This window comes from Chelonia mydas, chromosome 11 (genome assembly GCF_015237465.2).
Source record: "Chelonia mydas isolate rCheMyd1 chromosome 11, rCheMyd1.pri.v2, whole genome shotgun sequence".
Lineage (NCBI taxonomy): Eukaryota > Metazoa > Chordata > Testudines > Cheloniidae > Chelonia > Chelonia mydas.
The window spans coordinates 42,218,713-42,290,801 of NC_051251.2; positions in this window are offsets into that span (position 1 = coordinate 42,218,713).

The window sequence follows — 72,089 nt, forward strand, 5'->3', positions numbered from 1 at the left end:
ATTTTCTGAGGCCAACGAGGCTTGGATGAAAAACTCGTTACTCTGAATTTCTGAGTTCTTTTAGTACATTTCAATGAAAAATACCTACCACCCTATTTTTATTTGTAACAAGCAGCTGACACTGTTTGGGTCTATTCTTGCGGGTCCCACTCAATGACATTGTAGATTGTTTTTAAACATGTAATTTGGGTGATTGTTTTGTATATAAAACTTCAAAAGAGAAATAAAATAGAGTGAAAAAATTCCTCATGATTAGAGAATTATTAAGGAGATATTGTCAACCTGTGTAGAACAACAACATTACTATATTTAAAGGAAGATAAGCCCTCAAATAGTTTCACGGGTGGAGGATGTATATGTATTTACATATGCACTATGCATGAAATCCTGACTCCATTGAATGGGAATTTTGCCATGCATTCAATGGGGCTAGGATTTCACCTTGTGTGATTATGTGCATATAAATTATATTACTGTTGTATTTTCTATTGTAAAAGTAGATAGAGACAGGTGGTAACTGTTAAGCTTTTAATGCTAGCTGCTGCATATGGGTGATGCTATCTAAAAGTACATTACATCATCCTTATTGGTATTATACAGTCTAGGAAAGGTTCCTTTCTGTATTCCTCTTGATCAGTTTGATTTCTTTTGCAGTTGATTGATGGACTTTTCTACTGAGCTTATCCAGTGGCTATAGTATACTTGGAATTTCAGAAAGCCTTTGACCAGGTCCCTCACCAAATGCTCTTAAGCAAAGCAATGAGTCATGGGATAAGAAGGAAGGTCCTCTCATGAATCAGTAACTGGTTAAAAGATAGGAAACAAAGGGTAGGAATAAATGGTCAGTTTTCACAGTGGAGTTAGATAAATAGTGGGGTCCCCCAAGGATCTGTATGGGGACCCATGCTATTTCAACATATCTATAGATAATTTGGGGAAAATGGTGAAGAGTGAGGTGGTAAAGTTTGCAGATGATACAGAAGTACTCAAGATAGTTAAGTCCAAAGCAGACAGCAAAGAGTTACAAACGGATCTCTCAAGGTGACTGGGCAAGAAAATGGCAGGTGAAATTCAATGTTGATAAATGCAAAGTAATGCACACTGGAAAACATAATCCCTACCATAAATACCAAATGATGGGGTCTAAATTAGCTGTTACCACTCAAAAAAGATCTTGGAGTCATTGTGGATAGTTCTCCGTAAACATCTGCCCAATGTGTAGCGGCAGTCAAGAATGCTAACAACATTAGGAACAATTAGGAAAGGGATAGATAAGACAAAAATGTCATAACGCCACTATATAAATCCATGGTACGCCCACACCTTGAATACTGTCTGCAATTCTGATCACCCCATCTCAAAAAAAAGATTTAGAATTGGAAAAAGTACAGAGAAGGGCAACAAAAATGATTAAGGATATGAAACAGCTTCCGTATGAGAGATTGAAAAGACTGGGATTGTTCAGCTTGGAAAAGAGACGACTGAGGGGGAAATATGAAAGAAGTCTATAAAACTATGAAAAGTGTGGAGAAAGTGAATAAGGGAATGTTATTTATTCCTTCACATAACACAAGAACCAGGGGTCACCCAAATTAATAGTTAGCAGTTTTAAAGCAAACAGAAGGAAGTACTTCGCACAGCTCACAGTCAGCCTGTGAAACTCATTGCCGGGGATGTTGTGAAGGCCAAAAGTATAACTGGGTTCAAAAAAGAATTAGGTAAATTCATAGAGGATAGGTCCATCAATGGCTATTAGCCAAGATGGTCAGGGACACAGCACATGCTCTGGGCGTCCCTAAACCTCCAACTGCTAGAAGCTGGGACAGGACAACAGGGGATGGACCACGCAATAAATTGCCCTGTTCACTTAGTCTGAAACATCTGGCATCAGCCCCTACTGGAAGACAGGATACTGGGCTAGATGAACCATTGTTCTGACCCAGTGTGGGCTGTTCTTATAAGGCTGTCATGGTTTGTGTTATATTTTTTCCACACACACTGATAGTATATATGGGAGTTCTTCTTTGTAAGTGATTTTAACTTTAGATTAAAGGGAAAGTAAAAGAACAAAAACAAAAGTCTCTGTGAGAGAGCACAATGTATCTCTTTGTAACAGGCTTCAGCTGACTGAACTGTAGACAGAAGACTCCCACAAGTGCACAGGTGCAATACACCATAAACAAAATCACAAGTTACATAGCTATGTACCCTATAGTTTTCAGCTGTTCTGTATATGAGAATGCATTCCTGACTTTCCAATGAATGAGAATTTTAAATTTGGTTATCTTTGAAAATAGCAATGAAGCACCTCAGGTTGGGAATCTCTTTCTCATCTTACTATAGCATACTCTTTGTTGATCCATCTAGACAATGTCATGTTCAAAGTACTCACATAACTATTATGTACATGAAATCAGTGGCAGAAGTACTGTAATAGATCTTTATTCAAATGGTACCAAGAACTTCATCAGTGTGGTATGACCCTATATGTAAAAGTAGATTTGTAAATTTACCTGTTTCTTTAATGCAACCTATAATATATTACTGTAAATTCAGGTTTCTAAACAAAAAGACCTTCATTTTGCAAGATCACATGCAAATGGAGTCATTTGGTTAACTAGTATAAATAGATCATGAACAACCCTAACTATCCTTATACTCCCCACCCGTACTACATTGCATTTTGTTACAATATCTGTTTTCTTTTATGTTCATGCATATGTCTGCGCTGTGTTAATCCATTTAGACAAAATGCCATGTGCTGTTGCTCTCTTGGGAGGAAGATCCATCAGAGAAAAAAAATTCTTCAGTATACTGTGGAATGGTGTTTTTTCTGCTCATGACTTTCATTTTATCTTATCTTCTTTTCAGCTAGAACATGCTACAGCAAATGCTGACAGAGCTTCTGATATATCTTTAAAGAGTCCTAGTGAGTGGCATTTATTCATAGATTTGAAATTTAAAAAAAATCAGTTTTGCTTTTTTCTTCACGAAGTTTGTATTTGGGTAGACAGTATGGAGGATTATAGAGTTCTTGGATGGAAGAGGAAGAGGCGGAGACTATAGTGAGGAACCCTCAGTAACACACTCAAGGTTACAAGGATGAAGGATTGTACTCTGGAAAACAGTGACTGATAAGGATTTAGGGGGTCATGGTGGATGACCACCTGAATATTTGATTCCAATATGATGCCACACCTAAGAGAGCTAAGGTGATCCTTGAACATGTAAGCAGGGGAATATTGAGCAGAAGTAGGGAAATGGCACAGCCCTGTATACAACAGTGAGACTTTTACTGGAATACTGGACACAGGTCCAGCTCCAGTGTTGACAAACTGGGAAAGGTTCAGAAAAGAGCTACAAGAATAATTTGAGGTCTGGAAAACCTGCCTTGCACGGAAAATTTAAAGAAGCTCAATCTATTTAGTTTATCTAAGAGAAGGTTAAGAGTTGATCTGATGAAGAGGATTTCTAATACTAGAGGACCCTTTAATTTAGCAGACTCAGGCATAATGAGATCCAATGACTGGAAGCTGAAGAAGCAGCACCCACTTTCCAATGTGCTAGCTCCCCACAGCTCCACCCCAGACCCCGCCCCCACTCCACCCTGTGTTTGGACAAGAGGCCACGAGAGAAGGGAATGAACAGATGAGGAAAGTGTGAAGTATAGACTTGTTTAATATCTGACAGTTCACCTTTTACAGAGTGGGGTCTCGACCAGTGAGAACCAGCAGAAAACATCTTCCAACACAACCACAAAGCTAAGATGATGCAGAAGAAAATTTTAGTCAGAGAAAATATACTCGAACACATTTTATTAAACGTGACCATCCATACATACGGAAGGCAATGGGTCCTTAGAATTTTTAAAATATTTTATACTGATTAGAGGCTCAGTCCTGCATTCCCTGAGCACTCCAATCTCCCAGTGAAGTCCTGATTACTGAAATTTGGGCTGATGTGTAAAACTTCTTATTTTGAGAAAGCTGAGATATTTCAACAGCCATAAATGGTAATATTTGTAAATAATGAGCCTGGTTATATTACACCAATTTTATGCCAAAATAACATCATTGATTTCAACAAAGTTACACTAGTATAAAACTGATGCTCTGAACTGCTGATTAAGGTCCAAGAACTATTAGTCTGGCTATAAACATTTTAAAGTAGGCCAGTATTTCATGATTAGAGATACATGAATTTCTGACTTTAGGCCCCTGGTGGATGGTGTTCTTCATATTTTTCTTTAATGTTTTCCTTTATAATTTGCTGTTTTTACAACTAAGCCAGATTCCCCCCCCCAACAAAATACAGATTAGAAATGCACACATTTGATGTCCTGTTTTCATTTGCTACTTTTTGTTTGCATAATCTTTTTGTTCTTTGCAGATTTTTGTATTATAATAGGACCTCAATCTACAGGAAAAGTTAGTGACAGATTAAAGAATATTTCTTTAATCACAAATTCTGATTGCCAGGAGCATCATTTCTAAGGTACTTTTTAGCTGACTAACAAATCTTCCATTTTATTGGCTGTCTCATTTTGTCCTCCTTCATATTTCACATTTATGATGCATTCAGACATTCCCCTGTTTTGTTAAGTAGGAATCTGTGTGGTCTTTGATGTAAGACATAATTTATTTGACAAGGAAATATGAGATGGTGCCCTGAATCTGCATTTAATTGATGGATTGAGAATTTTTAGCATTGCAACAAGACAGATTCTCATCCAGAATGTCATGGAAGTAGCATTTTGTTAATGTGTTCTTCCGTGAATTAAAATATATGTATAGATAATTTAGGGAACAATTTTACAAGTTCTGTATTGAAGGTGGTTGACTGGATTTCCATCTCTCTCTGAAATTCATATAGTAAAAGTGATTTATGCTATTATATTTTCATAAGGATATTCTTACATTTATAGTCGGTAGTACACAATTTCTACAACTCAGTGGTATGTGCCATTCAACCTGGAAAATGAACACAAGGTCTTGGCAACATATCAGTGTTGCACATGCATGTATACACATCCCATTTCTTATCAATAGAAAGCTGCTCCCAGTTTATTCCCCATTATTAAACCTCCTGTAGTTTTAACATCAAGCTATTTTTTAAAACCTTACTGATAATTATACTACATTCAATATTCTCTGCTTTCAGTTAAGTCTCTATAATATGAAGAGATACAAATGAATGGAAAATAAATTTACTTCTTGGGGCATATTCTTGCTTTGGATAGTTGATTAATTTTCTACTGCTAATCATAAAGAGCAATGAATTATTAAAAAAAATACTTAGAAGCTACTTAGTTTCTATAATTTGTTTCTGAGAAATGACTTAGGAGTACTCAAGTGACTGGTAATTTCTCATCCTATATCAAATGGAAGCAAAAAGCTAGTGGGCTCTCTATGTATTTTTGAAGGTTTATCTAATTAAGGATGGCTGTTTCCAGGCTTTGAACTTGCTCTTATCTGTTGGTATTTATTTGGGAATTGAAAAAAAGAGGATAAGAAGTTACTTTGGTTATTTATGAAAATGTTTTAGTGAATCTTTATTATGGAAGATATACCTGAGAGGCTTTGATATCAGGCCAAAAAGGCAGCAATAGCACCAAAATTACAAGGGCGGGGAGTTAGACACTTAATGAAATCTCCAGCAAGTCTTGTTAAATTTCCTCCTCTTGCCCTTCACGCTGAACTAAAGACTTTCCACCTTGATAAGCTATTTGCTCACTGTGGCTCCTGCACAAGGGTGACGTGAGGAGGATTTCTTCTTCATCACCTTTGCATGGAGTTGGTGAATTTGAATACTGAGAATGTCCTGTGCACCATCCTAAGGACTTTGTTGCTCTGGATTTCCTTTCCCTTTCATTCCTGTTCTGGTTCTTTGGCAGGGCTGCCGGCATGACATCTACTTACTGATAGTTGGGCACAATTCCCAATAGATTCATAGTGTTTTCTTAATAAGCAACTCTTTTTTTCCTTACTTGGCTTTTTGCCATTTCCTGAATGAGCCTTTAATTCTGATGCACTGTCTCAGTAACTGGATTTGGAATAGGTCTTCTATTGTATTTCCTCCTTTTGTACTCTTTGGTAGCCTGCTCTCCTCCAAATCTCTACCTCTTATTCTCCATTCTCTACCCTCTACCTCAACTCACCAGAATTATCCAGGAAATTCTCTGGGACCCCATGAATTATTCCTTCCCTAAATTCCAAACAATTTTGTTCTCTTCCTGAAAGCACATTTTAGGTTTTTCTTCTAAGAAAGCCAGGATTGATCTCCAATGCTTTTTCAATGACTAGTACTAGTCATTATTTTGTCTCTCCGCTGATGCTAGTTAGAATGTCAGATTTGGTGGTGGGTTTTGTAGTGTCCAGTAGTTATGGCACAAACTTATTTCACATAGGCCACTGGGCAGCCATCCGATGGTAAGGGCTTTTGCTCTCTACTAATCTGAGCTAATGTGACCTGCCCCAGTGACCCAGGTGTGAATTTTTCTGTCTCCCAATAGAAATTCTCCAAGACATCCCAATCCCAATGAGACTATTCCTAGTTCTCCCCAAAAACTCCCACCATGTCTAGGCAGCATTTTTCTGTACTGAGAATTAGGGATATATTTTCTATCTTTTCAGCTTTGTTGGCACAATCCTCTCTGATAAATCATGGGATATTTAGCCTCAAAAAATTATCAGAAGATGTACCAGGTTGCCCTGTTGTGGATTAACTGTTTTCCCTCGTTCTGAATATTATACAGGAAATTATAGAAGGGCTATGGAAAAGAATCAAGTGTAAATTATCAAATCGGATTTACTAATTTGCCAAGTCCTTTAAAGTCTCAGAAAGAGGTAGATAATATTTGCTAGTGAGCTAAACAATAATAAACTCTTATTTTTCCTCAGTGGCATAAAGATGGTTTTGTAATTAGTATTTTGTATGTAAAAACATGGAAAATGTGTTACAGAATTTATGTGAGTTATTCTGAAGCCTTACACACCCTGCACAGACTAGAGTAATGAATTAGAAATCCTGGGAGTTTTGCCTGAGCAAGGACTACAAGATCAGGCTCTATATTACAAATTCAAATAAAATCAAGGTAATGTACAGCACAGGCTCTTTTCAATTCTAACAAACTCTCTCTCATTTTTACCTTGCCTGCAAATTTGTGTGATAAAATAATCAACATTTTTCATCATTATGCCTTTATATCTTTCATAAGAGAACCACTTTCATTGTTATCTTTATTCACTTCTGTAAAAGAAGATAATGTCTCCTACTTCATAGAACAATCCCTTTTAAAAACAGTTTCATTTTAGAGCTAGGGTTAGGCCATGATGAATTGCTGAATGGTTGATTTCCTGACACTCTTTCTTACTAACCTTTCCTGACAGCTTCTGGATTGCTTTACCTGGTAATTTGCACTATAATAATGGCTACAGTGAGATGTCTCTTAACTATTTCCTTGATTTTTAACAAGGATTCTTAACACCCTCTGTAGGTGACAAAATGCAATTACAGACATGAAGTGTCCCCCAGAGGATGTCACAGATGCCACCAGTACTTTAGTAGAGCAACTGTTAAATGAAATGAAAACAAAGAATCAGATTCTCTAAACATCCAGTTCAAATAAAAATTTAATTAAAAGTTATGAAGGTATTTTATTGATTAACAATCTCAGTAATTAAATAGTGTAGTTGACATTTTTTCTGGTGGATTTGTTCTTCCTTGGAGATCTCTAATTGTTGTATGGCTTTCCATTTATTGATAACTCTGTTTGATGAATACAGATGCCACCTTTTATGGTAGTCGTTGACAGAGTAATCATATTGTGAGAAACACCAGGCTTATGTAGTAACAGCTGTTGCAGTTATACATGCTGACATCCATTGGGAAAATGTGTTTGCTGCTATCATGGGTACACAATAAATGGAAGGTGCAATAAAGCACAAGCTAACATTTTGAAAATCCTTACAACTCTAGGAACTTTATTGCAGATTACAAGCACTTTGATCTCTGTCCAGTACTTAAGTCTTAATTATCAGACTAATTGCACAGACTATGTTCATTTTCAGTGGTAATCCTTTTGTGATTAGCTTCTGTGTTCAATAACGGACTTATCCTTTAATTAAAAAGACTATTAACCTTAAGGCTGCTTCTGCATCTTGGGATTAAACCTATACAGAGTTAATATTTAATATCATTGTAAAAGCCTTTGGTGAAAGGTGTAGAATGAAAATATACAGTGATTCCCTTTACTTTAACTTGCTTTACTGATGTATAATAAAGCTATCTGCTAAAGAGTGTTTTACTCTGACATCCTGCTACATTAAATCCATTATGGGCTTGCAAAGATATGTATACACATTGAGTTAACACTGAGCCCTGTCCTTGTTTACAGGCATAGGGTACTCAGATGCACTACCGTGGGTCATTGGAAGAAGTTGGGAGTTATCCCAATTTTTAATACATATATATGATCTATGAGTGGTCTAAAAGTCAACATGCCAGATTTACAGTCCTCCTTTTTCTAATAGTATTTCTGTATTAGTAGTCTGGGGAATTTACATCTTTTTTAATATATGGCAATAAGATATTTATTTAAGATCGGCGGTAGATAAAGTGAAAAGGTATATTCTGGAGGAAGAGATACCATCGTTTTTGCCCCAGGCCATAACAGTCTAACTGGTTGAAAGACTAAGGAGCAAATCTAGAGTCATCAATACAACAACATGTAGAGTTTGCCAGAAAGGCAGATGCTGCTGCAGGAAGCATTGTATATCTTCTCTAGTTTGGCATCTGGGTCCGTCAATGAACAGCCATCCCCAGTGTGCAGCCATGGCTCAGGGTTCTCCTGCTGCACTAATCAAACAAGAACAGGAAAAGAAGGTGATTTTACTAGTTTGTTTTATATAAAACTAGTCTCATCCTAAAGGTGAACAGCCTCTGTGGATCCATAGCAGAGTCAAGTATTCTCTCTAGGAGCAGGCTACATAAGTGCAAACCCCTTACAACCAACCTTCCAAAGGGCCCTCATTTGACTTATGTCAAGATGTAGTAGGTATCTGTTGTGTTATCTCTAACTCAGGGATTCCTGCAGCTCCCATTGGCTGGGAATGGTGAACCACTGCTACTGGGAGCTGCAAGCAGCCTACCTGCGGACACCAGGCAAACAAAGCATTTCACAGCCTGCCAGGGGCTTACCCTGAACAAGCCGCTAACCAAGTTTGGGAACCCCTGCTCTAACTATTTGTTCCTTTTCCTTCAACAGAAATAGAGGAAACTGATCAAATTGGGTTCAGTGAGGACATTTATTACAGCTATAGACTATTTGTTCTTACTAAGGACTGGTGAGTACACATGTTCAAATGGTATGTCAGAAGACATGCACCTCCAGTGTAAAGAAAGGTATGGCCACTAAATTGTGGGCCATATCCTGCTTCCATTGAAGCCAATGACAAAGGCCATTTCCTTCAATGTGTCGAGGGTTTTGCCTTCTGAGAAGCAATACTTTATTTTTTTCTACTTGCCCTATGCTAGTTGTGATAAATAGCATAAAGCAGTATTGTATTATCTTAGTGCAAGAGCTACCTGTAATGTTACCTTACTTGTTGTATTACTCAAATGATGTATAAGAGTGACCCAATGTGACTGCTTCCTGAATAAAATTGAGATAAAAGACCATAATATTTGAAAACAATGAGAGCGCCTCATGCACTGTGATGGGAGAATCAGGCCCCAGAGTTGTTATTATCTACTGTTAAATGCTGGCAGAGGCAACACCTGAGCTGGAGCATGCAGGTTCACGTGCCCCCCCTGCACCTCCAGATTTGCAGCTTGGTTTGTACTGAGCATGCTCACACGGACTGAGCATGCACAGTAACATTGCTGAAGTCAGCTGCCCTCACTCTGCCCCCCCCCTCCCCACTATTGGCAGGCACAGGTCATCTCTGAGTGCTGGCAAGGCAGATGACTGTGTACAATACATAAATAATGTCCAAACCCCAAGAAGCCTGGACCAAACCTCTCTTGTACACAGTGGTTGATCTCAGTGAGCAGACCTATCACAACTACTGTTTCCCAGGTGTGGATGTGCCACACAAGGCAGAGCTTCATAGATTACTGTCAGCCACTTCTGCTACACCTAGAAGCAAACAGGAAGCCACGCCAGTCTTTGGCACACTGGTGTAAAATACTCCTTGTGGCTAACACTGCTAAGCTAGTGGGCCACCCTATTTGGCATTAGCTATAGCTTCTGAGTCATCTTTGAGGGCTGAGTGCATTACACTAATCCAGTCAGGATGCCACAAAAGCATGAATAATAGTCTCAAGGTCCACTTCAGAGAGAAGCAGTCACAATTGCCAAATGCATGTGTATGCCACCAAAGCTATCTGTGACTACCTGATTGCTTTTTCATTGTTAAGATCCAAGGGTTTGGGTCTGGTGTTCACCTATGCAAATTGGTGAGGATTTTTATCAAGCCTTCCCCAGGAAAGGGGGTGTACGATTTGGGAAGATTTTGGGGGGAAAGACGTTTCCACGCAGGCTCTTTCCCTATTATATATATATTTGTTAGATGCTTGGTGATGGCAGCAATAAAGTCCAAGGGAAAAAGGGAAAATAGTTTGTACCTTGGGGAAGTTTTAACCTAAGCTGGTAAAAATAAGCTTAGGGGGTTTTCATGCAGGTCCCCACATCTGTACCCTAGAGTTCAGAGTGGGGAAGGAACCTTGACAAGAGTGTTAGCCAATGTAGCCCAAACCACCTCATTTCCCCTTTCCATACAGTTAATAGGAATGCAAAGCTGCGGAGGTCAGGGGAATACTGCACAAAATTGGTTGGAATTTTTAAGTGAGTTCACTCCAGCTGTGTTTGTCTCTCTTTTGGGTGAGATTGGGTACCTCAGAGGCACAATACAGAACTCACAGCCCAGGGAAGGGGGAACTAAGGTGGCTTTAAGCCACATATTCATCCCCCTGATGCTGGGATGGTCTGGGGGCTGGAGGGACCCACGCTGTGTGATTTAGATAATGGGGGGTGTGGCTATGCAAGTTACAACTGGGCACAGACTTCAACAGCAAATAGAAAGGGTGTGGAGTGGTGCTGAGAATCTCAGCCTTTGTGTTCATTTTCTGAAAATATTCTAATGCCAGCTTTACTAGTATCAGTGCTTGCAAAAAGGACATTCTAAGCTTCAATGCTCGACTATTCTCCAAAGGCAAAATTTTGAACTGCAGAACCAACCATTAACAATGTGACTTTCTAACTGTGAAGTTTACACTTAAAATGTAATTCAGAATGTACATTGGTGTTTTTCCCTTAAGTAGCTAACCAATGCCATGTGGTTTATGCCACTGAACAGTGCAAATTCAGAATTTGCACAATGAGCTGTTCATTAACAATCTACTAAGCAATAATTATTTGCAGGAGAAATTAAAGATTCATAAATCGGAAGTGTCACCGTTTGTTTGTGGAAACTGGTGAACAGAAAGAGGTAAAATTAGTCACATTAATTATTTATAATGAAATAGTGACCTAGTTCTACATGGCAGACTAGAACTCTGAGGACCTATGCATAAGAAAGGTAACTGTCTATCTACCCCACAGCCAGACACCGTACCCTGTGATCTCACTGAAGAGAAGGAATAGACCCACTCACATGCAATACCGATTGTCCCTGTCTCAGCCTGCCGTGGAATCTACAAAATCTTATGGCCAAAAGGTATAAAAGGCTGTAGACAGATCTTAAAACAAAAACACAAAAAAACCCTCAACAAACCAAACCCCATCGTTAGAAGGATACCAGCCAGTAAGAACAAGACCATTTCTTTACACTACTCAGAGCAAATATCCAACTGACATGGACTGTGAAAGGCTGAAGACAGCCCCCCCCTTCCCCACTATTTACCAACACTTGCCAGAGAGAAGATGCTAGTTATGCCCTATAGCTAGACTAACTGGTATCTCAGATACCACTGTGTTGTAACTGAGTAAGTATACATTTTAAGAGCAATCACTGTCTGTAGGTTAACGGACTTTAGGAGAGTCCCCTCACTCTACCTCTTTGTTTATCTGAGTTCATGATACAGTAATAAGTAGTATTTAAGAAAACAGTTACTTATTTTTATCATCAGCTGCCCTGCCAAAAAACATTCACTGCCACACACAATTTAAAAATCCCAAGAGATAATGCCACAATTCAGACAAAGCATTAAGTAACAAAGCACCTTAGAAATAAAGTTCCTGTATTTTTTTTTTTTTTACTTTATATGATTCATGTGATTTTATATTACAAGGAGGGAGTGGCTAAAATAGAGCTCTACTAGGAGCTAATGCTACATTACTATTACTACTACAATGCTACATTATTGGGGCTGCCACTGAAATTTTACAGTTGCCTACTGGCTTCAAGAGATACCCCCAAGATATCATGTTAGGAGGTGTGCAGTGCCCAGAAGGACAATCAATAGACCATACATCCCACAGGTATTGGAGGCCTTTATATGTCAGCCAAGTATATCGTCAATTCATCAGATGCTGCAGTGTTAATGAAAGCAAGGGTGAAGTCATAATATTCAGAAGTGCTCAGTCCAGCAGGCAAACCAGGCTGCATTCTGTAGTAGCTGCAAACCACAATGTTGCTTTGCCAAGATTCTGGAGCCAGGGGTTGCTATAACCAAGCTCAGAGATTATATGGATCCTGGTTGCAATGGTGAGATCATGGCTAGAGATGAGAGAGAAGATTCTATTAAGGACAACAGACAGGCCCCTTTACCACCTCACACTTTTTCCTCAGTTGCCACAGAATGGTCAAGACCGACCTGATCTTACCCCCTTATTCTTTCTATAAGAATGTGGAAAAAATAAAACATATTATTACAGTTATAACCCAGCCCTTTCCTGAAACCTTGTTTCCTTGTTTTCTGCTAAATTCAGCATAAGCCAGTTCTCATGAATCTGGTCCACAGTTGTCTCCAGGTGGACAAACTGAACAGGACCCGCTGGGCACCGAAAGTATGTATGTGACAATGTGGAATTTAATCATTTGGCTTCTTGTTGTTGTAATTCCCTAACTAAATCTTAGACTTACAATATTTTTAAAATGGCAATGGACTCAGTAAGTCCTTCACAGGAGGCTAGTAAGGATAATTAAGGCTATGTGTAGTCATGGAGAGAGAGGACCAGTACTGTTATGGCTAAGAGACAGTTAACAAGGGTTAGGAATAAGTGGTCAATTTTTATCATGGCTAAAGTAAAGAGTGAGGTGGCACATGATTCCATATCAGGTCTAGTGTTTAAATTTATCATTGATCTGGGAAAGAGGTTGAGCAGTAAAGTGACAAAATTTGCAGGCAAGAGAATACTGGAGGAACTTCAGAGGCAAGCTAAGTGAAAGGGTATCATAAAAGCAAATGAAAATTTAATATTGACAAATGCAAAGTAGTGCATACAGGAAGAAATATTTTAGCTCATCATATACCTGACTGGATTCTAAATTTGCTCTAGCAGTTCAGGAAAAGGACCTGGGCATCATCAGTGCAAACAGCTCACTGAAGACCTCAGCTCAACATGCAGCAACAGTCAAAACAAACAAAATAATAGGCAGTGTAATGAATGGTATGGCTAATGATATAATGGCAGTACATTAATCAATGGTGTATCCTGGGTTCAGTTCTGGTCACTCAAACTCAAACAGCATTTAGCCAAACTGCCAGGGAGGGGATGGGGGTCAGAACAGCTGATGATACAGGTGATGAGAATGAGTAGGGGGCACTAATAAACTCACATGAGAGATTGAAAAGATTGGGTTTGTTTACTTTAGAAAGGGAACATGAAGCAGATATACAAAATAATGTTATGGAGAAGGTAGGTCAGGATTTTTAAGCACCTGCTCTGATAGTACAATAATAAAGGGACATTCAATGAAATTGAAAGCTGGCAAATTTAACACCCACCCCACAAGTTTAACCTGTAGAACTCATTGTCACAAGATATTGAAGCCAAGGGTTTAGTAGGATTTAAAAAACACTTTGACATTTACATTGATAAGAATATCCAGAGTTACCATAAGGATCAAAGCCAGCTAGGTTTTAGAGGGGATATAAAACCTCACACTTCAGAGCACAAGACAACTTCTAACTAATGCAGGCCAGGAGGAACCATTCCCTGTGGGCAGGTTATTCCATGACAACCATCCTCAGGGTTTCTTGTTTATTCCTCTGAAGCATTTGGTGCTGACCACTGTCAGAGCCAGGATACTGCACTAGACAGATCACTGGTCTGATCCAAAGTGACAATTTCTCTGTTCCTAAAACAGTGTTATCTCTTTACGTCATTGTCTAATGTAGATGGCTTTTTGGTTATTGTTTTGCTGGGGGTGTGGTGGTGGAAGTGGTATTGTGTGTGTTTGTGTGAAGTGCTTAAGGATTTTTATGAAGACTGCAATATTAGTCTATTTTGGAGGTATTTTACTGATTGAAAGAGAATCAGCTAAACTGAGATTTAAACAATGATTGGCACTGGCCTTAACCCATGTGGCTAATATCACTGATTTGTCATGCTGAGTGATGTGAAAAGATAAACAATTGGTTGTTGATTATTGAACATCTCAACACAGCACATTTGGCACATCAGTTTATAGGTTATTCTAATGAGCTAGAGTTCCTGCCAATTACTTAAGAGCAAATACCCCTCCAAGCCATTTTGTACATCTTCAAGATGTTTAACTAAATTCTAATCTCACTAGCAGATTGCAAATAAGATTGTTAGATGCTAGAATTTGTGCATATGTAGTACTCTAAATATGCTTTTGCATGCACCTGTCTGCTAATCCAGTCCTGTCATTCAGTGACAATGACTAATTAACATATAGTACAGCAATTATTTTAAGAACGGTTATGCTTTTTGCATAGGCTGACAGACTTGTATAATTGAACCATCCCCAGGAGCTTTTTATTTATTTATTGGATTCAAGATTGGACCCTTAACATCACAGTAGTCCTCGAAAATAACTAGAATATAAAGAAAGGATCCAGGCAAGAGACCCTCTCATGTGTCTAAAGGGGGTCTAACATTATCTTTTTGCTATTCCATATACTGTAGTGGGTTCTCCTTAAAGGAGAAGCTCTTGGCATGAAAGGGAATATGGGAGCCAGAAAGTTATAATATATATTTCTATAGTCAAATATCAGTATTAAGCACACTGGTTATGTAGAGTTTTAGTTCAATATGGGTTTTTTTGGTATTTCCTTTTCCTGGATCTGAGTATAAGATCCTGGATGACAGCCCTGAAAATTGAAGTCCCCTTTCCTGAAGAATGGGTACAGGATGGACGGTGACTGTGCAAGTTTCCTTGCATAGCAAGCTTCCTCAACCCTGACCTAAAAGCATCCACCAATAGGGCTGAAAGGACAGGTAGTTGTCTATGCCCAGTCTGATATTGGACTCTCTGCTGGGAATGTGAACAAAGGTGCCCATTATTGCCAGTTGAGACGATGTTGTGATGTGAATGCTTGGTCATTGAGACTAGGACTGAAACCAGTGCCCTCTTATACTTTCACTACCGATCTGGGATGTATTTTAACTGGCAACCTGCAGATAGAGACTTCTATATGCCATTACCAATTTTCCTAAGCAAGTGTGAATGGGCCAGTTACCAATTTTTTTACTGTATAGTTCATATTCACTACAATCTGATCCAGCCTTTCCCCCACTTAGGGACTATTCTGTTGATGTACATGTTTGAATCCATTAATGCTAACTGCCCTGACATGCACAAGAGGAGAGTTGACCCCTTAGTATTTTCCAGTTTCCTGTGAGCCTTGCTAGGTCAAAACAGGTTCTTATGTTAACTCTCATGTTATTATTTCTATTACCATAGCACGTAGGAGCCGTAGTCGTGTCCCAGGACCCCACAGTGTTAGGTCCCGTACAGACACAGAACAAAAAGATGGCCCCTGCCCCAAGGAGCTTACAATCTAAGACAAAAGATGGATATACACAGACACTCTGCACACCAACAGTTTAACTATTCTCAAGTTTTTTGTAGGTGTCATGGCAGAGAATTTCAAGGAGGGATCTGAAGGTGGATAATGAGGGAGCTTTGCAGATGCACCTCCCAAATGTGTGGGACAGCATGGGAGAAAGCACAAAGGTGCTCTTTGAAAGTTTAAGACAACACATGTCGTTAACAGAAAATATGTTACAAAAACACCTCTCTAGTGTTAATAGGATATAATAAAAATAATAATACCCAAGTTCTTACCTAGCACTTCTCATCAGTAGATCTCACATTTCAATTCACAAAGCTCTGACCTCACATTGACATGGGACACACGCACATTAGTAATGGAATGGTAGATTCTTTAAAGTAAATATTTAGAACAAAAATTTGCCCCTAATGTACACTTATGCAACCCCAAAATGGGCTCAATGGTGTTGAATAAGAAGGCAGATTTTAAGCCTTTGTCCTGAAGCCTCCAAGAACTCATCGCCATGGTTTTCCTACACTGCCTGGTGCAGAATGAGAAAGACAAATTGCTTTCCATCAAAAAATTAAACAGACATTTTTATTTTTAAACCATTTGAAACACTTCTAATGGCAGCTACATTGTTTTAACTTAAAAGACTCGTGATGAAATCTCACTGTAAATTTTAATAAAACTATTCAATAAATGGGAGCTTTTATGAACCTGACAGATCTAAAGAGGCTCAGTGACTACAAAATAAAATTTACATCAGTATTTTTTGCATTTTGATGTATGCTAGAACTGCATACTATGTGGTACACTATCCCCCCCCCCAAAAATGAATCCTATTTTAAAGAAATCTAATAGGCGGCTTACAACTGAATGGCTAGTTTAGTTAACCCTCCGCTCAATGCAAGATGCCCTCAAGTGCACAATACCCATAATTTTAGCATCATTAGTATCCATCATTTTCTTCCACTTTTCATTCGATACATAGAATAAGAATGGCTCTTGAGAACATGTGTTCCACAATCATTTGCTCTAGGCTTCATAGTTGAAGTACCTTTATATTTTTCCTGATGAAATATTTGCTGTCTCCAGTCACCTGGGGATTGCTACCTTGATGAAGCCACTGATATATGCCCTATCAGTCTCAGAGGGTTTTCCTAGCCTCCTTTTCACACTCCTCTTGCCAATTAAGCTGCCAAATTATGTGTGGTAGTGAGGGTCACTTGTATTTTTTGAGTGCTAGTCTGCACGGTAAGAGATGACAGAAGCATCCTGGTGTGGTGCATAATTAGAGTGGGTTTTAAAGTCCTGAAACCTCATCTTGCAGTGCCACACACTATTTTTAACCTCATCTCCTCTTTTCGGAGACTATTTGCCTTTTAGCCTAGGAAGCCACTCTGGCATTCTGCTCTGAATGACTGGCTCCCTTAAATTACCAAGCTACCACATAAAATGAACAGGGTGATGATATCAGAAAATATAAAACATTTAAGGACAGTGAGCACAGGGTTTCTTTTCACACAGTAAAGAAAGCTAGTGTGGTAGGATCACATAACATTAATAAGTCTTTACCGAGCAAAGGTGTCCAGTGTAATGCTTCAGTTTTCGCATAGCACAATATTTGTATATCACGTAGGCGTAGGAAACATAACCCTTGTGTCTGCTTCAGAACAGAGGGATGTTGTACCATCAATTTTTAAGCAGAAGTCTCTACTGACATCAATAGTTTTATGCTACTCCTGATTTTTTAAGGCGGAGTTTGCTCATTGATATGGGAGGCCAAATTCAACATTGTACAACCTGAGTGAAAGTCAGAGCAGAATAAGACATTTCTTTTTGAGACCCTAAAAACGCCTTTCTGAAAGGAAGACAAGTTTCGTTTAGCTAAAGTAGAGTGCTATGCCACAGGATTCTTACACTGTCTGAAAGACTGTTAACAAGGGGCTATGATAAAGAGCAAAGTACTCAGCTTGAGGGATGCATGTAGTGGGAGACTGGTATCAATTAGGATGAGTCTTGTTAAACAGACATTAACATATTTTACTTCCGTAATGATCTAGAAGTAGCAAAAGGAGCACATAGCACACTAATGAAGGGCCAGATTATGACCATTAGTTGATTGCCTGAGGTGAGACAAAAGGTTAGAAGGCCTCTCCTCCTTGCTCTGAACGAAGGCCAATTATTAGTCCCTTATAAATGGTTCACAAGGGCCACTCATAAGTCCAGAACCTGTGCTCAGGAAGCAAAGATACTGAGGATTTGCTGTTGTAGAAGGCACAATCCCCCCCAAGCTGGGGAAGCTTTGCACAATGCCCAGGGCTGCCAGTGGCTAACTGCCAAAATATGGCACTAATTTTGCAGAAGATACTGAACTGGGAGGAACTGCCAGGTATAGCAGCACCTCTGGCCATCAAGGACACTTCAATGTTAGTTTGATTTTAGCAGCTTGCTCTCTTGTCCTTCTTGGCATAGGACTTTGACTAGGCAATATTGGTTTTTATTCTCTCTCTCTCACCCAACCTCCCGTTTGCACAATTTGACATAAAAAACCAGCATAGAGACAAAATAACTTCATTGTTTGTAGACTGGCTTCTTGAGATAGTAACTTTAATTGGAATAGTAAGGACAGTCGCAAGCAGGTAACTTGAATATACTGTTTATTTTAGAGTTAGATGTAAATCACTGTGAGATAATAATGGGAGCATATGTCTCCAACAGCTTTGCAGAAAAGGTGTTATATTCTAAAAGTAAACTAGTGGACCAAGGAGATAGTGAAGATTTATTTCCTCTTTCTTGGCAAAAATAGATTTCTTTCCTTAGCATATTAATGATGATGCATTAAAAATGTTTACAAAATACCACCACTTGAAATTACAAAATGAATGTAATTAAAATGACTACAAGTCCTGAGGGCTGGGAATACCAGCTTTAATATTAGTGAGACAGATTGCAAGCTAGGAGTCTAGATGTTTCTTGCATACTGGGGAGAAATGGAAATAGCACTGCCACTGAGAATTTTGTCACTGCACAAAATGGAACATTTGCATGTGATGAGTAGCTAGACTCCAACTGACAAACAGGAGTAGAGTTAGGCCAACACTGAGAACATCTGAAAATACCACCCTATATAAAAGCAATATGCTGACACACACCCATCTGCTTCCCCAATTCATACAGCAAACATTTATTTTAATCAAACTTATAAACACAGTTTACACTGAGTTTACTACATATGTAGGGTTAGACTAAGTCTGGGTCTATGTGGGCAAGCAAGGTGGGCAGAGTGTGCAAGGAGCCTTCTGCCCCCTTATGTCAGGGGACACTCACCCCTTGAGTCCTCCCTCCTATCAGCTAGCTGCAATATCTTCCCCCCTGCTTCTGACACCCCCTACAGTTGGCCAGCCTCGCTAGGCAGGGTCTTCAGGGGCTCAGCTTTCCAGCTAAGTCACACAATCAAAATTGAATGAACCCCTTCCAGGAGTAGCCAAAGAGGGCAACAAAACCCATCTACCCTCACTAAGGTCTTCAGCCCTGTCTCTAGGCACTTTGAGTCTAGCCCATTTTCTTGGGCTTTTCAAACTAGCCATGTCCCCTTTCTGGGGCCTAGGCCACTCCAGCATGCTGGTGTAGACCCAGGTCCCAACCCCAGGACCCAGTACGCAGCAGCCATATACTGCTGCCGCCAGTTCACTGGTGTTGTTCCCTGGGCCTTTTCCCACATAGCCCCTTTCCTGTCACCCATTACCTGAGGGTTGCAGTTGTCAGAGCCTCTCATTCCCAGGGCAAGTAAATTAGCCCATCGAGCACCTCCAGCCAGAGCAGATCATCCTTCCTCATCCCTCTGCTCCCAGCCAGGAACCAACTCACCCAACACCTGCAGCTCCTTTTATCTGAGCCTGCTGGGCTCTGATTGGCTGCTTCTATGCAGTCTCTCTATCCAGGTCTGAAGGACTCCTGTCTGCTGCTCTTTCCTGGGTTGGGGTGTGGTACGACCACAGTTGACTGCTACACATGGGAACTCAGTTATGTTCCTGCCATACCAACAGTCTTTTTACATGATGCCAAGTTGAAGTGGTTGAGAAATTTTTGACAAAATTGTTGAAAAATGCCACTTCATCAAACCCCAAACTTTTCAGGAACATATCAGTTTTGACAAAACTTTTGTGTGGGAGAAGTTTCTCAAGTCAGGAGTGGAATTTCTGGTCAAAACTAGAAAAAGACCCCTGACACCTCCGCGTAGTCTGGTGGTTTGGGGTCTGCCTGTGAGAAACCAAGGTTCAAATTCTTGACCTGCCTGATTTGGAAAAGGAACTTGGACCTGGTTACCCCACATGCCAGGTGAGTACCCTAACCATTAGGCTATTCTTATTCTGGGGTCGGGGGGGGGGGTTGTGCGTGCTCTCTCTCTCAAAAAAAAAATTTAAAAAAATTGAAAGGTCTCGGGTTCATCCTGATGGGGAAGGGGAAAAAATATCTCAAAATTTTTCACAAGATGGAAAATACATCCCCCCGCTCCCAGCTCTAGTGCTAAGCAAGCACTTAAGCCTGGATTTTGCACAGGCAGCCATGAGTGGTTGTTCCTCATTTTCTGGGCACTCAGCTTGAGAATCCTGAGGACTTATTTTCAGATGCGCTGAGCACACTTATCATTGGAGTCAATAAAAGTTGTGAAAGCAAAACAGGTGGTTTGCAGGAATGTGCACAGGACTAGAAAATAGGAAACCTTGAGTTCTAATCCCGGCTTTACTATTGATTCATTGTGTGGCCTTAGGAAAGTCACTTAGCCTCTCTGTCTCCATTTCCTGCTCATCTATAAAATATGGAAACATGCATTTCTACCTCCCCAAGGGTGCTATGAAGATTGATTAGTTAATGTCTATAGAGTGCTTTAGACATAAAAATGCTAAGTACTGAGAAAAGTCATTCCCTAGGGGGATAGAATAACTGAGGTAACCAACAATTAATGGAGACTTTTGCATATGCTGGCTTTAATCTCTGTGCCCCAGTTCCCCATTTCTCTTACTCTTATCTCACAAGGTAATGGTGAAGATGAATTCATTAGTCGTTGTGAGGTATGGCACTGAAAAGCCCACAAGGCAATAATTCCTTGTCCAATGCACGATCTGGATGGTGTGAAGTAACTAAGGTGTGGAGTCACACACTGAATGGCCAGAAGAAGATATATTGTACAGCAGCCTCAGTCCTGGAACACAATCCAGCCTGAGCCCATGGAGAAAATAACGTAAGTTCGTGTAACTAAAGAACTTATCAAAATGCATAGGCTCAGTTACATGGGTCACCTTAATTCCAGCATTTCCTAACTTTGTGCTTGGCTATGCAGCCTAAATAACAGTTTTTAAATGTAGTTTTTCATGTGAAGTATAAAATATATAACTGCATGGAAATTCCATCATGTACGGTGTACATGAGTGATACTTGCTACATTCTCTGCCTGGATGCTGCAGATGACTGCAGAACAAAATGCCTCCCAGTGTTCCCACGGGGTAGTACAATTCCCCCCTGCCTTCTACACAGGACTGTGTTGTAATGCTATTTTCTAGCCCTGAGTTCTTTACCATCCCATTCACCAGCTAACAAAAGGTCAGAAACCAGGCATATGTTTTACAAAGCCTCTCCATGAATATTAAGGAATCTATGATTTCCATGACCAAGGGGCAGCCTTAGTTAAATGAAAATGATAAAAAGAATCTCAAATTGAAGGATGGCAAAGTCATAGATAAGAATCTGCCGCAAAATTTTGCTTTGCTAGCACCGCTTTAAAAAAGCCTTTGACAAGGTTCCTCACCAAAGGCTCTTAAGCAAACCGAGCTGGGATAAGAGGGAAGCTTCTCTCATGGATCAGTAACTGGCTAAAAAATAGGAAACAAAGGGAAGGAATAAATGGTTTTTACAGTTTTACCTCTCTACAGTTTTTGCAATGGAGAGAGGTAAATAGTGAGGTCCCCCAAGGATCTGTACAGGCACCTATGCTGTTCAACACATTCATAAATGATCTGGAAAAAGAGGTAAACAGTGAGGTAGTAAAATTTGCAGATGATACAAAATTACTGAAAATAGTTAAGTCCAAATCTGATTACAAAGGGATCTCTCTAAACTGGGTGACAAAATGGCAGATGATGCAAGGCACTGAATTTAGCCGTATGGAGTGGAAATCTATCAACTTCATGAAAAAACTCATACAGATACAGACAGACATCATCTTCCTTTCCAAATGCAAACAGACGGACATCGTACCAAAAGGACTGAAGGTAAAAAATCCATTACAATCTACATACCACACAGACTATGCTGACAGCTTGTGCCACACGCTCTCAAAGAAACTGCGGAACCACCTGATCAACATCCTCCAGAGCAAACAGGGAAAGATTAAGAATGAGCTCTCAAAACTGGAATGCATCCGATGAAGTGAGCTGTAGCTCACGAAAGCTTATGCTCAAATAAATTGGTTAGTCTCTAAGGTGCCACAAGTACTCCTTTTCTTTTTGCAAAATGGCAGATGAAATTCAATATTGATAAGTGCCAAGTAATGCACACTGGAAAACATAATCCCAAACTATACATACAAAATGATGGGGGTCTAAATTAGCTGTTACCACTCAAGATAGAGATTTTGGATTCATTGTGGATAGTTCTCTGAAAACATCCACTCAATGTGCAGTGGCAGTTAAAAATGCTAAGAATGTTAGGAATCATTAGTAATGGGATAGACAATAAGACAGAAAATAATGCCACTAAATAAATCCATGGTACGCCCACACCTTGAATACTGCCTGCAGTTCTGGTTGCCTCATCTCAAAAAAGATATATTAGAGTTGGAAGAGATGCAGAGAAGGGCAACAAAAATGATCAGGAGTATGAAATGGCTTCCATACAAGGAAAGATTTAAAAGACTGGGATTGTTCAGCTTGGAAAAGAGACGACTGAGGGGGGATATGATAGAAGTCTATAAAATCATGACTGGTAGGGAGAAAGTGAAGAGGGAAATGATTTTTAGCCCTTCACATAACACACAAATCAGGGGTAACCTGATGAAATTAAGAGGCAACAGGTGTAAAACAAACATAAGAAAGAACTTTACACAAGTCACAGTCAATCTATGGAACTCATTGCCAGAGGATGTTGTGAAGGCCAAAAGTACAAGTGGGTTAAAAAAGATTTAGATAAGTTCATGGAGGATAGGTCCATTAATGGCTATTAGCCAAATGGTCAGAGAGACAACCCCATGTTCTGGATGTCCCTAAACCTCCAACTGCCAGAATCTTAGACTGGATGACAGGGAATGGATCACTTGAAATTGCCCTGTTCTATTCACTCCCTCTGAAGCAGGTGGTACTGGCCACTGTCAGAGATAGGATACTGGGTTGATGCAGTATGATCATTCTTTTATGTTCTCATCATGTACATAATTATATCACTGTTAAATCACTGGTTTATGAAGAATCCACTTGCACATCCATATCTAGTTTTGGAGGTGTGGCAGTTCACTCTTTATGCCTGTAAACTGGCATATGTGTTTTCTGAACCTTTGGATATGTTTTTGGTCCTAAAATTGTCTCTTTCCTTTCTCTCTCCAATGCGTCTTTGTGGCTACTCATATACCATACTGAACTGACATGATGCATCTGTTCATTCATTATGCTCTACTCAGGCCTTTAAACACCTGGTGCAAACCCCAGCTCCAGATTTACCTGCCATTTTAACATCGTTGAATTCTCTCTTCTCCACTGGGCAGTCACTGTTATTGCTCATACTGTACAGTAGATGACTATACATTTTCTTGGTGCCCAATAAATGTATTCTTTTAATAGGTTAATTCTTGTACTTTTGCAGTTATTTCAAACAGGTGAGTACTCTGGCCATTAGTGAGTCTACAGTACGCAAATGTATTGATCAAGTGAAAAGATGCACTTCTAACTTGTGCTAATCAATGTATCAGTTCTCCAAGAGCTTTCCAATGTAACAAAAAGGAAATATATACCATTGCTAGATTTCCATCTCTTCCGGGGAAGAGCTAAAAACCGGATCCACTGTAAAATGATTTACAAATAATCTTTTAATTGTGAATATGTAGGTAAACATATGAGGAGGAAGAACAGTTGTAGCTGCAAAATTTGCAAATATTTCACTTAATATTATAGCTACTGAACTTCTATGTAGTCATACTACCTCTTCTTGGCAGCCTCCTTGTGCCTTATGCACCATACAAGTACTACTTTCCATCTGCCCTACTTCACAGTCAGTTGCCAAGTCCTGTGGCAAGACTGCATACATTTCAGGGAGATAAGAGGCACATTGTGAAAAATACAGGACAAAGAGAACATTAAAGGGACAGCTCTCTGTAATATTTTATGTCAGATTCTACACTACGAATATTACAAAGCCATGTATTTCTATCACAGTGTATGAGCCCTTGCATGACTATTGTTTGAAAACAATTCTATCTGACTGAATGCTTCTTAGTAGCTCCTTTTGGATAATGTGAACCCATAAAACTCTTAACATGACATATTGAAATAAACCTTTACTTGAAGCTCAGCTTTAGCGGTGTCAATCAATACTCATGCATTTTCTGCTGTCAGTCCAAGGCTGTTTATACAAGGAAAATATCCTCTCTACAGTTGCATTCCGTGCAGGAACTGACACTATAAATTTGACTACTATAAATATATATTTTTTGGATTTGCAGTGAGGGTTTGAGATCATTTCTTCGCACAAGGCTCATTGAGCAAACGTCCACTCTCCAGTGGGTCCTTCATTAAACAATATTCTGCAAATAAGGCATCCACATCCAACCTATCCACCTCCAACCCTGCCACTTCAGGCCTTCAGTAATGTTTTGCATTTGTCTGCCCTTGTGTGTGCTGGTAGGGCAGAAGATAGAGGAAGGAGGGGATGTGAACCAGTAGTCTGTGAGTCAGTTGAGCTCAGTACTGATGCACAGAAAAGGAAGCAGGCATCCTGCCTCATGTCTGCTTCAATGAAGGCAAGAGAGAAAAGCCCTCCAAAACTTCACTTGCATCTGTCAGAAAAGCCATCTTGGCTGAAATAGAAGATAAAAAGCAAGTTGTATCCAACCTTAACTCCACACCAACTTTCGCTCTATCCCCCTTCATAGGATGGAGGCTCTGAACCACCCTGGGTCTCAGAATTAGAATACCACATCTGTGTGCTTGGCCACTGGGTCTCCCTGAACTGGAACTACTTCGGCATAGCCACCTCTATAAAGTGTGTTCAGATCCAAAGATGGACAAGCACTAGATGAAAGCAGAACATTGTTAATATTGAATGGTCACCCAGGAGACCCAATTCAATCTTTTGCACTAGCCACTGGGAATCATTCCCTTCTCAGGGACACAAACAGACCCCAGGAAGTCTGTTTCTCAGCAGTCAGTTGTGTAATCCACTTGCCCAGTGTGGATCATATTCTGTTCCAATGGCTGGTGCTCATAACAGATATCAACATACTGCAAGCAGCTAATGGGTTTTCTCCTTTAGTCGAGGAAGCCTGTGCTGATAATCTAATGGTCCTGGGTTCAAACCCTGCTGATAACCCTCATGTGTTGTCCTTTGTTTTGCTAAGAAAGATTTAAATATGGTTGATTAAATATCACTGTAAATTATATCTTCCATTATAGAATTATGATTGGGATTCATCCATCTGCTCAACAATCATCAGAATCAAAGATATGCTAATAAAATTATACAGCTAAATAGTATACTAAGTGTTTTCTCCTAATCCTAAATTGTTGGGATAGTTCTCATCTGGTAGTAGTAATGGACACAGCAGGAGGAATAGTCCGTCTCTATTAGGAGTGATTAATAAAATGCTAAGCTATGATTACCTAAATGTACTCACACAGGAGATCCACTACCAGACCATTAAGCATCCTTAAGAGGATGATCTCTTCTACCAATGGCCCCATAGCATACAGGAGAGCTGCAGAGATTTATCCTTACCAAGTGGCTGAAGAGTTACAAATACATGGACAGTGCCTAAGGAAGACGACAACTTCTCCTTTGATAGATGGCTGAAGAGAAGGGTATCTCTCCAGCTTCACTGCAGAGTAACCCTCATATCAGAGTCCACTCTTGGAGAACAGGGAGACAACATGGGATCCTACTTATTTGAAGGCATCTCATCCCCAGCAAGGCAGCGTGACAGCATACACTTTCTAGAATGGAAATCAGTCCATCCAACCTGACAACAGCTCCAAGAGGTCTTGGAGAATCAAGAGTGCTCCATGATGTCAGATGATATTGCCACTGTCTCACAACAAATTGGACAGAGGGAACCGAAGGGAACAAGTCTATTCCAGAAAGCCCTGTATGGCCAGAGAAACCCCTTATAACACTGATGGTCATGAATATAAAACTACCCTGAATGTGAAGAGGTACCCTAATAGAATGATTCACGAACAATTCAGTGTTCCATGGCACATACCTGAAGTGTTAGGCAGTTCACAAATACACCTTTTCGCATAATGGATGAATACTATATGTATAGCTATTTCTCCACATTAAAAAGACAATGGATACTCTTTCCCAAGATCAGTCAAGCCTCTTTTTCTATCCATTTCCTCCTTATAATAATTTGTCTTCACATTCCTAGATCTCAGCACTTTTTATAAGAAGCTGGCAAGCATAATTTCCTTCATGTTACAGATTGGCAAATTGATGATCCAAAGGAGAAATGGCTTGTCCAAGGTCACATCAGGTCAGCATCACTGTGCTAGGTCTCCAGACTTTTAGTCCGGTGCACTATTTGCTGGCCCACACTGTCTTGTTAGGCTGGAAAATGTAGGACAGACCTTGGTACTTCACTGGCAAAGAAGTCCCTGGCTCTCCTAACTGGTCTGTTTGTTGACGGAAACCCCAGAGTTCCTTCCACACCAGCAAGGTTTTCTCAGCCAGTGTCCCCTCTGACATTTGGTCCCAAGGAACCTGAACCTAGCAACTAGCTATTGAAGAGGAAAATGAACCTCTCCTCACAGCCAGAAAACCCTTCACCTCCAGAGCATATTCCAAGATCTGGAACCATTAAGTGGTCTGGTCTGGTCTGGTCCAACAAATTCTTCAACCAGCCCCTCGATTCTACAGAGCAGGCAGGATGGCCTTGCAGCCAATACTATGAACGTATAATACTAGTGGCTGCCTCCTACGCAGTACAGTGTTCTCAGCTTGACAAACCCTTTGGCTCCCACCCATGTAGCACTTTGCCCTGAATACAACAAGGAGCATAGAGTCCCTCAAGACTCGATCCTCACATAGTTAGAGGCCTTTGCCTAACATTCTACTTAACCCTTTCAATCAGCTTTTCTTTATATCCTGACCCTAGCCTTTGTAGTAGCAATAACATTGATTCAATGATTGTCTCAACTGGGGACACTATCCTTCAACCCTTGATATTGCATCTTTGGAGCAGATAAAATGGAATGTGAGCCCATAGAAAAATTAATCCCACAGTACTCCTCAGATGGAAAACATCTGGCACTCTCATCCAAGTGAAAAGCTCAGAAAATCAATTTCATTTCCAGACACAGGTGGAATAAGGCAGACAATGAAAGGACACCATCTCCACATGGATGCAAACTGCATCAAGTCAAGGGCCTAGTGACTCCAGACAGGCTTCAGGAATACTCTATCAGTGTGCATGTCATAAGCAGAGGAGTACTCTACATCAAGAGTACAAAGTTGAAGCCTAGTCTAGCAAATATTACATCTGCGATGGAGCACACCCTCATAACAGTCAGGAGAAGGCCAATGTGCTCCTGTAAACTCAATCCCTACCAAATATAGACACCTGCAGAGCCTGCCCCACTGGAGGAAGCAAGCTGAAAAAGGAAAGTCAGTCACCGGAAGGGGCGACAGCCAGGAGAAAAGGTGCTGTAGCTCAGAAGAAGCTGACTTTTGTTACAGGGGAACTGAGAAGGAAACAGCTTGCAAGCTTCCGCCACCCACAAAGACTTATTGAAGCCCCAAAAGACCTTTGAAAGGGGGAAAGGGCTCTGAAGCTACCTGAGTGTGACTCCAAGAAAGGCCCTGCCTATCACAACATCTACTAACCACTACAATCTGGACATCTTGGCTTCCACTGAGGTAGCACTGGGCAGAATGGATGCTGCATATTGCAATTCCTCATTAACATTCTATTCTCACTCTGTCTATAACCTCTCTTATTGCTCCTCTCTCTGCATGCCAACCTTCTTCTCCTTTTCACTGATGGATACTTCTAACCGATTTGTGTACCTGCTTACTCACCAGGAGAAGAGTTTTCCTTCTTTATCAGCTTCTCTTCTTCAAGAAAGGCAGGCCCACTGCACTAATATCCTTGACCCTGGCAACATGCACAGCAGAAGAGCTTGCAGAGTCTCCCTCAAATGGGAGAAAGATTCTGTCATTCTCAAGGGTTACGGATGAAGAACAAATTGCAAGGTCTTCGTCCTGTGACAGAGATAGAGAATCAGGGTCATGTTTGTAACATCGAAAATGTTTCAGAACAACATTGCCAACTCATGACTCTTACTGAGAGTCTTAAGTTTTTTGGCGCTTTTGTTAGAGCCCCAGCTCCTGGAGTCAAGTGATTACATGAGAATCTCATCTTAAAAGCTTGAAAATGTGACCCAAGTACACCCTGAAGCCTCAGAAACCAGAAGGCAAAGAAAAATAACTCCACAGTTATTATTTTTAAAAATCTAGTTTTCTTCGGGGGGGGAGGGGGAAGGCAGAGAAGAACACCCAACCCATGACTTTAGGATGGTCAGGTGTGGCAATCCTGATAGAATAAGGAAAGCAGTACTGTTTCTCATGGTACGCTCTCTCCTTCCCTTTAGAGCTTCTGTCTAGAAGCTTCTCCAGCATCCCTCCTGTCTGGTACCCTGCAACAGTTCTAAAGAAACGGTAGACCTCCTTGGAGTCTAAGAACTACACTTAATTCTGACATTTAATTTGCTCATGAAGTATAAAGTATTAGTTATTTTAAGCTTTAAAAGTTTAGGTTTCCTTCTGAACAGCAAGCTGCTCCTCTTTGGCCTCTAGCTGTCTCCCTTATTGCCATTAAAAGGCTTTGTCTAATGAGTAAAGGATCAGTAGATGTGTCTTTGGCAAAAGAAGAGACATTGATGGTCGAGAGCATCTCCCACTCTGCTTCCTGTGGAACAACCAGTGCAAGCATTTTTTTATTTAATTCAGTCACAATTTAAACAAGTTCAGAGCATCATAGCTCTAGTTGTTTAACATAAACTATTATTCTCGTAGCAATTTCTATAGTATAAAAGCAACTAAAATATATTGGGCCAAATTAATTCCTGGCGTAACACTACTGAAGTCACTGGAGTCACAACAAGAATGAATTTGGCCTCTCATTTTGTCAACAAGTGCAACAGGACAATTTTACTTCTAAAATGTCAACCTCTTTCTCCTGCCTGACAATAAATATCCATCTGATCTCTCGCAGCGGCACGTAAGTGAGGAGAGAGAATTGTTTAGTAGGCTAGTGTACCGTATATGGATCAAGGAAACAAATGTGCATGGATCATAGAAGATACAATACAATGAGTAATGGAACACTCACCTCGGGTTAAACAAAGATCCCTGTGTGGTGCTGTGTGATCTGTACTGCTCTACATGGCTGCTGTCGGAAGAAAAGCACTAAGAAAAAAATATTAAGACCCCTTTGTGGTCCCTATTTCAGAACGCTGCAGAGCCTTCCTGTGTCTTCCTTAGCCATGTAAGTTGTATAATACTATGGATGCCTGTCTGAGCCAGGAATAATTGTATATGTGAAAAGTTATGTGAAATATATATCCAGAGTACACCACTGAGAGCCCCCATACGATTGCTTTTGTTATTTTGGCAAGTATAAAAATTAGTACAAGACAGTGTAAAAAAAGCACAGTGGGCCAAATTGAGAGCAATATAAATGGTGTGTTGGTATGTGGCCATAACTTATATGAGAGAGAATAGATAGAGTGCGCCAAGGATCTGCTAGCACTTGAACTCTTGTCCTGAGTGGAAGTAATGAGATTCTGGGCCCACATACTCAGCCACACGCTGTATTAGATCTTCAACCTGGCAGAGGACATTATAATACTGCTCTTCTGGCCTGACCACCTCCTAATCCAGGCAGAAAGCATGGCCTTCTACCCCATCTTTCCTAGGAAAAATAAAAATCAACTGAGCAGGTTAGCCTGAAAAGGCTCTTGAACTGATAACGCTTTCAGCATGCACCAAAGAAGCAAACTGCTCACCTCCAGGGGATATGTGCTAACAAATAGCCAGAGAATTCTGACCCCAATGACTGTAATCATACCTTGGCCCTGAATCTGCCTCCTCACCCTCAGACCATGAAGAGCAGATGCATCAAGTCAAATTAATAGGTAGAATACCAAGCTGCTAATGGTGGAAGACCAATTCCAACTCCAATGCCATCAGCCAACAGCAGAGACACTTCTTACAGACTGTGCCATCACCATAAAGGAAGAGAAGAGATCTCCTGTGCTGTTACCACTGCAGACCTGTGCTTGGCAAAGCTGTTATGAACAAGCAAGGAGCGAATCAGTCTTTTTTATTATTATTTTTTTACTATAATTAGCTTAAATTTCAAAATGAAGAGTCATTTTCAAAAGGAAAACTGGACCTGAAATGTTGAAATTTGACAATTTTGATTTTTTTTAAAAATCCAAGTAAAAAAAATCATCACAACCAACCCTTTCCAGTGAAAACTTGCAGTTTTGATGAACTGGTGTTTTCCAATGGGGAAAAAAAAGTTTCTCAGAAACAATTTCTGACCAGCTCTATTGACCAGTGAATAGTTTTTGTTGTATGTCACAGAAAAGATTAACTGAATGTAAGATGGACTCAGACAGAGTATTCCAAACAGAACCAGAAAGCATGAGCCAGCCACTGTTTGAATTTGATCCCGTTCAATAAAACAGAGTCCTGAGAACTATATGAGCCATGACCTGTAGAACAGACGTATTTCCATGCTGGCTGATAAAATTCAGCAGAGATCAATTGAGCCTATTGCTAATGGTAGCTAACAATTCCTTCAGAGAAATGAAGTTAACAGCCTCTGTAGAAAAACAATGCCCTGCACAGTCCTAAAGAAACCAACACAATATACAGATAATGGGGCGGATCCCCAGCTGGTGTACTGAAGTCAATGACAATTTACACCAGCTGAGGATCTGCCCCAAGCTCTCCAACCTTTTTGTTCAAGGCCAGATCGTGCAGCAAGCAGTGACATCATTCAAAATCTGCCAGTATCTGGGACGTATCACTCAGGCTTTCAACCAAGACAAGGCCAGTTCATTACAGTTTGGAGAAGGTTTAGCAGCTGTGATGGCAGAGAAGTTTTTTTTGCTTCACTTAGAGCAATAGTAGAGTCTCTCGTCGCACTAGTGATGCTGTGATGCAGACAGAACCAGTGCCAGCACATGCTAAGGCTTCACTGAACACAGACAAATGCACAGCTGGAAACTAGTCTGGCTCACCTGTGTGTTAGCATTGTTAACATAGATATTAGAGTTATAAGAGTGTGTTGAGTGTTTAGACTTTATGAAATGCTTGTAGGATGCTGCATGTGTTAATCATACTTATAATATCTGTGTCCCATTGTACAAGGTAAGATTTAAATGTAATATAAAAGTGTTTGCTAAAACTGTAAAACCCCACAGTCAGGAGAGAAGCATTCCCTAGTCTGAAATGCTAATTTACCACAAGAGGTGTCATCTCCTGCCCAACAAAAGAAGTTCTATAGACACCAGACAAGCCACTGTGGAACACTGGTGGACAAAAGACTTTGCTGAATGCTTCTCTGACACCCATGAAGAAGGTACACGCACAAGCCCGTCTCCTATCACTACTTGAACTCTGGGGAAAAGGCCTAAAAATCTGTGTCAAGGAAGAATTGTCATCACTATAATGAAATTCAGAGGGCGCATAAGCAATGGATTCCCCAAGCTGCATAGCTTGGGTTAGCCCTAAAGGACATACAGAGCTTGCATATTATAGCAGCTACTATTACCTTTTGGAACCTAAGACTATCTTATTTGTGTGTATATGTTTACCTGCTTTAACCTTGTAAATAACTCTCATTTCTTTTTCTTAGTTAATAAATCTTTAGTTGGCAATATTATAGGATTGGCTCCAAGCGTTTTCTTTGGTTTGAGATCGGAGGTACAACTGACTTGGGGTAAGTGACTGGTCCTTTGGGACTGAGAGTAACTTGAATATTGTTGTGATTTTTGGTGTAAGGGACCATACACCACAAAGTCATGCTTGCCTGGGAGGCAAGATAGACCAGAGTGCCCAAGGGCACTATCTGTGACTCCATGTTAAGGCTGCTATTGTTAGCCCAAAACAGTTTAACTATGGTCTACACAGATCAGAACATGGGCTGACTGCAGATCCCACCACCTCCCGCATTTTTCATCGGGTGATTTATTAAGACAGTGGCAGAATAAGATGTAACATACAAATATTTATTATGCCACTACTCAGTAAACTAGACAAGGACCTCTTCAGACAATAAACAACATAAGCAAGACACACTCAGTTGTTAACACTTACCAGAACGGAATGCTCAGAGCCCTTAAACCCCCTTAACCTATGAATGTAAAACAGAGGAAAATGGGTATTACAATACCATGTCCTGAAGACAGGGACACAGTGACGAAGACTCAGGACACCGACAGGGATAGTGGTGAAAATCAGGGGCGCTGGACACCAAACAGGAACTCAGGAACTGGGTATTCTTCTCCCTCTGCACAGGTCCTCTGGGCAGGTCTTCTCCCTCTTGGGCAGATCTTCTTCTGCAGGTAGGTCTTCAGTGCTTGCCCACGCGGTCTCTGCTTGACCTCGTAGTTCAGTGCAAGTATGTGCTCACTAATGGTGTGTAGCAGTTGAGCGCAAGTATGTTAATAGAGACCAAGAATCCAAAGTCCTATGAGTCCTGGTCCCTCTGGGGCTCCTCGCAGCTAGCTGAACTGTGTGGGACACTTGCTGCCACTCAGATGGACAGCCCTGCGTGACAGGGGTGCCCCTCACTAAATAACCTGCAGTTGCTAGGCAGATTAGGGCTGTCACATGACTAACTGCCCTGACCTTTTTCCACTTTAATTTGAAAAAGGCTGAAAGGCACTAAATCATCTGAGGAGAAGGGTATCTGAGATGGAGGCTTAGCTGTCCTTTCACAAATCCAAGATGGACATTACATAAAATAGGTCAGAAACAGATTTTGCCCAACACTACAGTGCTTTAGGAGCTCACACTTGTAACTTGATTGGTGAAATCTACTTATAAAACAATCAACCAGTTTGGGGTTTGTGCCGTGGTCTGTAACAGTCTGCTCGGAGGTTGGCATTCACGTTCATGAGCTACTCTAGACAGCTTGACAGACGGATGATCTCCTTACGGCAATAGGGGAAAGGTCAAGTCTCTTGACCTCTGCAGTCAGACAGTTGACCACTAGTTACTGCTGGCCTACTTGGGGAACAGATTGTGCAGGTTTACAGTTATTTGTATTGCAGTAGGGCCGAGGAGGCCCAGTTGTGCCAGCTGCTCTACAAACATAGTGACTCCCGTCCTTGATGAATCCAATCACTCCTGGCTATAGGCCCATCTGCCATCCATCCCCTGACACTCAGGCTGTAAGGTAATGGGGTGGGAGACAGTGTCCATGCAGGGCTGGAAATAAAACAACCCATCCCCAAATTAATTGGAATAATAATAAATGATAAAGAATAACAATAAAAGTCAGATTGCTGTACAGGGAAGAGAGTATTGAATGCCCCATTCCTCTTCCTTCCCCTGTCTTCTTTACTCTCCACTCCTTCAAAGGCCCCAGGCTGCAGTGATGTTGTCTCTGGCTGCAGCACCTCCAAAAGCCCATGAATACCGTTCCTTCAGCCAGGCAGAGAGCATCATTAGACAGGAAACTCAAGATTCTGAGCATTCCCATAGCACCCCTAAACTCTGCCTGCACCAGAAGAGAAGAACTGAACTCAGATCCCATACACAAAAGTGCATTTTGCTGTTGCTGGGCTGCCTGCACACTGGGCTGCGTGAGGGGCACATTTGCTGTCCAACCATAAACAAGATAAATACACATATCTGTAATGAGGCGAGAGGTCTTCCCATCCCTCACATGGCAGGGCATTATGCTCTAGGTTGAAGGTCTCGCAGTTTTACATATTCCATATACCCTTGCCATATGCAGAAAGGGCTAAATTGGAGGGGGAGGGGTGCAGCAGGGAACCTTGTTACGTTATTTGAATGAATAACTTGTACAAGCCAGGAAAGTGGTGGCTTCTCATGCATTTTGCCAGAAGCTCATTTTAATTTTTAGATGTGATGGCAAATATTTTTCCCTTTTTAAATTGACCATTTAAGTCCTCTTCACATGCCTTCAAACACACTTCTCTCTGTAGGAACTTGCAGTTTAGCTCAATATTTTAGCATGTTCTGACTCAGACACACTGTATCATCCATTCTATACACTTACAGTACACTGATTATTCTGGTATCACACAGCAGGTCAATCTGATTAGGACTCTTTTGACATACACTGTGTTTTGTCTTTTTTTCTACAGCTGATCAGGGAATCTCAGAATTAATTAAGTCCCCATGTACTTGGACAGCTTGTGGAGTAAGTGTTAAGATATTAAAGACACTGAACTTGTTCATTTGATTTCATCTCTGTAACCCGAGCTCCAATTTAATGCTGTATCTTCCACCTTCTTGGAGATTAATTACTGCACCAGTTAGTAAGTCAATCCACCTTCTTTCTTTTGTGAAGAGCCTTAGTCAGTAGCAGTGTAATTCAGGTGTTATGCTGACTTTATATGTGATCTGTGACAAAACTGTTAAAGTAGTTAACAGGCTGAAGTGTACTAAGCAAGGCAGCATCATTTTCTTCAAAGCCATCCAATGGGCCAAATGAATCTCTTCTCAATTATTTTACAAGAAAGATGAACCAGGCCCACTGGGTCAAATTCTACTCAGTTGCGTCAATATAAAAGCAGATTCCTCACTGAAGTCAGTGGAGCTGCTCTGGATTTACATCGGTGCACAGGGAGCAGAATTTGGTCTATTGTATTTTTGATATATATTAGAACTATATGGAAAAGGGCATTTACAGAGAAGCATAGAAATGACCTTGAGAGGTCAACTAGTCCATCTCCCTTTGCTGAGGCAGGACCAAGTAAACCTAGAACATTCCTAATGGACGTTCATCTAACCTGCTCTTAAAAATCTCCAGTGACAGGGATTCCATTACCTACCCTGATAACCGATTCCAGAACTTAACTATCCTTATCCTTAGAAAGTTTCGTTGTGAGCAGGAGCAGCATGGAACTGTACTGGGAGGACTAATTCTACAGCTGCAACACTTCCTGCCCATACTACATTGCAATGGTACATTGACACAGTGACAGAGGCAAAAAGTGACCAGATTGGCTCAAAGCAAGTGCAATTACAGTGATGGTGCCAATGCCTGTTTGCTGTTGCTAGGTGTTGTATATGTGGACGGGAGGTGTGTTATAGGCATACCAGGAGCTTGCGAAGGTCAATGCCAGGAATCAGTGGCCTTTGTCAGAAACTGGAAGATAAAGTTATATGATTTTGCTTATATTATAAATTTATTACAGTAAATATTGTTATGAAGAAGACGGTGCTGCTACACAGTCTTAGAATTCTTTCTTTTAGTGTGGAAGCAAGTTTTTAGTCTTTGCAGAAATGCTGTGTTCATGGTAGTTTTGCTATGTAATGGTTCCTGTAGAGAAGCTGTGTCAAACTGTCTTATTCTGCATATGTGGAGGCAATTGTTGAGAAAGAGAGATCCTGTGAGCCAGGCATTGCTGTGCGGACTAAGATTTCAGGAAGAAAGGATTGCCTGCATGCTGTTTGTGAATGTCTCTGTTCTAGGTCTTGTGAGTGTAAATAACACAAGTGACACCGCGAATATACCCAGGCTCCACATCGCTGATTTCTCCTTCATTGGGAAGCCAATTTGCAGTGTACCAGACATTTGTTGCTAGTTTGCCAACGGCCAACACTGGTGCCAGTACTAGAATATTGGTGTTGAAAGAAGGGGCAACAATATGAATCCAAAAACAGAGAGAGACACTGGAAAACAAAGGACCATTGTACATTTCAGCCTGTGAGAGAAAAACAACCCAAATGGTCTTGAACCAGCATCTACTAGCAGTACCCCCAAGGAGGGGTTAACCTGGATACCTGAGACACACCTCCCTTACGAGTTAGTGGCCAGAAGCATTTCCATTTCAGTTTTTTGGACACTGAGCTGAACACTTTTTCCTAGACAAATCAAATCCACTTTTGCCCAAACCACCACCTGGAATGCATACAAGATGTAAAGCTGCCCTTCAGCACTGCTGGGAGTCAATCATGGCTAACATGATACTTAAATACATCAAATCAAAACACAAGCCACTGAGTGGCAGGTAGGTTTGTGTGTTTTTTATACACCACGAAACACTGGGACACATCTGATGGCACAATTCTGCCCTCAGGAATAAATCCCATCCCTCATCTAAGGGTGCAGATGGCCTTCTGGTAACATACGGGGGGATAAGGTCTGGGGAGGCCAGACATGTAATGGAGCCCAGCTCCCTGTACTCTATTACAGCTGGGAGGTTTGCCGGTGGGCTAGGGAGGAGGGGAGAGAGCCAGAAGATCAATCACTGTGTAGCTCCTCTAGTCCTCCTCCCTCAGGGAAGGGTGGGAGGACCAGAGCTGCAGTGACTTCTATAGCCACTAGGCAGGAATAGTGGCTGTGGAGCAACTCCATTTCCACCTACACACTGCACACTCAGAGATCTCTCGCCTACATTCTCCAGGGAGTACCCAAGCATCCAGCTGAATGACTTGGGCCAGATCTTAGGGAGGAGGAGATTTTAATTTAAGTGTAGAATGATCCAAGTAACCAGGGTAATGTGGAGCTCTCAGACCCTTCCAGTCAGGGGGTTCTGTGGCTGGCATGACATGACAGAAGAGAATGAGGAAAAACAAACTGCTTAACCCTCTAGGAAGCGTTACCATCCATTTATATAGGGCTAGATTGTTACCCTTCCTGCACAGATATCATCCTTACTGCAGACAAAGGAGTTCAGGTAAACCCACACCACTATCCTTCTCGTCCCAGGACTTTCTGGAGGACACATCATAGGGCTGGGGACAGGAAGTTGCACATCAGCCAGGGATGCACCTACGAGGATATCGATCATCATCCATCTGTGCGTCCCAGCTATCTCAAGGTAGTCAGTCAGAAGAGGTAATACAGCCTGTGGCACACCTAACTGATGCGTCAGGGAACTCTGGAATCACCGCACTGGGAATGGATGAAATTGTGACTATAAAGGTTATCCGCTAGCGTGGCATACGTGTTGTCCCTGCAATATGTCAGCGAAGGTAAGGGGAGATATCCATTTTCAAAGCTAACCTTGTATTTCTGTTTCCCTCTGGAAAGCCTCCCTTACTCCCCGTGGTTTCAGTTGGCCTGCATGTAGCACAAACATCCCTTCCATGTGAAAGGAAATGTGCTAGAATTAAATAGAAGAGGAGAAACAGAGATTAGTAAATATAAAATATTACCTCCCCACCATCAGATGTAGTTATGCCTCATTTGCCCATGGTCTGCAGTGGCCCTTTTGTGTGGGGTAGTTGTTGTGGTTTTAGTGCTTTGGCCCATCTGGGTTCAACCTGAGTCCAAAGAAAAGGCAAAACAATGTCCTTGACCGTTCCCAGGCTAGACAGGTCCTTCTTTCACCTCTTTGGATGCAGGGCTCAATAGCAGCGGCGAACTAGTTTAATTATTGTTTTTCTGAGGGTCTTTTCTAGTCTTCCTCTTGTTAATACAGAAGTTATGATGGGGACTTTCTCTCATCCTCTCTAGTAGCACCAACCATCAGACCCAAAGCAGGAAGCTAGAGCTCAGTTCCTTTCCCAAGCCCTCTATGCTGCTTCATCCACAACCTCTTCCTTCACTCACTTCACAGCTGCTACCCCCATGCTTCTCTAGCTCACTTGATTAAGAGCTCTCCCCAAGGTCTTGCCTTGACAAGAATCTTGCCTTATATACACTCAGCCTGCAGTCACATGGCTCATGGACTACATCTCCCATCAGTCTACATCCCCCAGAATGCCCTTGAAATGGAATGAAATGGGACCAGAGCCATACTTACCTTGTAGCCCTTGTAAAAGGGCAGTACATACACCATTACAGTAAGTAACAGAGCCCTGATCTACCTTTCAGAATGTGTAAAAAATCAAATAATGCAAAAGGTATACCTTCTTTATACTGCGTTCCATTGCATTTTTGTCCCTGTGATATTTTAGAAAAATTCAGTGATAAATAGCCCTCAGACTCACATTTCCATTAGCACAGATACAGTGGCTGGTATAGTTGCACTTGGTTTCTTCATTTATATTTGTCATTTTAAGATGGTTTTACACTGGTAAAAACCACAAGATTGTTTGCATTAGCGATGGGCCTGAAGAGACCTGTACTTTGGGGAAACTCATATCTTGAAACGGACTCAAACTTTGTACCTGAGTCCCATCTTTAGCTGGTATATGAATGATTAAAAGACTAATGCTGTGCCATGATGATAAATATCACATTAGTTTTGACATAGAGTTTGGAATCGTGACTACTTTGTTCATTTAGAGCCCCAAACATCCCGAGGCTCTCAAATACAGATAAAAGGCTAAGATTAAATTGGTTTGACCTCCATAAACTGTTGAATGCCGCACTCTCACCTGAAGGCTAGAGAAACTACAGTAACAACCAATCAGAGTAAAAACCCCAGAGAAAGCCAGAGGGGATGGCAGGTGCTGGCAGGTCCCATCTGGGCAGTGAGTTTGCTGAGGAGGCAAACTTTGCTAATAATATCATTCCCTCACCAGCCTGCATGTTCATCTGAAGTGAGGCTGAAATTCCAGCCAAATCTTTCATCATGATAAAGAGAGAAGCCAGTGGAGAGGTGCAGAAAGAACATTAGTCCTGCAATGGGCCAAGAATGGTTGATGATGTAAGATAAGTGGCAATCCCTTCCCAGTCCCTACAGACAGTGAGCCAAGATTCTGAAGTCTGGAGACCCTTATGCTATCTTTAATTGCATAGTTGCAAATGTTGCATTCACATTACAGGACATGAGAATACACTTTGTGACTTAATGGCCCATTCAATCCTGAAGTCCTTCCTCAGGCAACTTCCCACTTCATCAGATCCTAGAGAGCTTACTTCATCCTGATACAGGAAAAACTCTTGCTGACATCAGTGGAAATTTTGCCTGCAAGGACAGAGCAACCATTATAATAAGTACCACAATATTCAGCACTGGTCCATCATTGCACCTTACAATAGCCATATTGTAGGTGATTATTCTAGAAAACAGTCAGTTTGTTTTTTAATAAGGGAAGGACTGCCTGATTTGGCCCATTGGGAGTTTTGCCTGAATTTGGAGTGGGTAAGGCCCTCAGCGTGCATTGAGTTTAGCCACAGTAGTAAAGCTCAAAGGAATTAAACCACTTACCATAGTTAACAGGTACAGTCATGAAAGCTCTTGGGCCTTTTTTTCCCCTACAAGCAAGCATCAGTGTTTTTTTGGTTTTCTTTTGCTCAGCACCTGGCGGTTTTTATTATAATTCTCTCACTTCACTCAATCCATTTTTATTTCAATAATAAAAATATAGAAATATAATTAGCATCTTTAAGGCACTGAGTTTTTAAAGGACTGCGTGACAACCGTTACAGCAGTGAAATCGTTAAAATCATGTAAATGCTTAAACTATGTAGGCCTGGGAGATTATAGTTTCATTAGAGAAAAGGCTATAAAGTTAGACCTAGGTAATTACCTTTCCCATTAATGCTAGAAAATTCTTTGCTCCACTGAGAAGTGATTGTGGTGCATCATGCCTTCTGTGCTTTTACATTCAAACTGCAGGAGCCTTTATTTCATCAGCACAAACTGCAAGAAAACAGCGGCAGCTTTCCAGGTGTACTTTGCAAATTGGGGTTTAAATGTGGAACACATCAAATTAAAATTCAATATTAATTATTTTGTCTTGCTAGGAGCCTGAGTAGTTTAAAGCAGCAAGGGTAATTGTCTAATTCATTGTATGTGTCTACAACGAACTTAATCATTATGTCAGCTTCCTAATAAAAGGTTATTATAGAAACAAAGATCCCAATTTTACATATGGTAGGCAAGGGAGAATTCGAAGAGCTAGTCTCCAAGGTAGACTTGAGGTTCTTGACAAATGATGCCCATGCTGTGATCAGATACTTAACAAGAAATCTCGTTATTAACTAGGCCTGTACAGATAATTAGCACTTGAGCTTCAAATTTTAAATCTGGCTTGAGATGTATAATTTATCAAAAGCCCTAGCTTGCTGTCAAAGTCCTATAATAAGGCAGCGTTATTGATGAATTGAGATTAAGAGCAGATTGAAGAGAAAATTAGGCCACTGGTTAGTCTGAAAGGTCTGATTTCAATATTTACAGTACTAATTTGGTATTATTTTGGTAAATGGATGTGGTCCCCAAGTGCTGCACAGTATAAAAGAATAAACTATGCATCATTATTCTAACAGAAAAAAGTATTGTTTACTGTATGCTGGATTTTGCAGCACTAGCAGTCTGGTTAATAAGCTTCTTTATGGGATAAAGTGTACCTGTTTTTATTGCATGAATTTATTATAACACATACAGCATGCAGGGCTTTTAGCTAGAATTAGAAAATGTAGCCTCTTTGCATTTAAAATTATATTACAGTAGACTAATGGTTATGGAGTGTGTGGATCCCTGATTTCGCTCAGTTTCATTTATATCTTTGAATCGTCTTTCAAGCATTCTTTACAGTGGAATGCAGATAAGTACCATTTCATATATTCAAGCTACATAAAGTGAGCAATCTTTTTTTAATGATCGCTGGTAGCATTTCACTGCAAATGGCTCCAAGACAAAAAGAAAGAGTTACTGTGTGCAATCTAGCCACAGTACACTGCAGCTGCAAAGGTGTTAGACCCTAGTATGCTAAATCTTATTGATACACATAATAAAATGTCATTTAGGGCAATACTGATTTCCAGAATTATATTAGGCAAAACATAAGGCTCGGGTGAATTGTATTCATATTTTTCACTGCCTAATTCATTGCTTGAGCATACAAATGGTGTCAGGTAAGCACTGACTGGCATGATGCTTTACTATATATCATGTCCGGTATATATCAAATACAACACTGCATCATTGTATATATCCCATATATCATTATCAATATCCTCTAGAAAATAATAATGTCAGTTGCTGCCTGTTTCCAGGAAACTTTGCATTGAAAATCCCTTGTAACATGTTATTGGCAGCAGCTCCTTTCTTCTCAGTTTCCAGCTGTCCAGTGGGGTATGCCAACTCACAGCAGGACCTGAGGAGTGTTTGTATTCAACTGTGGCACTGAGGTTTATGGAGATTTTCCTTGTATATTGTGCACTTGCAGACAAGCAGGATTTCCAGGACCCAGCAGGAGCACTCCAGCGTTTATGCTGAGGTGGTTAGCTAGTTGGCAAATGGCTTTGGTCTAGAAACATGGTCTAGAGCAAAATGTATTGCAGTGGATTTGCTATCAAAACCATCTTAATGCTGACATATAATACAATTGCTTAGTTTGTTTAGAAAAAAAAGATCTCGGAAATATTTGGTATTAGAATTTTCAAATGTATTGAAAGCTAAAAGAAATGTTCAGGTAAGTCAGATTTTTGGTAAAAAATGTATGTCAGAGGTATGCATCAACAGGAGCACACAGTGTATAGAAAGGCTCTATTAACACAGAACATCTTGGCATTCATTCAGTACAATGGTAAAGAACTCTTAATAATAAGCCGAGCCTTGCGCTTAGCTTGATCTTGCAGTCTTTTCACATGAGATAGTCCATGGCCTACAATGGAAGCTATGCATGCATAACAGCCAGAAGTTGCAGTACAACTAGATTATTGTATTTTGACTAGGATTGAAGTGCACATCTTGTAAACAGACAACATTTTCTAAAAACAGCAATAGTAATAAATACAGTAACCAGTGATAAATGTATGTAAAAAGAAAGAAAAATTATTCTTAAATAGTACTTTGTATCTTGCACAGTATTTATTAAAAAGAATGGGCCCAAATCTCAACTGCCCTATGTTGCCTTGTACAGTAAGTCCCACCAGTGCAAGAAGACTTGGTGGCTGATGTGGTAGCACTGGTGTAAATGACTACACAGAGTCCAGGGTCAGGGATTCTATCTCTAACTATTGATTTCTTAATGCTGTAAGGTACATTAACAAAAACAGAGGTTTATAAAGGTAAATTATTTCATCCACTCAAAAATTCATTCAGTTCAAATAGCTATAAATATTCTTCCACTTCATAAACTTGCAGCAGTGTTGTTTAGAAAATTACAGCATCCAGGATATAAAAAGGAAGAATGGTTTTCCGAGTTTAGATACCAGTAAGAGAATGCGGAAGTTGCGTCTCTACTAAAATATCCATCCCATCAGCTGGAAGAACATTAACTTTGCTTTGCTAGTCCAGAAGAGAGGTAAGGCAGTAGAAGTTGTAGTACTATAAATATAGAGGAAAAATACAAAAATATTTTTATTTGGCTTTCAGGGTTTGCTTCTCTTAAAGAGGCAACCAAAACTAAAATTGTATAGTGTGTGTATTCTGATATGGTCCACGTTCAGGAGTACATTTTGACCTTGACATGGGGTTGTTATTTTTTGTCTGTGCATGTATATATGGAATATTTTTTCATTATCAGGAAGTGTGTGCGTGCAAATCTTCACCCATTAAAATGATGATTACACTAAGTCATTAAGAGCCTGCTTCTGCTCCCTTGAGGTCAATGGCAAAACTCCCATTAACTTAAATAGAAGTAGAATCAGGCCCCAACCTATTAAACTAGTATTACTCTGATCAACAGAGTGGCAAGCACCTAAAAAGAGGGAGGAAACTTTTTAGAGAATTCCCTCTATAGTATGGTTTAAGTTTCTGTCTCTTTTTCCCCACACCTCCTGCCACCTCCTCTCATTTAAGATTATGTGATGCAAAGTCATCACATGCAAAATCACTTGTGCCCCAATTCTGACGGCCTTACTCACACTGACTTATACCTTAGCCTTTTTGTATTCCCATGGATGCCAAAGGAACTCCTTGCACAGTAAAGAACTACTCACTGTGAGACAGGGTGGCAGAATACAGTCGTTGGTGAATATTTAGATTCCAATTGTATCTTAAAGTTTTACTGAAGTGTAATCCACAGTTCATACTGATGTTTAACATCTATTTATTTTGAAGTAACACAAGTCACAGACCTATACAGTTCTTCAATAAATATCAGTGACAAAGCTATGATTTTTGCGCTCTGGCAGCAAAGCTCAGTCATGCAGCCCTTACTCATATGGCTGCAGCACTGAGCCCGTGTTGGGATGTCATAGTAATCCTGGTTAATACCGACAGTAACTGTATAATGACAGTGCTGCATTTAGCTGTGTTTAATATAGCTCTTGAAATCTCCTGACTGCAATGAAGTTTTGGAACACCACATTTTGATTTAGCTATTTTTTGCCACGTATACTGGCCAATACTTGTTTCAGTCAAAAAGTTTGCTAAATCAACAATTACATATTGTACAAAACTGGGTATATATTACACATCAAAATAGCAAAGTAACGTTGCTTTCAGTGCTACAGTACACAAAAAGTGCAAAGCATCAGTAGATATGAGCAGTTTAATCATTTAGCTGCTCACACTGTTGTTTTCACTGTCTGACCAATAGGGGTCTCCAGTGTATCACAGAACTATTTATACAATTTGCTCATGATTATTTACAGTATACAGTATGTGACCAGAGAGGGAGAGTGCAAAGGAGAAATAGTGAGAGCGAGGGAGGGAGATTGGGTATCTACAGTGGGTGCAGTCCCCAGACTGGAGTTATTTGCAGGAGTTAGAAGATTGCATCACAACTCTTACAAGGTGAAGCAAAGCAGAGTCTGTTGCAAGATTGGCTTTGATTTAACAAATACTGTGTGAACAAGTCTAAAGCATCCTCACGCCCTTTGTGTATTTTGTTTATATCAGGCTGTTTTCTCTCATTTCCTGTCCCCTCTCTCTCATTTTTAAGACGTGTATATTGTATATCATTATATTGACATATAGACTTTTTCTTGGGAAACGGAAGTGAGAAGTTCACTTTGGAGGGGATGGCAGGTGATGGTATTTTCAAAGACTGTGACAGGAAGGAGACTTATTAACCTGTTATTTCATCCAAGTCTGATATAGAGTGAGATAAAATAACATGATGTTCTTATTTAGCTCTTTTCAATTGAAATAAGAGGTTTTATTTTCAAGCAGGATCCATCTGAACTAATGCACTATTATTCGTCTATACACACAGGTAACACAGGAAGGGTGTAAATGCCATTTTGATTTTTATGGTCAGTATTAAATAACAGTGTTCAGTGCTATTTTGTTAAATGAGTTAGGCATAGGTAATTAGCTAGTTAATATTTAACACATATGGGAAGTTTGATCTGTTTTTTTGTTTGTTTTTGTTTAAACTATCCAAGGAGACAACTACCCCAAAAGCTTAGTGCATTTCAAAACTAGAATATAGATCTAGAGTGTGTGACAATGTACAGTGGTTGATGAGTTAGTTCTAGAGGCTTCTGAATTTTAATGATGTTGGAGATGATATTGTGTGTCCTTCAGCTTGTTAGAGTGACACTAGCACTCCATAAATCATAATACCTGTGTATTGTAAAATCAATACAAAAGTGCTATCTCAGCGCTAAAGCTTAATAAGTTTTTCAGTGCTCTAACAGCTTAAACTTTGCTGTAATACCATTGGACCTGTAGGTTAGGATCAGAGCATGCTTAATTTGCTTTGTAATAGAGACTTTTCTTTAATGAAGGACCGATTAGTAAAGCTTTGGTTGCCACTCTGGTGATCAGTTGGCAGAACAGCCTCTGCAATTAAACTCATGTATCTCTGTCCTGAAGCAAAAAAGCAGGCTTAAACAGTCAATAAATGTTAATCCAGTCAGAACCTGTCTGTGCCTTTGAAGACTGCCCATGTGGGGTTTTTCAAATCACATTTTTTCATCTTGTTTTAAATGTGGTGGTCCCCATAGAGTCAGTACGTAGTGTACAAGGCCTCCCACTGTTCTGTAATAAGATCTGGCATGCTAACAACAATCTATACAGATCTGTCGTCTATAGGGCTATTTGTCCCTCCCCTTTGCTGCCTGTCCATCTATTTATTTAATGAGCAATTATAACATTTCTGTTTTCATGCAGGTATGAGGGGGGGAAGAGTATTTGAAATATTTATACAAAATATGCTGGTGTCTATGTACAAGTTTTTTTCAGGACAGCATTTTCCTATCTACCAATGGACCATATGACACACAGGAAAGCTTTTAAAGTTATTATTTATTGTTAGTGGAATGAATGTCTCATATGATATTTCGCAATGATGATGCATACATTTAAAAGCAAAGGACGCCTAGTACAAAGCACTGACAGTGAAAAGTGGAGCTTTGATGTAACTTTCCATAAAACAGGCAAACGAAAAAGCTGAATGCTCACTGGGCAGTTGCTGTCCTCTCTATGGTGTGCCTCATCTCAGACATTTCCAGGTATTTATGTGATTCTGTCTCTCATTCTCATCTACTTGCCTTTCCTTCATATGAAGTGCATGAAAAGCAGGGCAAGGTTGACAACTAAAGGTAATGTTAGGATTAGCATAACGTTGGCCTGTAGGCCAGGGGAGGGGGAGGGGGGCTACAGGAAGAGGCAATTCCAAATATTTAAATACTTTCTGCTTGGCACAAGGCAACTTTTATAATATGCATCTGATTAAAATTATCTACCTATATTTACGTACATGTAACTACATGTATAGTGAGACAAAAAGTGTTAACATTCACAGGAGGGTGTATTACAATTAGCCTAACCATAAATAGCATCAGATTTATATTACTTTGTATAATTTAGCTTGTGCTCATCACCAGAGGAGTGAAAACTAGGAATCAGAAAAAGGAGAGTTTTATGAGTCAGTGTATCTAGTTTATATATATAAAATATATTTGTTCAAAAACAATGGGCCAATTTCACTGTTGGTCTAAGGAGGTTACTTTCCCCTGACTTCAGTGGAGTTGCTCCTTCTTACACCAGTGGTGAGTTGGGAATGTTCAAACTATATTAATTGATAGGGGTGGTGCATAAAAAGTTTCTGGGCAATATAATATGGTATGGTACAATGGTGGAAAATTTCAACAAAGGCAACCAGACATGATGATTCCTGTGATGCTGCATGTTATGCTATTTCCTCCTGGCTCTGAGGAGATTCCATGTCACCAATATATATTTTATTTTAAGAAGTGCCCTATAAGTATTATAACAGAGGAACATTCCAAGTGGCAAAGATAGCAAGTCAACATTATTATTAATATTAGGAGTATGAATATTAAAAATTATATATTTGCCCTAAATATGGCCCATTTAAAATTGTTAGAATCTAGTGAGCGATAGCAACACAATTTATTTTTTAAATCAGCCACTCAGTCTTCCAGGTTTTTTAAAGCCACCCATACTCATGTGACACACCCGAAAGACAGAACCAAATATAAAATTGACATTTATGGTACGTTACATGGTTGAAGGCTGGAATAAGTCAACCTAGTCAGGTTAGGTTCGAGCAGTGTGATGGCTTGATTTGAACAAACTCAGTAATGGTTTGAATCTGGGGTACAGGGAAAGAAACTTTCCTGTTGGTTAGGCTACAACGCTGCCCTTCTCAGCATGCAATTTACACCAATTTGCAGTAGTCACTTTCACTGATTTATATCTTATGTAACCTCTGACTCTGGCCTAATGTGTGAGCTATGTCTGCTGTTCTCGAGTAAACAATTACCATTCTGGCCTAAATTTTGCCTTCTTTACACCCGTGTAACCCCAGTGAAGTCACTCCAGGCAGAATTTGGCCCATTCTCAGCCAAGCTGTGTCAGTTCTTGCTGAAATCATTGAGGATACTGCTGTATAATTACAGAAGTAAAGTCCAGGCAGCAATGCTGGGGCTTGAGCCGTTTAAAATATAGCAGAAGGTTAGGGGAGAGGGAAAGGAATCAGTGTCTACCAAATGAAGTAGTACAAAAATAGAGATATGCCAACTGGATGAGAAATGTCTTCTATGGCAAACTATCAGCCCTGAGGTAGGAATCCAAATATTCTCAATAATAATCAGAAAAATCCATGTTGCACATCAACAGTGTACAGAACCCCACCTTATCTTTGATGTCTTTGGGAAGTGGTCTGTCATCCCCTTCTCTTATAGTTCTTACACACTGTATTCCTTAATCCCTGCCACCGCTGCATGGGAGGCCCATTGTAGAGGGTTCCTCCAATTCAAGCAAAGGCCTTCATGCTACCTGCATTGCTCTTGCTTTAACAGCAATTCTGAAAAGCTTTCTATTTCCCTGCTCAGCTATTCCCACGGATTGTCTGGGATTGATCAACATCCCAAGCTTCTGTGCAGCTGCTAATATCTTAAGAAAACCAAGTGATGCTCTTAGCTACTTCTCTGAAGTTCACCAACACCTAGCACCCCTACAGCTATCTGGCACCCTCTGAAGAGGGTAAGAAGGTGTCGGAGGAAGTGAAAACTACCGGCATCTGCAACAAAAGGCACAAACATCTAAAAGGGGGTGGGGCCAACAGCCTCATCATACTGCACTGGCCAGCAGAGTTGACTGGGCACACAGGGGAGTGGATGCAATAGCATTGTTCTCCCACATTCCCCAACACCCCACGGGCCTTCAGGCCTAACCCCCTCAGAGCTCCTTCGGGGCACTGAACCTCTGCATTGCCCCCCAGTGCAGGGCTGTGACGATATGCCCTTACTGTAAAAAACCTGCATCTCCTTGTTTATTGTTGGCTTTAGTCAGATGCTTACACTATTTTAACACTCAAAGCTGGCTGTAATCGGTGCACTCACAAGAGAGCAGAGAAGCAGAGTTTCAGTTTTAGGAAGTCACCACTACTTTGCAGAAAGAGGAAAGTGAGATTTCAAATAAATCTGCTTTCTTTTTTCTTTGTTTTCCTCAAACCCATTGTTCAATTCATTGATCAGGCTAGTGTATCATTAAGATGGAGAGTGGAAAACATGGAAAGCTAACATTCGAATGCATTCTTCTTTATCTTTCTGCTTAAGAGACCTGGGGATATTGTTGATAAATTACTCTTACAGCTGTTTAAGATTTATCCCAGGTAAGTATTAATAATGGAGTCCATTCCTCTAGTATTAAATAATTTCTTATTGTGTCATGATGAATTTCTCCAGCTATTTAATGTTCCTAGTCTAACTTGATCCCTTCCCAATGGTGAAAATGGGGTTCTTTCCCAAAGGCTGAAGTACTGCACAAAAATTACTTTTCTTACAACTTTTACTTTTCTTCTGGATCAAGATTAGGTCCTTAGAGAGGTGGGCTGGTCCCGTGTTTCATGTCTGAGCCTGGGACTCAGCAGTGCCAAGTTCAATCTCTGCTCCACTGCAGGTTTCCTGTGTGACCTTGGGCAAGTTATAGAGTTTCTCAGACCTGGACCTCAGTTTTGCCTGTATAAAATAGGACTAGTAGCACTGCCTTCCCTCACAGGTATTTTGAGGATCAGTTTTTTGTCAGGTGCTCAGATACTATGGAAAGGGGGGGCCATATAAGTACCTTACATAAATGAACACAATGATGTTGCGCTTGGGGATTATAAGCCACGGCTATATCCTGAGGTAATGCACACCACAATAACTCGCAGGAAAACATTCACAAATCATATTCCTGAATTATCACAAAGGAATAGTTAGTTTTTTTAATCTTTGCCATTTTCAAGTCAAATGGGACAATTACTTCTCCAGTTTCCATGATCGACTTACAGATTTTACAAACTGGTAAAGAATCAAGTCACTTTTCTTCCTTGGTGACAGCATCTAGTTTAGTCCTGAGATCTTAGAATGCAGGACTTGATCCCACAGGCTGTTGAGCATTGTTGAAAGTAGGGCAGAGAGCAAAGAAGGCCCCATCTAGGAAAACTTGACTGGAGGTTTTTACCACCTCACAAGACCTGACTGGAAGCATGGAGTAATGTGTACAGTACTCATCAATGGGAGAAAATATACTAGTCCCACACTGTAGTAAGCTCTGGTGTGTCGGGGAAAGTGGATGTTAGGATGGCCAGAGATCAGAGGCCAGGGCAGTGAATACAAATAATGTGGATAGCAGGGCTTCTCAAACTTCATTGCACCGTGACCCCTTTCTAACAACAAAAATTACTACATGTCCCCAGGAGTGGGGAATGAAGTCTGAGCCTGCCTGAGCCCCACTGCCTTGGGCAGCGGGGCCAAAGTGAAAACCCAAGGGTTTCAGCCCCAGGTTAGGGGCCTGTAACCTGAGCCCCGCCACCCAGAGCTGAAGCCCTCAGGCTTCAGCCCCAGGCAGTGAGGCTTGGGCTTCAGCCCTGGACCCCAGCAAGTCTAACTCCAGCCCTGGCGATCCCATTAAAATGAGTTTGAGAACAGTTTGAGAACTGCTGGGATGGAGATCCTTCAGGTTTTCAATTCCTTTTACTGCCCTCATAGCCTTGCATCCTACTCGGCAATAGGCATGACTGAATTTAGAAGAAACTGATTGAAGAGGCAGCTAGGAAGATGGCTTCAACCAGCATAACCTTAGGAAAAAATCAACAGTGATTTTCAGAGACTACTGATCAGTTTGCATTGGTTTACTTGGTTGATTTACTTGCACTGGTTGCTCATAGTCTTGAGGAAATCTTGCCATGAAAAAGAGCTAGAAACTTACTTTTAAAGAAAATAAACACTGGAACTAGATCCCAGGTGTCTGAAGGGATGGGTGGGGTGGGAGCCAGGCTTCGGAGGTCCAGAGTCCAGCTTTACATGAGAGCCAGACACTGATGGAGAAAAGCCTCCAAGGGTTCTGAGCAAACAACAGATCTCACAGCCAGCTCTGAAGGGCTTCATGAAGTGTGCTGGGTACAGCGTTCTTGCCCGCACATCAGCCCTTGGCTTAGTCACAGCACAAAAAATGAAGTAATGAAGCACCATGCTCAGGAAGCCTCATGGTAGCTCAGTGCTGCTCTCCCCTTCTCAAACCTCACCCACCCCCGGAGGAACAAACCTATGATGAATAGACGTTGGAATATTTTTTCCAGGCTGATAATTGGTTATTCTACTCTATAATATTAATTTTAATCCTCAACTGTTCATTGATTGACGAATACTGGAAGTGGATTGTTCGTTTTCTTCATGACACTTATACTGAAGAATGATTTGGGGAATATGTTAGTGTCTGTTGATGGTCTGTTCCTCTCCCTCCGTGTCTTTGGAGTACTTCTCTTAGGTGGCTGCTATTGGGGAGAGCCATACTGGGTTTCTGGGATTGATTTTTTGATCTGCATATGTTTAATAATCAATTTGAGAAGAAAATTAAATTTCTTTTAAAATGCTAAACTAGAAGGAAAAATGAGGGGAAAAAAATCTATCAACAAAGCTAAAAAATGGTAGAATGATGAAAGTCCCACTGAGGAAAAAGAGGTGAAGGAAATGACATCCATTTTACTACTATCCCTTCTGACTTCCTTCCAAATACTTCCACTTCTGTCTGCGTGCTGCAGTTTTTCATGGTGCATGGAAATAAGTGTGATGAGTCTCAGAGTACCCTGCCTGGATCATGGCAGGCACTGAAACAGAAGCATTTGCAAGAATTAATAAAAGCCCTGCTGCTATTCAACTGGCTTCAACCTATGCAGATATAATAAGCAGATTTTTGACATGATACATTGTGTCCATCCATAATATGGAAGTATTAATAAGATCTTACCACAGCACATTGTTAGACTGCCTTTGGTTTGATCCATAATAGAGGCCTTACAAGGGGTGACATTAATACTGTTATATGCAAAGCTGGAGAGGACCCAAGGCACTTTCTCCTCTTACATGCTTAGTGCATTGTTGGATGCACTCTCCAGGAGTACAAGGAAGCATTTATATATATATATATATATATATATTAGGCACAATTGCTCCAAGCCCCTGTAAGGGCTCTGTGGCTGCATGCCAACCCCCTTATTCAGTGCAGTCCATTATGGGTCCAATGATGTTCCCACTGAAGTCCATGGGAGTTTTCCCACTTAACAGAATCAGGATCAGGCCCTGTGAAAGAATGTCAACATGCATGTGCAGTTCCTTGCTTTCCAAGCACCAGTAATTCAGACAATTTAATTTAAAATAAAGAACGTATCACCAGCCTGACAGCTGCATATCTATTTCTTTATATATGTGCATTTAACAATTGACCATTTTTGTACGAAACTGAGAAAGAAAGTAAGTTTAAAAATGGATTAATTTTATTACTGTCTTCTAAGAACTGACAAAACTGATTGTTTTTTAAATGCAAAATTTCATTACAATCAACCAACCACACACACAAATACACAAGCACAGACCCCTTGCTGCTGGGGTGAACCATTGCATGCCAAGTTTCAGCCTGAAGCTAATTTTTACAGCCACATTATAAACTCCTGAAAAGAGGGTTTTATTGTGGAAATGCTGACAGAACCCTAGTGGTGCTACTGGCTGCCTCTCTAATTAGTCTGATGAACAGAATGGTGTATTTGGAAATATGTGCTGGGTTCCATTGCCCTGATATTGCTGGTTTGTGCCAGAACTACAGGCTTAATTCGGTATTTCATCCTCTGTCACTGTTTCGTAAAGACTATCTTTCACCCTTTTAAGCATCAATCTTCATTGCTCCTTTCAATTATATGAATTTTAAAAGATGCTGTTTGGATTTGTGTTTGGTGACGGTGCAGGAGTTCCTGGGGTGCTCAGTCTACTTTGAAGAAAACGTGAAGCCCATCTGGGGTTTCTGACATGTTTTCCAGAGACTAGTTTTAGAATCTCTTTAAATTCCTTCAATAAAACACTGACTTGAACAGGCATAAGAGCGTTTGGTGGTAATGTTTACAGAGAAACACCCTGTCAGGGGACAAAAGTAAATCAAAGGAAGGCACTAATCATTTTACTTGTGTTCTCCCTCCCCCACCAGTTCCTGTCGGTCAGCCCTTCCCCCAGTCGTTTGTATCTACCTATTCTGAGGGGTACAAGTTTGTTACCCCTATTTCCTATTTATGCACAGTTTGACTGAAATGGCAGAGGCCATTCTACCCGCCTCATGTACTCAAGTTTGCACTGGGAGGGACCAGTGTTATCTCTGCATTTGTGAAGGTTCCATGCCTTTCAGCATCTTTTGCTCACATTTCATCTACATATTTCTGTCTAGTGTCTTGCTTTAATTTCTCTTTGCCTAGCCGAAGCACCTCTCCTTTTTCACATAAAATAACCCCATCCAGCGATATACTTATCCCAGGCATAACTTAGCTCCGTTGACTTCATTGTTCTGCTTATGTGAGAGAAACATTAAGGATTTTGCTGGACTGAAGCCTCAACTATTTGTTTTTTCCTGCCACCTATGCCCATAGCCTCACGGAGGTGCTCTATACTTATGGGTGCGGTATAATTACAAAAGATTGTCGTTTGCTGCTATTATAAGCTTCATGACAGGCATGCTTATATCAGAGCAATCCAGCGTTCTAGGCATACCATGGCGAAGCCTCCCTGGCTCCACCCCAACGGTGCTGGAGCCGTAGCAGCTGGAGTCCCTGCCCAGAGAAGCAGGAGTGACAGCAGGGGAGACTCCCCAGTACTTACCTCAGCAGCCAGGGTGTAATTGCTTCAGTGGGAGAGCCAGGCCTGTTGCTTGCTTCTGTTCCTGCCACATGCAGAGTCCCCTGTTGGGGTGTGGTTGGTAGGGCCCCATGAGCAGTGGATCCTGGAGTTAACATCCTACAGAGAGGCATGTGACAGTTAACAGCTCTTAGCCCTACTGTTACAGGCTGTTTGCAGACTCAGGCAGACAACATTGCTGCCAGGAACACTCTGGTCACATTTTCAACACTTTCTTTGCAACCAAAAGGGGGCTAGAAACTTGCTCTTGTTTTTAAGTTGAAGTTGAGATAGTGGTGTTATCACACAACTCCAGGGCAAGAGCCTGTAGTGTCCATGCCTTCCTCCGGCTCTCGCGGAGGGGACCCTCTGCACATAGATCCCACTTTGCCCTCATAGAACAAGTGTTCAGTTGCTTCTGCAGCAGACCCCTCCCTCCCCCTGGAGTGCATGGAGAAGGAGGGGAGAGGTAACGGGAGGAATGGGTACACTGAAGCTAGAGACAGGATGAAGGGATGTACTCAGCCCAGTGAAACTAAGCATGGAAAGGTAATGCAGCTCCAGACTGTATTTTCTTTCTGTAATGGAGACCCACAGACTGCTGGAACCCTGTCAACAGACTCCATCAGAGCAGGGCTGCTACAGAACAGGAATAAATCTAAGGGAGCCTCAGAACTGGCTCAGAAGAAGAGTGTCTCGACACAGATGGCCTCCCGCCAGGTGGCTGGATTCTGTACAGATTCTGGACAATCCACAGGGTTTGTAGTGAGCCTGATGCCTGTTCTGAAGGGAGGCACCTCCATCCCCTCCCACCCCCAAATCTGCTGCATGAAATGATTAGCGATAAATTTCCATCAGGAGAACCTGGCAGACATATTCTCCAATTTAATTTTATCCCCGAGGTTTTATCCTGGGGGATGGAGATGATCAGGGCTGTCATTTGGCCACATCTTCTATTCCTTGCTCAGTTTTTACATTGTCTTTAGCAAATCTTCCATTGACTTCCGTGGTAGTTTTGCTTGAGTAAAAACAGAAAGCCAAATTCTTCTGTCCACTGCCCTGGAGTAACCTACTGCTTTCAGTTCTTGTCTCATTTACACTGGTAAATCGAGAGTACATCCAATGATTGCAATAGCGTTTAGTTCAAATTTACACCAGCGTAATGGAGAGCAACATTCGGCTCTGAGTAAGGATTGTTTGTTCTGGCCCAATATTAATAAAGAGTATATTATAGTCTCTTAAAGTGCTTATAAACCCTTTAATAATTAAGGAATACATATATTTATAATGTCAACAGAAATTCCTAATTTGGCACATAAACTTAAATAAAATTAAGTAATTACTAGCCTCTCTCTCTCTCTTTTAAAAAAACTATTCTGGATTGCACAGATTGTTCCTGGGAAAGGCTGTGCATCCATAGGTGGCTTTTACTGCAATCTGCATTATAATGTTTGGCTTTGGGAGAATAAATCAGATGACAATGAGAAATTACAATCTGTTCTTCTCTTTTTAGTCTCTGCTGTATATTGGCATCCCTTTTCAGGGAACACCTTTGCCTTGGACTTGATGGTACCTGCAATGGCTCCAGCAGTGAATTTAGTATGTCTGATAAGATTACATTAAAGCACAGCAGCAGATATCTTCCACAAAGTCTTGACAGTGCTAACCCTGACTGCACTGTTTTGTGCTTGTTCAGCAATGCAAGGTCTCAAATTCTTTGTTTGTTTGTTTGTATTCTATTTTCTGCCTCCTATGCAGGAGGCAACCTCTCAGGAGTGACCTGATGGGCTGGCGCCCTGAGATTTGACTCAACCAATCTGACCCAACCAGCAGTACTTAGAATTAGATCACAGTCTCTTGAGTGCATTAAGATCTACAACCTACAGCTCCATTAGTCTGTTGAGCCACTAGACTGGTCCTGATTGAAATTACCATTTTGATGCTCTGAGCTTCAAATCTATTCATAAAATAGAAAACTACCTATCCAGTTGTCTTTTTCGCTGCAGTGTAGCACAGTGGCACAGCTGCTAGGGAACACAATTTTTAACTTGCCTGCAGAGCACAGTACAAAAGCTGGTCACTAAAAATATTATATGGCCTGATTTTCATTTACTTGAGGGTCTCTTCACATGGCTCTTATACTGCCAGAGTGATGTCAAAGGGCCTCAGCTACATAAGAAACAAACCCAAGCATTGCTTTACTGAGTGGTCAGTTGCACATTGATTGTTCACTCAAGCCGGCATGTGAATTTTCAAATGCACCAAAAGTCACATTTCTTTTGTCCACATTGTAACATTTTCTCTTGCAAAACACACTGAAATTCTGTAGACACACTGGATGCCTGACAAATACCAAATTACTATGGTATTCTTTAGAGACTGGTGGTAGAAGGACTGACACTGGGAATGGGTATGTGTTTTCAAAGGGTGAGGTAATTGTCACAAAGGAGAAGAACTGTTTCTCTTTTATTTCAATCTGAGCTTTAGGAATATACTGCATGATCTCAGTGTTACACACTTATACAGCAGTTGTGTCCTATGACACCTCAGATGGGAAAAACATCCTTTTATCTATAGAAAATAAATTATTCCAAAATCATGTGTACCATCAGTACCTGTCACGTGGAAAGGTCAAATCTATACCTGGTGTAAGTAGGAGAATTGCCATTTAAATAATCAACAAAGTTACTTTACACCTGTTTATCACAGGTCTGAATTTGGCTCTGCCTCTCAACAACCAGGAACAGGATAACACTCAATATAGCAGCTTTCAAGCAAACAGACCACAAGACCCTTTTTCAATTAGGAGAAGAAAAGAATCGTTTTTATGTTTAGTTTCTGCATGAAAAACAAACTAACAAAAGCACAGTCCTGACAAACAAAAAGCCCCCCAACTCATACCAACAAAAATAAGTAAACATTGCCAAACTGTTAAGTTGCCCTTTCTGAAATCCAGGGTGAAACAAATAGACAATGTACAGCTCTTACAATGGTGGAAGAAAGTACATAATAAGAACATAAGAATGGCCAAACTGGGTCAGACAAATGGTTCATCTAGCCCAGTATCCTGTCCTCTGACAGTGTCTGGCACCAGATGCTTCAGCGGAAGTGAACAGAACAGGGCAATTTTGCGTGGTCCATCCACTGTCATCCTGTCCCAACTTTTGGCAGTCAGAGGGTTAGGGACACCCAAAGCATGGGGTTGTGTTCCTGATCATCTTGGCTAACAGCCATATATAGCCCTATCCTCCACGAACTTATCTAATTTTTTTTAACCCTATTATACTTTTTGGCTTTCACAACATCCCATGGCAATGGGTTCCACAGGTTAACTGTGCGCAGTGTGAAGAATTACTTCCTTTTGTTTATTTTAAACCTTCTGCCTATTAATTTCATCGGGTGACCCCTAGTTCTTGTGTTATGTGAAGAGGAATAATACTCCCCTATTCACTGTCTGTGCACCTGTCATGGTTTTATAGACTTATATCCCTCCTTAGTGGCCTCTTTTCTAAGCTGAACAGTCCCAGTCTTTTTAATCTCTTCTCGTATGGAAGCTTTTCCATACCCCTGAGCATTTTCGTTGCCCTTCTCTGCACTTTTTCCAATTTTAATGGGTCTTTGTTGAGATGGGGGTGATCAGAACTGCACATAGTATTCAAGGTGTGGGCATATCAAGGATTTATATAGCGGCGTTGTGATATTTTCTGGTTTATTATCTATCCCTTTCCTAATGGCTCCTAACATTCTGTTATCTTTTTTGAGTGCCACTGCACATCGACAGGTTTCAGAGTAGCAGCATGTTGGCCTGTATCCGCAAAAAGAACAGGAGTACTTGTGGCACCTTAGAGACTAACCACTCTCATTTTAGTGTGTGTGGTAACACCCATTGTTTCATGTTCTCTGTGTATATAAAATCGGCCTACTGTATTTTCCACTGCATGCACCTGATGAAGTGAGCTGTAGCCCACAAAAGCTTATGCTCAAATAAATTTGTTAGTCTCTACGGTGCCACAAGTACTACTGCACATTGAGTGCATGTATTCAGAGAACTATCCACAATGACTCCAAGATCTCTCTCTTGAGTGGCAATGGTTAATTTACACCCCATCATTTTGTATGTATAGTTGGGATTATTTTTTCCAATGTGTATTACTTTGCATTTGTCAACATTGAATTTCATCTGCCATTTTGTCACCCAGTTTAGTGAGATCCCTTTGTAATCAGCTTTGGACTTAACTATCTTCAGTAATTTTGTATCATCTGCAAAGTTTTGCCTCACTAGTCTCCACCTTTTTCCAGATCATTTATGAATATGTTGAGCGGCTCAGGTCCCAGTGCAGATCCTTGGGGGAACCTGCTATTTATCTCTCTCCATTGTGAAAACTGACCATTTATTCCTACCCTGCATTTCCTATCTTTTGCCCAGTTTCTGATTCATGAGAGGACCTTCCTTCTTATCCCATAACTACTTGGTTTGCTTAAGAGCCTTCGGTGATGGATCTTGTCACAGGCTTTCTGAAAGACCAAGACTAAATAAACTGAAATTATATTCCATGTTAATAATTCAGAAGGCTGGTAAAAATAAAGAGAAAATATATAGGTCCATGGAAAAGATTTTGTGCTGCGTTAAATAATCTAGTTCATAACTGAATCTTATTAATTAAACATTTTCATTATTAAAACCAAAATGTATGGTTTTTCAAGAGACTTGGCAAGTGCCTTTACTGCATTGTAAAAAATTATTGAATTGTGTTCTATAAATCTAATCTATATATAGATTTTGAAGGTGTGTGTGCACACGCATGTTTGTATACACTTATCTGTATAATTTTGAGCAGCAAAGTTTTTTTCCCAAATTAGTGATGAGCAAACCTCAGAAACTACAGCAGTTCTGATTTTGTTTGGATAAGACTCTAGAGGTTGAAACTTAATGTATCCAAACATCTTTGGTCTGGAAATCTCATAAGAACAGACTTTGTTGTAAGATTTCTAGTAATTCCTGAATTCAGTCATGTGGAAATGCGCAATAAGCAGCTTTCCCATGATATTTCTTCTTCCAGATGTTTAAACTAGTAATAAATAGCAATTACAATAATAAGCATCTTTAGCACCATATATTATTAAAGCACATTAAAAAACAACATCTAATTATTAACTAAAAAAGTAAAGAGGTCCTGAAACATTTTAATATATCAACAAAATAATTACCAAACTCTTTTGAACCTTAATAATGAATCAGGTTCCACTAGATTTGTTTTGAACAAAGGTTCAACTTGGCTTTTATTGGATTCCAACTGATCACATGCAATCCTCTGGTAAAGGCTTGGTAGGCAAACCTTCTATGTTCCTGATGTTTGCCTATTACACACTCTTCTTGGTGAGCCTAAAGTTCAACCATTTGCCTGGCAGTTTGCCATGAGGAGTTTATGTATGAAACAAAAAACAACACTGAAGAGAATATAAAATGGTGGAGCATTTAAATTACTTCATATACCAACTGAGTTATTTATTCCAAATATATCATCTAGCACAAGTTTACAGTGGGCTCAGCCATATTATATTGATAAAAGCCTCAGTAAAAGGGCTTTGCTCCAATAAAACATGCTAACAACGGGTCAATGAGAGGGAATCTGCAGCTCCAATGTGTGCTCCACAGCAGCCACCAGCTATTTCTGGATATGAGGGGGCATAGTAAACTTGGCCTGTTGCTTCCCTCATCCACTGATTTTTGCCCTTGTGGATTTGTGTGGTGTGGGAACCTATTGGCTGTGTCCCTACAGCCTCAACAACATACTTCCCTCTCACCCCGTTGCAGAGTTCTGTCAGGTGGAATCTCCATTGCTTGACTCTCCAGCACCATGGGAATTTCTGCCATGTTAGGCTCGAGTGCACTCTAAAGTGGGTTTGGTTTTGGGCCTATATTACAAACTCATTTTGTGGGTGGTTTTGGATTGGTTGTTTGTGTCTCAGTGTAGGATGGGAAACCGAAAGGGGAAAATCAAGAGAGGGCAAAAATGGAGCGTGGAGAGATCACCAAAGTGAACAATGAAGGGCAAGGGGCATTCCCTCCTCCACAACACTTAGCAATTTTAAAAAAAAGGTTGATAGAAATTTTATAGGTAGGGTGAACTTCTGGCATGACCTGCATGGGGGCATTAAGTGTGGAAGGGGACACAGGTCCCTTTTACCCTGATTGCATACATTCAACAGCCAGACAGAAAAGCTAGGGAGGGGCCCAATAGCATTCAGCAGCTCCAAGGACATATCTAAGACTCCATTTTCCCCTGGATCTTCCCCTAGTGTCCAGAAGCAGATATGAGAGGGGGTAGCACAAGCTGCACCTTTCTGAGGCAATGGCATGGAACTTTGCTTAGCTGCTCTCCTAAGCCTTCCTCAGCCATTTTCCCTGTCTTTGCCCGTGCAGGCAGAGTTGTTCATGGAGCCTCTGCTACAGCTCTGCCCTCAGTCCCTTTGGTGCTCTATATCTTCATATCTACGACCTGCCTCTGACAGAACAGGCAGCGTGAGCACAGCACGAGAATAAAACATCTCTTTAAAATACTCTAAAGTTTTGCTCTTGGAGGTTTATTTTCCATGCATACTGACATCACTCACACATGGCAAGAGAAGTTTGTGAGCCTAAAATTAAAGTAAAGCAGGACAGTTATATGCCTTTTTTTTCCTCTTGAAAATGATTTGGTTTTATTCCTGAGACATCTCAGGAAGAGAGAGCGCCATAAAAATTGTATGCGTCTGTTAGAATGTTAAAAGCACTGTTGAAACCAGCTCTGTATTTTAAATAAAATATAAGTGCAGTACTCTGTATTAGGAGTGTATGGAATAACCAGTGAGGTGCACTGAAAAAATACCAAGCACCACTAGTTCCAAAACCAAATAAAACCCAAGAAGCTACTGAGAGCAACAGCTCCAGCATTTGATACAGATAGGGTGACCAGAGAGCAAGTGTAAAAAATCGGGATGGGGGTGGGGGGCAATAGGTCCTATATAAGAAAAAGCCACCAAAATTGGGACTGTCCCTATAAAATCGGGACATCTGGTCACCCTAGATGCAGATATAGTGACTACCAGGAAATCTACAGGAGAAATTCCACCATGCACTGTATGAGGTTGTGCAAACTGCACACACAGCCCTGCACTGGGGGGTAGTACAGAGCACTGAGGATATTTTTCTCAAGAAGCCACAATCTCTCTCTGAGTTCTCAGGGCCTGAACCAAAGCCTACTAAGTCAATGGGAGTCTTTTCATTGTTCTTTAGATCAGGCCCTGAAGGGACGGGGGACTTCAAGATTGTACAGTCTGCTCCCTGCAGTAGCAAGGCATGCTCTATAAATCCTATGTGGCGGGGACTGGGAGGGTAGATCCCGATGACCACCTGTCTCATTCCTGCGTATCTGGGGCAATATGCATCCCTGGGGGCACACTGAAGTAGTAGTTTATAACACTGGGTTTAACCAAGGTCACAGAAAAGCATTCGGACTGAGTGGAAGTGTAGCCTTCCTCCCAAGGTTTATCCCTGAGTTTTATCATCACTGATAATGGAGCCAATAACAGCAGTGAGTTTAGTGAAACAGACACAGCTTCAGATCTCAGTGCAATAGTAGAAAACATGTGTTTAGAGTTTAAATACCATGGGAAATGGAGCACTGATGTATACATTTGTAGGGGATTATCCATGGATTCACATTCTTGCAGTATGAATCCATGTGGGTTTATTATTTCATCCTTCACTTAGCCATTGGTGCTCTAGCCTGACAGCACAAAGTAAGCCTATGCCTATGAACTACATATGGTTTATCAAATTAAGGAGTTCTAGCCCCTAACTGGATGTATGGCAACCTCGGAGGAAGAGCACATGAAACTATCATGATTCTGCTCCCTGTGAAGAAAAGTGTGTTGGGGCCATAAAAAATTAGCAATTAAAAGAAAAAAAAAGACATTGGACGACCAAATTCTGTTCTCAGTTACATGGGTGTAAATCCCTGCAATATGATGAGCTGCACTGGTGTTATGCTAGATTTGCATACTCAAGATCAGAATCGGGCCCAACGTCTATTGACCTTTCTGATGGAACTGGGTATATGACTAGGTAAATAAAGTGCCCTGAAAGAAAAAGGTGTGTCTGAGAAACCTCCCAACCACCAGGACTGCAAGGAACATGTCAAATATTCAAGTCTGTTACAAAATCTATGAAATCAGACAAAGATAAGAGGACTGGTATCCAAATGGCTGGCAGTGAGCAGGGAGAAAAGCACAAACCATTAGAGGTAGTGACCTGATTCTGATCTCACCTACATTGGTGTAAATCAGGAGCAACTCCAGGGAAGCAAGTGGAAATAAGCCAGTGTCGAAGTGATGTAAGGTGGAGATGAAGCAGATCCTCTCTCTTCAGTACAATCCTGTTGGTCATCTCAAGTGACAAATTTCCCACAGTTTTGGTCTTAATAATTAAATATGAACCAAGTCACCCAATTGCAACCCACACTCCAGGAAAAGAACACAGCACAGAATAGCGAAACTGATGTCACTGTTCTGGCAAGCAAACAGTGACAGAAGCAGGCTCAGAATTCCTTTTCTAATGTACTCCTTTATCTGGGTTATTTTTTAGCTTTATTCATGAAGCTGAACTGAATGAATGAATGAACTAAAAGGGAAGTATCAAGTGGCTTGCTAGGGGACTGAGAAAATGTGACAGAAGTTATTCATTCATGAGAGCAACAGCACAAATAGATAGCATAAAGCCCTTATCATCTGCTCAGAGGTATGTAACATGATCAAGATAGAGTAATTCTACAATTGCAGAAAAATACTTGTATGTCAATAAAACTATAAATCCAAGAAATCCTGAAGAAATGAGAAAAGGCCAGGAACAAAATTTGCCAAAGACATGGGGTAGAAGTTTCCTAAGTGCCTAAGTGACCTATTCCAATTCCTATTCCTTTCAATGGTCTTTGGGCTCCTGAGTCACTTAGACTGTTTGAAAATGTTACCCATTGGGCCATCTGCAACTGGGGTAAGTCAGGCATGCTGATTTACCACTGAGAACTCAGCCCATTGGTTCATAATTGGGTTGCACATTGTCTAAAGTACATACTGGTACCTATAGACTGATTCTCCCTTACCTTACACCTTGCGTTGTCATTAACCCTAGTGCATAACGACTGCTAAGTGAATCATTCTGATTGGTAGAGTTTTCTGCCCATTTGGCATTCACTTCAGGCCTGTGTAAATGACCACCCAAGATCCTTCTAATCCCAATTTAAGCAACAGTCAGAAAGACTCATCAAAATATACTCTCATTGATGATTAGTGGCAGATTCATTACCCAATAAGTAAGATAGGAAAGGACAAATGTTTAAGGACTCTATTTTCCGGCTGTTTCTTCATTCAAATTCAAACCCAAATGTTCCAAAGAGCTTACTGAAAATAGGCTTAATCCATATACTGCTCTTTTAAGCTCTTTAAGAAGTCTTGTAAGAGGTCTCAAAGATGTTAGCCAACCTTTTCTATGCAGTGAATCCTGGCACCACAGAACAGCCCAGCAGTAGCTCCACATGAAAAGTGTACAATAAGTTATCTTTATTGCTAAGCAACTTCCCCTTGTTTATCAGGTATACAAAGCACCAATGTCTGGAGACTTCCTTCCGGAAGTACTGCACTGTATGCAATATTAGTCACAACATAACAGATCTGAGTTCTGTCATTGCAACTGCATCTTTCCTCAGGTGATAAAGCATAGGTAAGCAGAGATGGAAGAGGCTGGCCAAAGAAATAAGAATATCCACTGGTTCAACAAAAAGGATAGGGTAACAGCATGAAGAAGTTAATAGGTGCCACAAAAAAGCTCTTCATAAGCATGTAATTCAGTGTACAGACTGTGGGACAAATTCTGGCTCAAGGCAAGACCCTCAGCTGGTGTAAATCAGCATAGCTCTTCTGACTTCAATAGAGTTAATCTAATTAGTATCATCTGAGGATGGAGTGTGCAAACCCCACCCAAACCGGAGTAGATATTTATTATGTGTACCCTTATTCTAGTCAGAAGCAGCCACGTGCAGTTGCTCTGCATAAATTATTTCTTCTAGGGATAATAAATGACCAGCACATGTGGGTAGGGGCCACTGCTCAGCCAGGCTCTGAAAGTGCATGAACAGAAGAACCATTATAAACAGCTATGTGTGGTTCCAGCTATGCAGAAAATGTGTACCGTGGAATCTCTGTGGGGTTTGGAAGTGACCAGTATTGGGGGAGACACCAAAGCAAATAAGCATGCGCTAATTCAGAAAAACACTTAAGCACTTGCTTAACTTTTAATCATGTTAAGTCCCATTGACTTCAATGGGACCTAAATTATGCATGTGCTTGAAGTTAAGCATATGCATAAGCACTTTTCTGCAAAGGGATGGACTGCTGAATGGGGGCCCAAGTGTCCCCACATTCAGCCTGCTGGGCATGAATTTTCTGGCAGACAACAATGAACAGTGCATGGCCAGGATTTTGGCTCATAAATTGCAAACATTTGCATCCAGTTTACATAAAAACATATCAGCAACCTCATTCAGATGCATATTCCAACTGTATGTTAAACATGAACGACCCTTAAGTATAATTAAATGCTAGTCTGATCTGATTTTGATTGGCAATATTTCTCTGTTGCTGTTTGTATACCGAGAGCACATTCTGGGTCCTTATCACATCCTGATGTGAACCCTGGATGCCTGTGCAGGGCAATTAACTGAGACGCAAGGAGGTGACACGACTGTCTCGAGGTTACACAGCACATCAGTGGAAGAACTGGATGTGAAACCCAGGAGTCCTGTGCATTAGCCACAATCCATCCTTTCCCTATGTGTATCTGCCGTTTTTTATACACTTCCCTCTCCTGCAGTCCATTTCTCTCTCCCAGCTCCTGCAGTCTTCACCATTCTCTCCGTTTCTGGCCACAAAAACCTCTCTGGACCCATCACCACTTTCCACTGCCATCTTCCTGCAATGGGTCAATCTTCTCCCCACCCCTTCCTTTCTCTGCCTAGACTTCTTTGTAACCTGTTTGGTGCTGTCTCCCTTATGTCATAGCCTCTTCCAAGGGGTGGGACATGCTGAAGCTAAGGGTCAGAAAATCTTTTAATTTAATAATAGTAAATTTTGAGCATCTGGGAACAGTTTTTCAATGCTTTAATTAAAAATATTTGTACACAAGTACACCTTTAAACAGAATTATTTTATAGCAGCATTATAAGTTTTTTTAAAATTACATTTTGTCTATGAACAATTTATATAGGTTTTAGAGGAACAAAAAACCCAAAGGAAGCAAATAGTAATACAGAACATCTAAAATAATTCCACAAGACCCATGTCAATTGGATATTTGTTACCTCTTGTAGTTGAGAGACAGCGTTATAATTTATGTTGAAGCTATGTTGGTTTTCTGTGGCAGGTTTTGTACATAAGAGCTAGTTTTTGGATCTTGTTAGCTCAGGGCAAAAAGTCATGCTTTGGAGCAGTTGCCCCAGCAGGAGGATAAAAGATGATGGTTGGTAATTACATCAGTTTTGCACTGTTGAGCAGATGTTCTTTCAGATAGATTTTTGGCTGGCATTTACAGAACATCACTAGTGAATCTCATGGTAACGTTGGAGGACTGCTGCTACAAGTGGATGGTGCTGCATGCTTGTAATAAAAAGATTATGAACTGAATGAAAAGACCCTCAGTAGCTAAACTGTATTTTTAAAACATTTATTTCTAAAAGAGTCGGAAATAATCACGAGTGGCCCAAATACAGCCTTGAAGATTTATTTTAGAACTGGATTTAATGAAGGGATTAATTAACATATAGTACCATTTGTCATTTTCCATAGAAGGCCAAGATATTGTATACAGGTATTGGGGCAAAAAAAGAGAAATGCGGGAGAGCCAGGACTGGACGGGATAGCAAAACAGCACTCTTTGAGCACAACAAAGTCAATGAGGTTTTGGATCTGTGGATGATTGACAGCAAATTGAAGAAAATAGGGCCGTGACCAGAAATATGACATAGCTTCTAATTCTTACAGAGTGTATCTCTTGTTCTCTAATTATCAACACAATAGTGATAGGCATGATATAAATAACTACTTGGATAAAGAGGGAGAGACAAAAAAATAATCACACTGATGCAATCATAATGGATTCAAAGTATTTCACAGATATTAACTAATTAACTCTCACTGCACCCTTGTGAGGAAAGTGGAAAAGCATTATCATCCCCACTCTTTAGGTGGCCAGTGGACTTTCCCCGGGCAACAGAACAAGTGGGTGGCAAAACCAAGATTAGAACTCAGGACCTCTGACTCCCAGCTCTGTACTCATTCCTCCAGAAAGGCAGACAGATTTAGGGAGTTGGATGGAAGTCAGTGTGATGAAAAATGCCACAATCTGAGAAATTAAGGGATTCATCGACTAGGAACTTGTAAAAATAAACCATTTACAACTATGTTAGAATCAATTCTCCTTCATTTTAGCTGTCTGCAAAAATGCTGACTATAAAAAGTCTCACCTTCTCGGGCTGGGCGAATGACACTAAAAAAGATACAAAATCCTTCCCCCAGTTGGCAGGCTTCAGTTTGCTGAATGAAACCTGAGCGTTCATCTTGCCAGTCAGTGTCCAGAACAAGGAAACAAATACAATGCATAACGTCTAAACGCATTTTTCTGCATATCAGATATGGTGGTGGTAACCTAAAGAACTGTCACTTCAATGGAGACTGTTACCATATGGTTTTCCGATCCTGGTTTTCAAGAAGAAGTCTAGCTGTGTGCCCAAATTACACAAAGCAAAAATACTTCAAACTTTAAGGGCCAAAATTCATACCTTGTATAAGAAGGCATATCTCCCACTGAAGGCAGTGGATGTTGTACCCACTTACTGCAGGGCTGAATTTTACCCAGATTGTTCAAGAAAATTGTGTAATATTCACCTCAACCCAAAAAATCCCGAGTGAGAAGAAAACTAGATTGATGAACACTGAATTACAACGGGGAGGGGCAAACTGGTTTCAGTTTAGATTTAAAAAAACAACAACAATCAAAACCGAACCATACAAACACTTTACTTTTGTCCTAAATCTGAGCCGAACCAGAACCCAGATGTCTTGGGAATATTCTAGGTAGAAGCTCTACAGCAAAGCAGAGAGGGAGTGGCATTACTTAGGGCTTAGCTACACAGCAAGTTACTGCACAGCAAGTCAGGTGCGATTCTACAGCACACCAGCCTGCTGAACAGTAATGTCCAGTGGGGACAGTGCAGTGAAAGGCCCTGTGTGAGGCTTGGTGTACTGTTGCTTGAAAGCATAATACATCAAGCCACCCTTCAGGACGTTCACTATTCTGTAGCAGTATCTACACTGGATTGGATGTTACTGTGTGGCCAGGTGGTGTGCTGTAGATTCCCATCCTAACTTGCTGATCAGTAACTCGCTGAGTACACTAGCCCTTATTCTAATAAAGGTCCCTGTTCAGTGTTAGAAGAAAACAACTTGATCTGTGACTGTCCATGACATGTCTGCCCAAAGAGTTAGAACAATAGAGAAAGAATTTTTGCCTGAAATTGATACTAACAGAGCAGACACGGTGTGCTCCAGCAGAGGAATGTTATCATCCACATGCAGAATGGTTATGTTACTTTTCAACAGCAAAGAGTATCAAGTCAGCCCTTAGTACCTGTCTGATGCAAAATGCTATTAACTTGCACACAACTAGGGCTTAAGCTGTTAATGTGGGTGCTCCCCTCTGTTGCTGTGATACTCTCACAGGGTCTCTTTCCCACTGGTACTGATGATTCTTCCTACATCTGCTCAGTCCAAGTTAGAAAATACCACAGATGTAATGGGAAAAGAACTGGAACTGATATCAGTTTGGGGTTACCTGAAAATGCCTGGGGTGGGTGGGTGGGTGGGGATGTCAGCTGTTCTTTAAAAGGAAACATAATTAAGGCGGTGTGAAGGGTACCAGGCTGAAACAAAACCAGAAGAACCCCAAAGAGGAGAGAGAATGTCAGAGAAAGGAACGATATTGTGTTTATCAAAAGCTGAAATGCAATAATCCTGGTTAGAGTATATGGCCCTCTTTAAAGAAAAAGAATACTTAATATCCCTATCCTGTAATAAATCAAATGACAGAAAAACAAATGTTGAGGTTTACTATTCAAGTGATTAACTAAGAATCATTTGTATGATTAAATGCTGGAAAATAATTTGCTTTCACTGTGAACCTATAGCATAGATCTCATTACACAGAAGTGCTGCATATTAGTTGAAGCAAATTAACATTCAAACACTTTCTGGAGTGGCTGCTAATCACAAGCTGTTAATTACTGTCATTACATTAGCCTACTGAGGAGACTAACCAAGGAATCATTCTCATGATCTTGGTATTTGAAAGTGATCTTCACCAATAAAAACACGTCAGACACACAGAAATTGCAAATTGCCAAATTTGCTGACACAGTCAAAAATTCCGCTGACTATAAGTACCCGTCTAGTGATAGATGCATTCTTGACACAGTTTCAGTGTTTGGACTTAGGAAATAATGAGTATCAATGTCCTGGCAAGGGAATATGCAAAGATGAAGGAGCCCTTTGTATTCTTAATTAAGGAAAATAGTAGTAGAACTCGTTCACAGATAAGTGACTGTACATAATAATCATGTATTTATGTGAGGGACTGTTATGCTATAGTACTGTAGTGCAATTAGAGTTTCACAAAGTAATTTTAATAAAAGCCAGAGTTACTTAATAAATAAAACAACTAATTTTCATGGCAGATTAATTATATACTGCTTTAAAATGTTCACAGCACTCGGCTAAACATATAGTCTGATTTTCACAAATGTGTCTGTGTGATTGTGTGTACAAAAATGCACTTGCTTCTGTTATTGCACACACAAATCAGGTAAGTGCATACACAAACAGCAGGATAGACACACTTTTAAATAGCAGGTCAATAGATTATCTGTATTGAAGCATGACCCAAACTTCCAATTTACCCCAAGGATTTGATAGGGCAACCTAGAAACATTCTTAACAGGAGATGGGAGAGGAAGAGTTCTTCTGAAAGCATCAGGCCTTCATTCTGAGAGGTGCAACTCTGAAAATGTGAGAGCTCTCTCCCATGGAGTCTTCTAATGACCTCCCTCTCAACCACTAGGGTGAGAATTCTTCTGACGACCTAGCTACAGCCTCTTGAAGGAGTGGATTTACTACTGTGGCAGGAAACCCCGTGTGCCACTATCGTGCTTGTTGTGTAGATACACCCCTAAATCTACACCGTTACAAGGAAAGTACATTAGCAAACTTGTTATAACACATGGCCAGCAGAGAATTTAGAATTAATACATTTTCTCTTTAAAATATTCATAAGTAGTGCTAGAAATTAAAGTAATTTCAACATACTACTATTCCACAGTAATGCTAAATTTTGTAAAACAGTAATAAATTAATTCTTAACAAAAGCTGTATTAGCTCAATGTCACTTCCTTTTCAGTTTATGAGTTGTCTATGAACAGAAAACTATTTTCTTGAATGTATTCCAGAACTTAATTTGTGCTGGTGCTTGCTGGGACATAACCCCAGAGCCTCTTCTGCGAGTGGTGTTAGGATATAGATATTCAGGTCTGTCTGTAAAGGCCTATACTCTAAGAATTTAGGTGTATTCTTATCACTTGGCTAGTTCTAGAGGTATAAAAGAAAGAATCAAAATCACTGTCTGCTGGTGTAAGGGCCTTCTCTTACTATGACAGTCTGAGGCCCTGTTCTTAGGCTAAGGCCTTTGGCTAAGCAGCAGAGGCAGCCATAAGCTGGGAAGCGACCAGTCACATCCTCACATTCCAACCTAGTCACATTGAAATAAGGTGCTATTGGGCTGTTAGGAATACAATCCTGTCCTGATAGTGCCTATCGCCTCCAGAGAAAGGGAAGTGCCTAGAAAATGTAAAAGGAAATTTAGTTTGATAGCATCCTGTCTGGCAAGAACTCACTTATCAATAGCTGGGATGTGAAATCCTCACTTCTGTATTGTTTTGTCATTATAGTTCCCACTTTGCTATTGTTTGTCTGTATAATCTCTGTCTGGTTCTGTGATTGTTCCTGTCTGCTGGATAATTAATTTTGCTGGGTGTAAACTAATCAAGGTGGTGGGATATAATTGGTTACATAATCATGTTACAATATGTTAGGATTGGTTAGTTAAATTTCAGGGAAATGATTGGTTAAGGTATAGCTAAGCAGAACTCAAGTTTTACTATATAGTCTGCAGTCAATCAGGAAGTGAGTGGGTGGGGGATGGGAACAGGGAATGGGGGTGGGGAAATTGGATCATGTTTGGCTACGGGCAGGAATGGGAACAGGGACACAGGTGTAAGGCTCTGTGGTGTCAGAGCTGAGAAGGGGGACACTGAGGAAGGAAATTGGAATCATTGCTTGCTGGAAGTTCACCCCAATAAACATCAAATTGTTTGTAGCTTTGGACTTCGGGTATTGTTGCTCTCTGTTCATGGGAGAAGGACCAGGGAAGTAAGTGGGTGAAGGAATAAGCCCCCTAACATCTTGGTGCCGTGATTCGGACGCATCAAATCGGATAGGTGAGTGGCAGCCTGTAAGTCCCCCTCCCCAACAGTCCGCACAGCTGCTTGGAGGGGTATCGCGAACTCTCGTGATGGTAGTTGCGGGTTCTGGCAAGTCAGGGTAAAGGATTTTTTGGATAAATGGATAAGAAGAACCAGGGCCCATACCAGGTGCTGGGGTCAACCTGGGATGAGATTAAAAAGGAAATGGAGGAAGTGTTAGGGGACCCAGAGGGATGGGGGGTGGCTGAGGAGCCCACCCTCCTTGGTATATGGGTAGTGGAAGAAGGTCCCTGCCCATGGGGACTGAATGCCTTCCAGGGAAAGGAGGTACTTCAGTCTGCTTGTGAGAGGTTTGAAGTAAGGGCAGCATTATGGGAAGCTGCCAGTAATCTTTCAAGTTTGGTGCTGCTTCAGCAAGGGCTGCTGAAGGGTTGTAAATTAGTTAGGGGTGGTTAAAGGTGATTTGGCACAACAGGGTTTAAAGTCAAAAGCAGAGTTAACAGACTACCTTTAGAGACTGGAGCTGGGACTTGGTGCTGGGGGAGTGGAGAGAAAGAAGGGGGAAAAAAACAAGTTTCAAAGTGCAACCTGCCTGTCCACACTCTTTTGTTTTTCTGAAGTTTTAAAGGAGGATACTAAGGAAGGAAACTGGAATCATGCTTGCTGGAAGTTCACCCCAATAAACATCGAATTGTTTGCACCTTTGGACTTCGGGTATTGTTGTTCTCTGTTCATGCGAGAAGGACCAGGGAAGTAAGTGGGTGAAGGAATAATCCCCCTAACAAGTGGCACAAGGCGTGACCTTGCACGTATGGTGCGTGTGAAGTCACACTGTACAGAGGATACTATTCTGAGCCCTTTATAAATAAGTAAAGCTATATTCATTATTAGAAATGACTTATGCAATAATTTGTGGGAATAATTCTTAGTTGCTTGTTCACAAATAGTTTGCAACAAGTATTCAGTATTCCAATTGAAGGCATACTAGCAGATCCAGGCTTTGTCAGACCAAAGAAGGGTTATTACTACTCTGTTGCGTGTCTACTATTTCAGAACTTTGGAATATTGATCATTTGACAGAAAACTGATTTAGATAGTGGTGCATGCTGGAAATGTTTGGGAATTCCAAAACTCAATTATACTTCAAAGAAACACAATCTCTTGTCTGGTGCTTTTGGTAATTTACACATAAGGAGGCATATTGGGAACAAACGCTTACAAAAATGCTTTTCAAAGGAGGATATGAATTCAGTGAGTCCATCTTCAGTGCAAATGTTTGTGCTGCATTGTTTATGCATTACTTACTGACAAATACAAATTAAGAGCCAAATCCTGCCCTTGGATGTGCTCATGCAGCTCCCATTGTGTCCCTAATTAAATAAATACCATATCTGTAATTGATTAGGAGTTTCTTCAAAGAGAGTCTCTGCAGTGAATTATCTATTTTCCTGGCTACATGGAAACCTACTACTTCACCCACACAGTGTGCTACAGGATCTAAGGGGAGTTGAGTTTAAGGAGTTGAGAATCTAAGCTCATTTTTTTCTGAGAGCTGGAGCAATAGAGAAGTAGTTACTTTCCACTGTTCTCAGTGGACTAGGGTCAGGTAATATTGTCATGATTTGACACTGCACCCAAACTGCTTTATTATCTAGTCTTTTTGCTTTGTAAACAATATTCATCCTGGAAAGCTGATCAAATCCGGGAAACCTACATAATGCAATTATATTTAACAGCTTGTATTTATGATATTTCTGTTAGATGTTATAAGCATTGTTGAGTGTGATAGATATCTAAGACCCATTTTAGCCCTGATGTAAGTAGATGCAACTTAGTTCAAGTCAACAAGGTTGCATTTGTTTACAACAGGGTCACATTGGGTCCAAATGATTAATTTTCTTTTTAATGAAATGTTTATAGAAAGTTCCTTCTGACTTCTAAAAATATATTTTTCTAGAGGAATTGGACTGGACCCTTTGAGGTCCATTGGGCTGATAGGAGGAAAATATTGATTGGTTTCTTGTGACAAACAGAACATTTTTGTGAAATTTTCTTCCCATCTCTTGGCTCGTTCTAGCTATGAGCCTTCTTTCCACTTTCGTTCTTTCTTTTTTATTGATCTATTAATATGTGCCAAGCACATTGTATCTGGATGCATAAATAGAAAATACTAAGCACCAACAAAAAGGAAAGTGAGCGACTGGCTCCAAGGGGAATGTCAGCAACCTCTGTAGCACCTTTTGGGAGGCGCGGGAAGGGGAAGATTGGGGGCAGGGAGGGGAGGGTTTGAGGTGATTTGGGAGATCGAACTCCTTGTTTGTTGCGTTGCAAGGTTTCCTCCTTGTCCCAATGGAGAGAATGGCAGAAGCCTGTGAACAATCACATCAAGTTTTCCTCACTTTGATCTCACATCACCTGAAGGTGTCTCCACTGCAAGGGGTGATCTAGGTCTATATCTGATAGTTCTTTCTGTTGCCAGCATATAATGCTATTGTGTAAACGCTGCAAAGTGTAATTTGTATTGCTACCACACTCACCCTACTGTATTATTGTCTCTGAGGATAGACGTCTATGCATGAGGTCAGTACTCATATAGTGAAAAAGGTTGGTCAAATATCCTTACCCTT